Below are 71,037 nucleotides of genomic sequence, written 5' to 3'. Positions count from 1 at the left end.
AATTTCCACGCTCCAGTGAATTTAAACAATTCTGTTACTGGACGCAAAAGTTTGTGTTTTTCAGCAAAACCAAATCAACGATATACCAAAGTATCCCAAAGGTCTTACTTGGCTCAAACACTAATAAAACACCAAAACACAATTATTACAGAGGTAATAATGTGTAATTATCATAAAAACAGAAAATAAAAATATTGGGTTGTCTCCCAACAAGCGCTTTTCTTTAAAGCATTTTAGCTAGGCATTGATAATTTCGATGATGCTCACATGAAAGATAGCAATTGAAACATGAAGAGAGCATCATGTAGCATGTGAAAAACAAGTTTAATTCTAACATACTTCCTATGCATAGGCATTATATAAGCAAAAAAATTATGAAGACAAGCAAAAACTAGCATATGCAAGGAAGAAGAAAGAAACAATAGCAATCTTAACATAACGAGAGGTAATTTAGTAACATGAAAATTTCTACAACCATATTTTCCTCTCTCATAATAATTACATGTGGGATCATATCCAAATTCAACAATATAGCTATCACATAACGTATTCTCTTCATGATCCACATGATGCAAAGTTGACACTCTTCCAGAATAGCGGGATTAACATAAAATAAAGTCATTACTTCCCCAAGCCCACTTTTATTAAAAAAATCATAAGATTGATCAATCTCCAAAGTAGTGGGATCATTATTACCTAGTGTTGATACTCTTCCAAACCCACTTTCAATATTATTGCAAACATATTCATCATGAGGCTTAAATAAATTTTCAAGATCATAAGAAGAATCACCCCAATTATGATCATTACAATAAGTAGTGGACATAGCAAAACTAGCAAACCCAAGTGTGGGGTTTTGCATATTATTAGCACAATTGACATTAATAGAATTTATAATAACATCATTGCAATCATGCTTTTCTTTCAACGAGCTATCATGAATCACTTCATAAATTTCTTCTTTTAACACTTCATCACAATTTTCAGATTCACGAATCTCAAGCAAAACTTCATAAAGATAATCTAGTGCACTCAACTCACTAGCAATTGGTTCATCATAATTGGATCTTTTAAAAAGATTAGTAAGTGGATGAGGATCCATAAACGTTTTGCTTCTTGATTTTCAATAAACACACAATTATACCAAGTAAACAAGCAAACGAACCAAGCAAGACATAAGGTCAAACGAAAAGACGAACGAAAGAAGGCAAATAAAAAGGCAAATATTTTTGTGTTTTTCTGAAAACATTTTAGAAGTGGGGGAGAGGAAAATGAGAGGCAAATGGCAAATAATGTAATGCACGAGATGAGAGTTCATGGTGGGTACTTGGTAGGCTTGATGTAGAACCTCCCCGGCAACGGCGGCAGAAATTCTTCCTGCTACTTCTTGAGCTTGCGTTGATTTTTTTCCTTAAAGAGGAAAGGCTGATGCAGCAAAGTAGAGATAAGCATTTCCCTCAGTTCAGAACCAAGGTACCAATCAAGTAGGAGGCACAAGCAAGTCTGCAATCTATGCACCTGCACAAACTAACAAACACTTGCACTCAATGCGAAAAATGGGTTGTTAATCCCTTCACGATCACGAACAAAAGTGAGATCTAAAAGAGATAGGTATAAAAGATAAATAAAAAGGCAAACTAAAGTAAATATAAATAAATTGCAGGAAGGTATTTTTGGTTTTTTTGGTTTATAGATCTGAAAATATATGATGAAAAATAGACTCAGGGGCCATAGGTTTCACTAGAGGCTTCTCTCTTGATAGAAAACATACGGTGGTTAAACAAATTACTGTCGAGCAATTGATAGAAAAGCTCAAAGTTATGACGATATCCAAGGCAATGATTATGAATATAGGCATACCGAAAGATTCCGCATCTACTACTATTAACATATCGACCGCTATCCAGCATGCATCTAGAGTATTAAGTTCATAAGAATGGAGTAACGCCTTCAGTAAGATGACATGATGTAGAGGGATAAACTCAAGCAATATGATGACAACCCCATCTTTTTACCGTTGATGGCAACAATACAATGCGTGCCTCGCTACCCCTACTTTGTCACTGGGTGAGGACACCGCGAGATTGAACCCAAAACTAAGCACCTCTCCCATTGCAAGAAGAACCAATCTAGTTGGCCAAACCAAACTTATAATTCGAAGAGAAATACAAAGACATTTAATCATGCATAAAAGAGTTCAGAAAAGACTCAAATAATATTCATAGATAATCTGATCATAAATCCACAATTCAACGGATTTCGACATACACACCGCAAAAGAATATTACATTGGATAGAACTCCAAGAACATCGAGGAGAACATTGTATTGAAGATCAAAGAGAGAGAAGAAGTGATCTAGCTACTAGCTATGGACCTATAGGTCTGTGGTATACTACTCATGCTTCATTGGAAGGGTAATAGGGTTGATGCCCTCCATGGTCGAATCCCCCTCCGGCAGGGTGCTGAAAAAGGTCCCAAGATGGGATCTCATAGGAACAGAGGCTTGCGGCAGCGGAAAAGTATTTTGGTGGACGCTTCTGGTGGTTTGGGAATATTTGGGAATTTATAGTGCAAGAATTAGGGTTGGAGGACTCCCGAGGGGCCCACAAGCCCTCAGGGCACCTCCCCTGGGGCGCGCCTAGCAGGCTTGTAGCCTCCTTGGGAAGCTTCTGACCCCCTCTCCAAGCTCCGTGGATGTCTTTTGGTCCAAGAAAAACCATCGTAATGTTTTATTCCATTTGGACTCCGTTTGATATTCCTTTTCTGTAAAATTCAAAAACAATGAAAAAACAGAAACTAGCACTGGGCTCTAGGTTAATAGGTTAGTCCCAAAAATAATATAAAATAGCATATTAATGCATATAAAACATCCAAAACACATAATATAATAGCGTGGAACATTCAAAAATTATAGATACGTTGGAGACGTATCAGCGGCCTTAACGTTCGAATCCCAATCCCTCCTGCAGACCTCCACCAACGCCATGGCATAGAAGGATCATCTGCCACTAGTCTTCCAGTTTGGTGAAATCGACTCCGAGCCGGACGAGATAGAAAATATGGAGGAATGGGGCCTCATGGGAATCGCCCTGAACCAGCTGGCCGCGGCGGTTGTTGCCCCCGCGCCCATCCTAGCTCCCATCCCCGTGCCCGCGCCAGCGACCATCCCCGTAGCATTGACGGGCTGGTCGCCGAGAACTATCACAGAGCTGGAAGCCGCGGGCGTCATCGAGGTCCACGCGGACCCGCGGGAGGTCGTGTACATGCCAGCGCCAGCGCCTGTGCCCGTGCCAGTGCGCGCCCCCGCACCTACCGCGGCGCCGGTCCCCGTGCATTTGCCTGCACCCGCCACGCATGTGCCCATGCCCCCCCTTGGCGTCATGGGACGCCGTCGTTGACCACTACCTTGCCGCACCGCGAGTTGCCGTCCTCCCGCGCCCGCCCGTCGATCGCGGACGACAGGATGTTTGATTTCCAAGTGAAGAACATTCTGTGCTACCTTGAAGACTTCAACAACGGCGTCCCGGAGGACGACAACGACAACGCTGGCGGGCACGCCGCCTCCGCCGCCGCCGGAATTAGTTTTTCTCGGTTTAATACTATATCTCGATCGTATGAATATAAAGTCGCAGTGTGAGTGAATGGACCATATGGTTTGAGCAAACTTGTGTTTTCCTCTCTGAATTTACAAACTTATCAAATATTTTTTTTAAACTTCAATGGTTTTTAAATTTAAAACACTCATCGCAAACCTTTAAGATAGAACACCCGTATGCAAACCGACAGCTTCCCCAGCAAGCCAAGGGAAAATTTGCCGAGCAGGATTTGTCAAGCTCTTCATCCAAACGTTTTAGATAGAACACCTGTATGCAAAGCGAGAGCTACGGTCTTCCCCAACAAGCCAAGGGAAAAAAATTATAACATGGATTAACATTTTGTTAGTTAAATTTAAGGCCAAAATATGGCACAGAATATAAAGGGGACTAATAGACCAAGACAGAGGTAGTAGCACACGGCCGCTCTCTATGCAGCGTTGCAACTATCGCACGGCTTGTAGACGACCATTCCATGCGTGTTTAAATGCTCTATGCGTGTAGTTGCTCGCGGTTGAGGCGACCGCAGCGCGCTCTGCTCGCGTCCGGCTGCGCGCACTCTGCTCTCGCGTCCCTCCATGCGCTGCCAGTGTTTGGGGCCGGCACACGATCACGTACGTTCGTGCTGGCATTATGCATGCGGTTGCGCCGGGCACGGCGCCACAATGCAATTACCCGCTGCAAAAACTGCCATGCGGACGTGCCGAGAATCCAAGCCACCCGGACCCCATTTATTCCCGCAGCCATTTACCTTCATCTCTCGTGCCACACGACACAACAAGCACATCCACAATGACACATACAGAGAGGACATACAACGGTTCCAATGGCGCTCCCCGTGGCTCCAACGGGGGGCAGTTCAGCACGCATCACGTAGTGGACACGCACGTGAGGGGGAAGGACCTCTCGGTGATGTACATGAACGAGCCGGTCTCGGTGGAGAGCTCCATCCAAACTATGGAGCAGTTGCTTGCTGAGGACAAGTACCAAGTGGTCGGCTTCGACCTCGAGTTCACCAGCGGTCGTGTCGGGCAAGATCAGAAGGTTGCCGCCGCCCAGTTGTGCGTGCGACATGACGTCCTTGTCTACCACTACCACCTGGCAACAAGGCCTTGCGAGCATTTCTCCAGGTTTATCAACAGCTCTGACTACAGTTTCGCTACGGTGGGCACCACCAACGATCTAAAAGCACTCAAGGTTTCGGGCTTAACTTGCCAAAATCTTGTCAACATCCGTGACAACTACAAGGTCTGGGGCAGCACCAATAACAAACAGAACTCCCTGGTTGACCTCGCCTCGGCCATCATCAACCCCTACTACATGAAGATGAAGGATGAGAGCAAGAAGGACAAGAACGCCTGGCACAGTGCCTGGCATCAGAGACTGGATGAAGAACACGTCAAGTACGCGGCCAAGGACGCGTACACAAGCTACAAGATGTATAGGCGGATCATTGACATGAGGAGGTGTCTTCGTCCTACCCCAGACGAGGGATCGAGCCACAGAGCAGTGGTGGGAGCGTCACAAGAAGTAGATGACTAGACGATCGTTTCTCCTAGTTTAGAATGCATGCAATTGTTTATTAAGGTGTGTATGAATGATCTGTATAGTCACTTATGTAATTGGATTTTTATTTTATTTATATATGTGTCGTTCTTTTGTAGGCAGAGCAAATCACACGGCTTATTAGCAGCAATTGTCTATGTTATTATTGGTCTTTGCACACATTTCTGATTACGGACCTGTTTGCCGCGTATCACACACATCTTGTTCAGTTGAACTGTTTCTGTTGTCTTGGCTCATCACAAACAGTTCATCCGAGTGAACTGTATGCCCTCCATCGCACACACATTGATCTGGCTGGCCGTTTCTATTTTGTTGCCTAATCACACACAGTTCATACTAGTGAACTGTATGCCGTATATCGCACACACCCTCATCTGGCTGGCATTTTTGTTGTTGTGACACCCCCGATTCAATCGTACACTAATCATGCACGCAAACGTGTACGATCAAGATCAGGGACTCACGGGAAGATATCACAGCACAACTCTAAAACATAAATAAGTCATACAAGCATCATAATACAAGCCAGGGGCCTCGAGGGCTCGAATACAAGTGCTCGATCATAGACGAGTCAGCGGAAGCAACAATATCTGAGTACAGACATAAGTTAAACAAGTTTTCCTTAAGAAGGCTAGCACAAACTGGGATACAGATCGAAAGAGGCGCATGCCTCCTGCCTGGGATCCTCCTAACTACTCCTGGTCGTCGTCAGCGGCCTGCACGTAGTAGTAGGCACCTCCGGTGTAGTAGGAGTCATCGGCGGCGGTGGCGTCTGGCTCTTGGGCTCCAGCATCTGGTTGCGACAACTAGGTAGAAAGGAAAGGGGGAAAAGAGGGAGAAAAGCAACCGTGAGTACTCATCCAAAGTACTCGCAAGCAAGGAGCTACACTACATATGCATGGGTATATGTGTAAAGGGCCATATCGGTGGACTGAACTGCAGAATGCCAGAATAAGAGGGGGATAGATAATCCTATCGAAGACTACGCTTCTGGCCACCTCCATCTTGTAGCATGTAGAAGAGAGTAGATGGTAAGTTCACCAAGTAGCATCGCATAGCATAATCCTACCCGGCGATCCCCTCCTCGTCGCCCTGTTAGAGAGCAATCACCGGGTTGTATCTGGCACTTGGAAGGGTGTGTTTTATTAAGTATTCGGTTCTAGTTGTCATAAGGTCAAGGTACAACTCCGGGTCGTCCTTTTACCGAGGGACACGGCTATTCGAATAGATAAACTTCCCTGCAGGGGTGCACCACATAACCCAACACGCTCGATCCCATTTGGCCGGACACACTTTTCTGGGTCATGCCCGGCCGCGGAAGATCAACACGTCGCAGCCCCACCTAGGCACAACAGAGAGGTCAGCACGCCGGTCTAAATCCTATGTGCGCAGGGGTCTGGGCCCATCGCCCATTGCACACCTGCATGTTGCGTACGCGGCCGGAAGCAGACCTAGCCTAGTGGCATTCCAGTCCAATCCGGCGCGCGCCGCTCAGTCGCTGACATCACGAAGGCTTCGGCTGATACCACGACGTCGAGTGCCCATAACTTTCCCACGTAGTTGGTTAGTGCGTATAGACCAAATGGCCAGACTCAGATCAAATACCAAGAACTCGTTAAGCGTGTTATTTTGAAGTAACCGCGGACGCCGTCCAGGGCCAGGCCCACCTCTCGCCTAGGTGGTCTCAACCTGCCATGTCGCTCCGCCACAAAGATCCACTCGCGGGTACTCCTACGAGCCGACCCGACTTTAGTCACCACAAGTGTCATGTATAGAGTATATAAGTATATACCCGTGATCACCGCCCAAGTGATCATGGCCCGATAGTATAGCACAGCAGACGGACAAGAATGTAGGGCCACTGATGGAAAACTAGCATCCTATACTAAGCATGTAGGATTGTAGGTAAAGGTAACAACAGTAGTAGCAAGGATAGGCTATGCATTAGGATAGGATTAACGGAAAGAAGTAACATGCTACTCTACTCTAATGCAAGCAGTATAGAGAAGAATAGGCGATATCTGGTGATCAAGGGGGGGCTTGCCTGGAAGCTCAGCCGAGAAGGAGGGGTCGTCAACAGCGTAGTCGGTCGAGGCACCAGTAGCAGCGTCGGTCTTGTAGTCTACCGGAGAGAAGAGGGGGAAGAAACAATGAATACAATGCAAACAGATGCATGACGATGCATGACATGACAAAGCGTGATGCTAGGTGTGCCCTAACGCGGTAGTAGGTGATACTGGCGAAGGGGGGAACATCCGAGAAAGTATTCCCGATATTTCGCGTTTTCGGATAGATGAACCGGAGGTGAAATGTTGCAGGTTCACTATGCTAGGGACGCGTGACGGACGAACGGGCTGTGTATTCGGATTCGCCTCGTCATTCTGAGCAACTTTCATGTACAAATCTTTTCCATCCGAGCTACGGTTTATTTTATATTAATTTTAAAAGATTTAAATCATTTTTAGGATTTATCTAATTAATTTAATTCAACATTATCCATAACAGTGCATGCTGACGTCAGCATGACATCAGCATGACGTCAGCAGTCAACAGGACGTTGACTGGGTCAAACTGACGTGTGGGTCCAGTGGGACCCACCTGTCATAGACTAAACATGTTACTTAGGGTTTAATTAAGCCGGATTAGTTATGTTTAATTAAACTAGATTAATTAAGTTAAATAATTTGTTAATTAATTAATTAACTATTTTTTTCTTATTATCATTTTCTAAAACCTTTTCTTTTTAATCCATTTTCGTTCTCAGGGGCGTGGGCCCCGTTTGTCATTGGCCCAGAGGCCAAACGGGCGCGGTGCACTGGGCTCGGGTTAACGGGGGGTGGAGCGGAGCAACGGGGCTCGCGGGCGCGAGCGCCGGTGGCCAGGGACCGCGCGGGCGGAGACCCGAGCAGGGCTAGGGCAAGGGGGTGCGGCCAGGCGGACGCGGCGGCATGGACGCGAGAGGAGCGCGGGCAGTGTCGAAGCAGCACGAGGCCGGTAGCCATCAGGGACAGCAGCAGGCCACGACGCGAACGACGGGCGCGCTCGGATCTGGCGACGGAAGCAGGGGGGAGAGGAGAGGGGCGATGCTCACTTGGCCCTGCAGGTGTGCGACAGTAAGCTCGAGGTGGCGACGGTGACGACGAAGACGAGGAAGCAGTGGCCGGCAAGGCTCGATGCGGTCCGGCGAGGAAGAGGCGATGGGGCGGCAACGGGGCGCAGCGTGGCTTGGGGAGGCCGTCGGGGAGGAGGTCGAGGAGGTCCGGCGTGTTGAGGAGACGAGGAGGCGCCGACGTGGGGAGGAGACGAGGAGGCGCCGACGTGGGGAGGAGACGAGGAGGCGCCGATGGAGATGGGCGCCGCCGACCGGCGACGGGGCATAGGGAGGAGGCGGCGAGGTCGGCCCCCCATGCCCCGATCCGATCTGGATCGGGGGGAGGCAGAGGAGGAGTGGGACGAGGGGGGGAGTGGGGGCGAGTGGGAGTAGTGGGGGGTGGCGCTAGGTCACAGGGAGGGGAGGAGGCCTAGTAGGCCAGGGGGTGCGGGAGTGGGTCGGCTGGGCCGACGGGCTCCTTCGGCCAACTGGGCAGAGGCCCAGTCGGGGGGGTTGTCTTTTATTTCTTTTTCCTTTTCTACAGTTTTTATTTTATTTTTGCTCTGGTTTGTTAATTGCTTAACCACCAAAGGACTTTTGTAAATCATGTAGCTTGTCACATGAACATCATTGCATTATATAGCAATGCCACAAAAAGTTGAAGGTCTTTCGAAAAGGTTTAATTATTTTTAGAAAGCGAAAAGGCCAAGTGATGTGCTGTTGGTCCACTGTTTTAATTCCTAGGGGCATTTCTGGAGTTTCTAAAGTGTTGGTTTTATTTTTATAACAGCTTTGGTAATTTTTGCAATATTGTGAACATTTTAGTTTTTAGCGTTTGAAAACTTTTGTTGTTTGTTTTTATTTTATATTTAAATTTGAATCGGTTTCGAACTAACGCGAGATTAGCACAGAAACCGGGGTGACGTGGCATCGCTAACGTGGGATTACTGTAGCCTGATTATCCGGGCGTCACAATTCTCCTCCACTACAAGAAATCTCGTCCCGAGATTTAAGCGGTGGAGTAAGGGGGAACGGATTTGGTTACGAAATTCTAACGAGTCTTCTCGGTCTTGGTTGCTCTTGTCAAAGAGTTCTCTCCATGATGTTTATCCCTCCATGCCTCTACTTCTGTGCGTCGGGACGAAGTTGTCATCCTTTCTTTGGGAACTCCATCGTACTTACGAATAGGAAAGGGGCAGCTTGTCAACGATAGAACGCTACAAGGGTAATCATCGGGGGTTATCCCACGAATGAACACATGAGTATCTCTCGAGTTGGACGAATAAAACACACTGAGAGCAAAGTAACATGGTACAATAAGAAGTTTCAAACGGATAGACAATCATTCGATGTCCGACACAAGGTGTGAGAGGGGTACAGAGCAACGAGACCAAGTATTGCGTCTGATACCACAATAGATCACTAGGAAGGTGACCCGTCAATTACATACGTAGCCAGGCTCGAGGAATAACTTTGGCAACAGGGTGTATAGGAGAGTCAGGTTTCGATCCTGTGGAACTGTGGGTTATGGGCCCACCATGTGGGTTAAAATAAGGAAGGGTGTTGACATCTTGCACTGTCATGATAGCAAGTCATGTCAGAGAATAACCGGTCAGTTATGTTGACTGCATCATTGGTACCAAGGGCGAGGGACGAAGAGAACCATTTTCCTGCTCGTTGAACGAGGCGGACCAATAGGCAAAGCTCTTGTCCATCGGTGGTTACCGGAATGTCATCAACAATAGTAACAGGGTCTTGCTGATAGAATTGTACACCGAGGTGTTTACATAAGCAGGAGAATATTACTGCTTAGATCACAAGAAGGTTTAAACAAACCAACAGAAAGGAAAAGTGGTTATCAGGTTTAAACAGAACAATGGGAGGGAAAATGTGTATACACACATATTTCGGGGGTATATCCTTCCCAAGGACAAGCGGAGCATGATATCCATGACAGGATAGAAAGTAGAAAACCATTTAGGTAAGGGGGGAGGAACCTCATGATATTACCCATACAACGGTGTTAGGATAAATGATAAAGAAAATTTAGCACTGTGCTTCAAATGCTCTTATTGAAAATCGGATTACCACAGACATGCTTCGAGATAGCATTGACATGGTCTTCAAGCAAAGGTCAGACTTTGGATCCACAAAGGATCCATCAGGAACAACTTATAGAATAAGTCTTACAATTTCCTCATGAAAGAATGGCTAAACTTGCTAAAAAGGTTACTATAACAGTAGGTCCTCCGCCCAGGTGTGCTAGGAATGCCATCACCTTACCGGGTCTTATAAAGACCTATGTTATAACTCTTGGAAAAATGTTCCAACCATCATATCTGACCAAGATTCAGATCTGATCGGTGTTAGGATACCTCAGACTCAGGATGCCTGAGAAGAAAAGGTGCAAAATAAATTGTCGAAACGACATCGAAGATTCTCGGGAGATGAGCTATGGAAGCGAGTTCCGAACAAGGGTTCATCATTAAATCAAGGAGAGGTGAGGAGGTGACTGATTGACTCAACGACAATCCATTGAGATTTCCAAAAGATGGATTTCCACAACTATGTAAACAAGGAGATAACATTAGCTAGATCGAATAACTTAATGATGTATGCTCGAGGAAAACATACACAGTTAAACATTGGTTGAAATGTGCACCCGAAATATGGGCTAGGTAGCACGATCAATGTTCGAATGATGATTCATTAAGCCATAGACGTAGAATGAAACTATAGACCAATAACTTCAAAGCAATACAGTTGCTAGAAGTTTAGAATTTACACATCACAGACCATTTGTCGGTATTTCGTTTAGAAACAACACGGGGACCAAGAAAGAATGGTGATGGTGAGAAGTATCACTGTACCAAGAATTCTTAAGAGGTGGAGTAATGCTCACGACATTCTTGACATCAAAGATGGTAATACTCCACGGTAGAACATAACATAGGTTGGATAGCAGGGAAATCAAGATACAACACAAAATATGAACAAGTTTGTGTTGGGGGGAGGCAAGAATGTTGTCGATGATAACACAAATCATCGAGGGAAAGGATGGTCTTTCTCATCATGAATTCAATTGATATTCTGGAAGGACTCAGAATGCTCATGATGATCACGACACATTTGTCGAGAGATTCCATGAAGATGTAATCGATCGGCGATGACATCAAGTCAAAGGAATGATGAAGCGAAAGGTTATTGGAACCCTGGGTACGACACAAACTCGAAATCAAGTTTGCTGTTCAAGGAGGAATGATATGACGAGGAAGATCGACGTAAGATTAGCTCACCGTCGAAGGTTGTGCTCCGTGATTAAGGACCATGTAGCACAGTTAAAATCAGCACGATAATGATGTAGCCGAGTAGGCTAGGAATGACGTGATCGAGTTCAAACACGTAAGTAATGAAGGTTACCAAGAGTTGTTGAATCACAGTGCAGACTCGATTCAGTTGTCGGTGTCCTTGAGGGGTTCTAACAACTCAGAACCCGTTGGAAAAATGGAATCGGCAAGAATATTAGTTGATGAAGAACTCATAAGAAGTTATGTTGCTCCTGATAATCTCGAGATACCAGGGGGTAATACTCGACGGCAGATCAAAGTAGAGGTTGGACTGGGGTATTGCTCCGTAGAAGACAAGTGCTTAAACTTGTCCGCGAAATGGGATCAAAGAAGAACAATCATGGTCAACACCACGATTGCAAAGGACCAAAACAAAATACAATATGATTTTAAAACAAGGGAAAAATTATTATTACAAGAAGCTTTCATGATAAGTTCCACATCAGGTCCATGGGCAAGAACACAAAGTTCAAGGTCGACTCCCACTTCTTCAATGCATAACCTTTCATTCACTTCTCGCATTCAATGAAGTTGTATGGTAGAAAATTATCTGGTAAAATACCAGAAGGGTATGACTTGTGAAAACCTTCGGGTTCATACGGTTTTTAGGGAAGGTATAGGTTCAATCCATCGGGGCATCTTAGAAACATATACCTCAAACTTCAAGAGTAAATCACCAGCTCAAAAGTAGAGTATGGTTATCAAGCAGAGGATACAAATTACCAAAGGCATTATATATCCATGGAAATGATCACAAGGTTATTGAATATGAAGGACACTGCCGGATAATAACCCAACAAGGGGTCTTGTGGTCTACAACGGAGCTGATGCGAGTATCGGTACTCTATCAGAGGAAGAAGGAACGAAAGGGCATCGGACTATAAAAACAACTAAGTAATTCAAAGCTCAAATGCAAAGGAATTATCATTTCCAAATCAAGGGATCAGAAGCCAATGGTCTGATTAAGAATGGATAAGTTGAATAGACTTAGGGGTACAATCGACGACAATTTGATTGGTCGATAACCAGTTCACGTTTCAAATGACGTCTGAGCCGGAAGGATGAATTCTAGCCTCTGATTGAGGATTGCGAGCATTCGCAACAAATTGAATCAACAGACTCAAAATGATAATGACAAGGGATGCCACTAAGATTACGAGACTTATGGGATTAAACATAATGCAAGCAAGTAAGAATTTCAAGAGCAATAGGCTACTCAGGATTTTCGGAAGTTCAAATAGTTTTTTGAAGACTTTTGTGAAACACATGAATAACTGGGAAAGAACGGATACTCGATAAGTGCGAGGAATTATCCGTAAGGGTATTCATGAGGCAAGAACTGTAAAGCAGTATGCTCAAAGGATTCTTGGAACAACGGAGAGCGGTTCGGGGCATCGTGTATTAACAAGATCAACTTGGAATAAAATTAAGAACGACGGGTGTAAGTATTTATCCATAGGGATAAATCAGTGGTAGGGAATTGCAAAAGCAACGAGCACAAAGTCTCGAGAACATCGGAGAGTATCTTCGAAATCCTTCGGTGCACCAAGCAATCATCTGGAGTGAGGGGCTCTCCGGGAGGAAGTAGTTACGAGAACCTAGAGTCAGAGTTAGTAAAAATCATTTCACCCGAATAGAAGAGAGGTCAAAGTCCCAGAGTATAGGTCGAGGAATAAAATATCCTAATACCACCCAATGGCGACGTGGGCCCGTAAGGCACACAGCCATGTTAGTAAAAGTTTTGTAATGTCTAGACTCGACTTCGGCCAAGGAGTGTGGAAGGGGGGTTCCTACAGGCAGTCGGCTCTGATACCAACTTGGCTCGCGGGCGCGAGCGCCGGCGGCCAGGGGACGCGCGGGCGGCGACCCTAGCAGGGCTGGGGCAAGGGGGTGCGGCCAGGCGGACGCGGCGGCATGGGCGCGAGAGGAGCGCGGGCAGTGGCGAAGCAGCACGAGGCCGGTAGCCATCAGGGACGGCAGCAGGCCACGGCGCGAACGGCGGGCGCACTCGGATCCGGCGACGGAAGCAGAGGGGGAGAGGAGAGGGGCAATGCTCACTGGGCCCTACAGGTGTGCGACAGTGAGCTCGAGGTGGCGACGGTGATGATGAAGACGAGGAAGCAGTGGCCGGCAAGGCTCGGTGCGGTCCGGCGAGGAAGAGGCGGTGGGGCGGCAACGGGGCGCAGCGTGGCTTGGGGAGGACGTCGGGGAGGAGGTCGAGGAGGTCCGGCGTGTTGAGGAGACGAGGAGGCGCCGACGTGGGGAGGAGACGAGGAGGCGCCGACGGAGACGGGCGGCGCCGGCCGGCGACGGGGCATAGGGACGAGGCGGCGAGGTCGGGCCCCCATGCCCCGATCCGATTTGGATCGGGGGAAGGCAGAGGAGGAGTGGGACGAGGGGGGGAGTGGGGGCGAGTGGGAGTAGTGGGGGGTGGCGCTAGGTCACAGGGAGGGGAGGAGGCCTAGTAGGCCAGGGGGTGCGGGAGTGGGTCGGCTGGGCCGACGGGCTCCTTCGGCCAACTGGGCCAAGGCCCAGTCGGGGGGGGGGGGGGGGGTTGTCTTTTATTTCTTTTTCCTTTTCTACTGTTTTTATTTTATTTTTGCTCTGGTTTGTTAATTGCTTAACCACCAAAGGACTTTTGTAAATCATGTAGCTTGTCACATGAACATCATTGCATTATATAGCAATGCCACAAAAAGCTGAAGGTCTTTCGAAAAGGTTTAATTATTTTTAGAAAGCGAAAAGGCCAAGTGATGTGCTGTTGGTCCACTGTTTTAATTGCTAGGGGCATTTCTGGAGTTTCTAAAGTGTTGGTTTTATTTTTATAACAGCTTTGGTAATTTTTGCAATATTGTGAACATTTTAGTTTTTAGCGTTTGAAAACTTTTGTTGTTTGTTTTTATTTTATATTTTAATTTGAATCGGTTTCGAACTAACGCGAGATTAGCACAGAAACCGGGGTGACGTGGCATCGCTAACGTGGGATTACTGCCTGATTATCCGGGCGTCACAGTTGTTCTGGATCATCGCAAACAGTTCGTATGGATTAACCGTATGCCACGCATCACACGCGCATCTCTGATCTGAATCATGTTTGATGTATGCGCAATCGCAAACAGTTCGTCCCATTTTTTACGGTTTCTTACACCACCGTTTGCGATTAATGCATCACACACAGTTTCGTCGAAGGGTCTCTGATTGGACTGTCACGTTTGGGCCATCATGCAGTAGTGGTAGTAATATCAACAGAAAATTATCGACAAACAATGCTTAGAAGAAACAAATAATTGTGAATCTATAAGTGACAGCCAGGTCGGTATCCATAAAAATAGGGACCTCACAATCTGCAACAATGGTTGATGCATCAATATACAATAGGAAAGCACATAAGGCTAATATTTCTCCTTCCAAGTCATATGGATCTTCTAACAGCACAATCAGTATGGACAAACAAAGAAAAGATATCAGCCTACATCATTGGCCATCAATATCTACATGGTAAAGGGGCGATGGACGTTCACTCGATCAAACACAATATGCAAGTATAAGTATTACAAAAGAGAACAAGCAGCAATGTTTAGCAAACAATAAAGTCGTGATACAATATGCATCAAAGGTTTCATAAAGAAGAGCCGAAGTATTACCAATTGCAGGGGGCAAGTATTGTTGGCATCTTGATAGTCGTTAGATATGTCGATCTTTTTATCGTCATCTTCAATCTCCTTGGACATTTTGGACCTCTTCTTTTTTAAGTCACTTGCATGGTCTTCAAATCGTGAGATGGAGAGATACCAGTAGACGTGACATCACGTACTCACCTTACTTGGATGACTCAGTTTTCTGGCATACAATGCTGCAAAAACAGAGATCAACAAAGAGATAGACCCTTGCAAGTTGGCCCAAATTCATTGTTTGTCACATAAATTCATCGTTTCAGAGTTCTTGTCACAGCAAGACTACTCTCTGAAGAAAGATTCTGTTTTCTTCTTGGACCACGGCTAAAGATTCAGAATTCTTCATTTTTTCTCCTCTCTGAAGAACGAAAGTTGCAGTAAGCAAATTGGATGGGCATGGACAAGTAGAGCATAGCATGAGAGGGAGGAGGAGCAGAGAGATACCTTGAAAGGATCGATATGGTTGACTAGAGGGGGTGACTAGGAAACTACCAATTTTTAGCTTTTCTTAACAAAATAGGTTTAGCAACAAATAGGTTGTCTAGATGTGCAACTAGGTGAGCAACCTATATGATGCAAACAACAACAACAACAACAACAACAACAACAAGTGCAAGCAAAGGATACAACACAATAATAGCTTGCACAAAGTAAAGGGGAGAGATAACCACAAGTGGAGCCGGTGGAAACGAGGATGTGTTACCGAAGTTCCTTCCCTTGGGGGAAGTACGTCTCCATTGGAGCGGTGTGGAGGCACAATGCTCCCCAAGAAGCCACTAGGGCCACCATATTCTCCTCACGCCCTCACACAATGCGAGATGTTGTGATTCCACTAGTGGTGCCCTTGAAGGCGGCGGCCGAACCTTTACAAACAAGGTTGGGGCAATCTCCACAACTTGATTGGAGGCTCCCAACGATACCACGGAGCTTCACCACAATGGAATGTGGCTCCGAGGTGACCTCAACCGTCTAGGGTGCTCAAACACCCAAGAGTAACAAGATCTATAAGGGATTAGTGGGGGGGAATCGAATATCTCTTGGTGGAAGTGTAGATCCGGGCCTTCTCAACCAATTCCTAGAAAATCAACAAGTTTGATTGGCTAGGGAGAGAGATCGGGCGAAAATGAGCTTTGGAGCAACAATGGAGTTTGGGGCAGAAAGAGGTGAGTCTTCTTGGGGAAGAAGACCCCCTTTTTAGTGGGGGACAAATCCAACCGTTATGCACCTCTCAGCCCGCAGACAAGCGGTACCACCGCTCTGGGAGCGGTACTACCGCTCCCTGAAGTATGCACATGCGACAAAGGGAAACAGGGGAAAAACAGAGCATCGGGCGGTGGTAGCCGTGGTAGTAGGAGCGGTACTACCGCCTATAGGCGGTACTACCCCCTAACTACCGCTGCTACATCCGCCCATTTTTCTGGGGACAAACGAGTACCACAGTAGTACCCTGAGGAACCATCTTAGATCCCGACACGAAAAATCAAGGTCCCAGCCATGAGCGGTAGTGCGAGCGGTGGTTACGTGTTGCAGCCAGCGGTACTACCGCTTGTGGCTCTTCTCCCTCCTTCGATGCGAACGGAGGACAACTCCAATGAAACGGAAGGGGTTGATGGGTGCAATATGAGTGTGTACGTGTTGATTCCACCCGACCTTTCCGACGCGGACCCCCTCTTGATAGTACGGTTTTCCCTACGACTCAAGTCCACCAGAAAAGAACCGCGAGTAAGAAAACCGTCTCCTCTTGAAACTTCGAGGGGAACGAATCGTCTTCTGCCATATGCTTGATAGTCTCAAAAGCTCAGTGCACATGATGAGTCCGCAAACATGTTGTCATCAATCACCAAAACCACTTAGGGAGAAATATGCCCTAACACACCTTCCATGGCGTCCAGTAGGGCTGGAGCTGCGGCTACCCGGGGGAGCAAAGTGATGGTCTTCCCTTGCTTGTGTCTGCACGCATCAGGGAGTGAGAGAGGGAGGGGAGTGGCCAAATTGAAACAAGCAAGCATAGGAAGGATAAGAGGGACCTTGCATTCTCATTCTGTGGTGTTGGTGCTCCATGTCCATTTCCATGGAGAAGAAGCACATGGATGTCGGTGCCGGTGTAGTGGTTGTGGCGGAGGTGGATCCGGCCGGTGCCATGCTGGGAGCAAGCGGAGGAAGATCTGCGTCCCCATGCGAGACAGAGGGAGAGAGAGCGACCTAGTCTCCCTACTCACCTGCTCTACTCGGTCGTGCCATGGCCGACCTGGGGGCGGCTCCTTGCGATCTGGACACGCCGCCTGGCCTACTCGGCCACGGTGGCCCTCCTTGTCCTAGCTCGTGATGAGGGAAGGAGAGGAGAGGGTGGGGTGGACATGGCCGGAGGTGAGGTGGGTGGGAAGGAGACGGTGAGGTGGGTGAGAGGGAGATTTGGTTCTGAATTAGGGGGAGCCCTCTATTCCTTGTTGGTTATGGGCTCGAGCTCGACGGGGGAGCAGCGGCAGCACCGGCGGCGGCGCCCCTTGGGTAGATGCAAGAGGATGACCAACCGGGGGGGAGGGGCGATGGGAAGGAGAAGAGGCGGGACAAGGAGGATGGCGGACGGCGGCGACTCGAGAGAGAGAGATGCGCGGGATAGGGAACGACTTGGGTTCCAGCGGGTGCTCACTGCCTCGCTCTCGGTCTCACCCTTGTCGCTATTAGGCATTTTTTTCACCTACGTAAAATGACGAAAATGCCCTCGACGGGCTCTAGGAATTACACGCGCTAGCATCCCAGTTTGACACTATTCCTTGCTACAACATCGTCTTTTGATCCGGCAGCCTGGATCTTCCCATCGCCAGATCGAACGACCGTCATTCGCCAGGAAATCGAAACGGGCGGCCGGATGTCTCAAATGGCTGAGAGCGCCCGGGGGCTCCCGTGAATCTTATTTCTTGATTTCTGGATGAGGTAGGCCGACGCGCGTGAGCTCGCAAAAAAAATGCCACTTAATAATCGCATAAATAAAGACAAGCACATGTTTGCCTCAGATGGCCAGAATTGTGAATAACGGGTAGGTGAAGGGGTTAAGTAAGATATAGGTTGGGTGAAACCCCATCAGAGTTCCTCCGTTCGTAAACCCCCGGTCCCCTGTGCTGTTCCTCTTCTCAGCCCTTCTTCTCTGATTTCTCCCCAAGATCCCACGCATTCTCGTGCCGACGGCGCCGGCACACAAGAAGCGAGGCCTACTGGCCCCGGATTTGCGTGGATTGCTTCTTCCTTCCTTCCTTTGTTGGTAAGGAACCCTAGCGTGATCGTTTTTTGGGGGGATTTTCGCGGTTCGTTGCCTAGTCCTTAGGTGCGTGGTAATCCATTCGCCATTCTTTGATTGTTTTTCACGGACAAGAGGAATCCAATTACTGCTGATCAGTGTTAATTTTGCCCTTGGGGTTTTTCCGTTCTTCGCTGTGGCAGCGATCAACCCAAATCCAAATCATTCTCCCGTCCCTCGTTGATTTAGTTGCCGATCCTTTTGCAGCAATCACTTCTTTTTCCCCAAACAATATCTGGGATTCGTCCAGCTATTCTCCGTACGCACGTTGAGTACACACTGGGTGTAAATAAAATCGTTCTGAATGGCAGAGGAAATCCACACATCTGCATCGACCCATGGATAGGTTTTTGGTTGGTTTTTATCTGAATATTTTAGAAATTGGTCGCGTTTCTCATTTCCTAATTAGTATACGAACTTAAAGTGTGTATAAATGAAATGTTGGCTATTTAATCATTTCCGAGGACTAGCACAGCTTTCCATTCACTTTAATTTGACATGCCTCTTTACCATATGAATCACTTCAAAACAGTTGATAGCACTGACTGAATGCTTTTTTGTGCTCTTCCTCAGGGCATTTTATCTCTCAACATCCAAATCCCGATGGAGCATACCTCTGAAGAAGAATCTGAGATTAGTGATTCGGAGATCGATGAGTACAAGGACAAGATCTACGCTCAACTGCGGTCCCAAAAATTGAAAGTGCAGTATGGTGAGAAGATCTTCCGGTGCCCCTTCTGCCTAGGGAAAAAGAAGCGAGATTACAACGTCAAGGATCTTCTGCAGCATGCCTCAGGAATAGGGGCTGCTCAGAAACGCAAGCCCAGGGTGAGGGCAGCACACCTAGCACTTGCAGAGTATGTGAAGAATGATTTGGGCAGCTCCTTGGAACCATCATTGCAACTTGCCATCGTTGAGTATAAGCCTCCTAAGATTGAACAAGACAAGTTCGTATGGCCGTGGATGGGCATTCTGGTTAATATACCAGCTGATTTGATGGATACAAATTTTGTCAGGGAGAGTGAGCATATGTTAAAATCGCAGTTATCACGGTTCAGACCATGCGAAGTCACTATTCTTTTGGATTCCAAGGGCCAGACTGATCACTCCATCGTCAAGTTTGCTGAAGACTGGACTGGGTTCAAGGATGCATTAGCTTTTGAAAACCATTTCATAGTGGAGCAGTACAGTAAGACTGATTGGACCAGAAGAAACTGTAAAATGGACGATCTTTATGGATGGCTTGCAAGATCTGATGATTATAACTCTCATGGGACAATAGGAGAGCATTTGAGGAAAATTGGAGTTCTAAAAAGTGTTGGTGATCGGGAACATGAGAGAACTGAGCGTATTGCTCATTTTACTCGCCAAATGGAAGAGAAGAATAAGCATTTACAAGAACTGGAGCTGAAGCACAATCAAACTGCAATGAAACTTGAAAGCATGATGAAAGACAAGGATCGAATGGTTGAGGAATATAATGAAAGTATGGACATATTTCGATTCTGTGTGTTTTTGCTGCATTTTGTGTACTAATGATCTTACTTGTTTTCTTCTATACTGCTGGCAGCAGTAATATCATCTTGTGCTCACTGAACTTACTGAGTTTTTTTTTCCTATTCGATAACCAGAGATAAGAAAGATGCAGGAAGACGCTCGTGGGAATTCTAGTAAAATAGTTGAAGATAATCAAAGACTGCAACAGGAACTGAAGACCAGGAGAGAACAAGCCATCCGGAGACATAAGCAACTTGAAGAGTTGGCTAGGAAAAGTAATATTGACAGAGCAAAAGTCGAAGCAGAGAAAGAAAAGGTTTTTTTTTCATGTCTCCTCCAATGCTATTTTATCTTCTATTCCTTCTGTTATATCTTAATGAACTGAATTTGAATTTACGTATGCTGTTCAAAACTCTTACAGAATGCAAACGAGAATGTTCTTCTTGACTTAGCAACCCTAAAGCATAAGAAGGCGCGTGAAGAGCTCAGGCAGCTTCTCAAGAAACACGAGGTATAGCTTTCAAGCATAGTTTGTATGTTGAGTATCTAGTGAAAATGCATTTGTTTCACTTCCTGAAATTGCAGCAAGAGAAAGAAGATGCTTTCAGGAGGCAATACAAACTGGAAGAGGACTTAACTTCTAAGCAGAATCTTGAGATGGAATTAGCACAGTTGAGAGGGAAGTTAGAGGTAATGAAGCACATGGGAGCTGAGGCAGATACAACATCAAAGGAATTTGATAAGGTGTCTGAAGAGCTGAAAGAGAAAGATGAACAACTTGAAGCCATGGAATCTGCAAACCAGGCCCTTATTATTGTGGAACGAAGGACCAATGATGAACTTGAACAAGCCAAGAAAGAACTTATACAGGTATGTATAATCTCTATTGCATTCTTAATTTTCTATTGATTGTGATACCTTATATATCGCTTCGTCCTTCTCGCGGGTAACAAATTACTCGCTGTGTAGGGCCTACAACAGATACAAGTAACTCGATCCACTATTGGTGTCAAAAGAATGGGTGTGCTTGATGAAAAAGCTTTTGTTGCTGCATGCAAAAAGAAAGAGGGAAATGGTGTTTCGAAAAAAAATGCAAAGTATGATGTAGAGGCAACACTTGTGTTATCAAAATGGGAAGATGAGATCAAGCAACCAGATTGGCATCCTTTCAAAGTTATCGATGTTGATGGACAGACAAAGGTAAGCCTTTTTATTTTGCTTATATTATACTGCTCCTTTTCGGAGAACAACATATACTGGTTGAGAGGGCGTCCTGGTCCATGTTTCTGTAGTTCTATGCATGTTTGTTTGTGTATTAATATTTTTTATTTGACGGGCAATGGTCAGATTGTCAAAAAAGAAAGGAAAAAACTGAAGTATTTGAATTTCAACTGGACACATTGCTATCCTGGTTTGGGTCCTTGTTCCAGTAATGAAAACACTGTTATGACTTTGCAGCCTGTGATTCTGATAGACGTCTGAATGGTGCAGGAAATAGTCCGGGAAGACGATGAGAAGCTGCAAGCCCTGAAAGAAGAGCTAGGGCAGGAGGCCCACGATGTTGTGGTCAAGGCCCTTCTTGAGATGAACGAATACAACCCCAGCGGCAGGTACCCCGTCCCCGTGCTGTGGAACTTCAAGGAGAACCGGAGAGCGCCGCTTGACGAGGCAGTAGCCTACATTCTCAAGCAGTGGAAGGCGAGCAAGAACAAGAGAACGTACTTCTCCTGAGTGAGATCGACGTCTCCTAGTCCTAGCTGTAGTTTCTGGCCTGTGGGGCTGTAAAATCGTACCGTAGTAACAGTACTTGATGCTTAGTAAATTGCGAACGAAATAAACACAATTGCGACGAGGGTTTTAGAAAACCATTGGATTTTTTAGAGATACTAAGCTCCCACGAAATGAGGCCTCTTGTTGCTTTTTTTTGTTGTTGTTGCGTTTATGGCCTCGTATGTCAAAGAGTGGACAGGTCGTGGGCTGCAATGGAGCCTATTCGCATCGGAACCCGGCGCTCATAGCGTGATCCATGGATTACCTCTTTGCAGGTGTGGGCAAATCTATAGCGTCTAACTTTTTTTCTACCGGTTTTAGGAAGTTTCTAGAACGTTCTATGGATCAGGTTTCCCCCTGTGTTTCTATTTGCTGATTTTACGAGGTTTGTTTTAGTGTTTCTTCTTCTATTTCTTTAATATTTTTTTGAATTTGTGAACACTTTCTTAAAATCGGAGAACATTTTTAAAATTTGTGTGCATTTTTTAATTTGGGGAACTAGTTTTCAAATCCTAGAACATTTTTTAATTTGTGACTTTTTATTTATGTGTAATTTTTAAATTTGGTAACATTTTTGGAGATTCGGGAAATATTTTGAGATTTGTGAACATTTGACAAAATCATGAACATTTTCTAAAGTTTCTAACATTTTTCAATTTCGTAAACATTTTCTAGTTCGCAAACTTTTTTGAAACATTTTATATATTCTCTCTACTTTTTTTTTCTTTAGCTTTCCTTCCTGTCTGTTTTTCCTTTGCTTCTTCGGATGGCCAAAGGCCCAACTAGACCGACTAGCTAGCCAACCAAAGCTAGTATATCCTGGCCGTGTGTGTTTCTTAGTCCTTCGGCGCGTTGTCCGCTGAATACGACCTCCTACTCTTGTGAGTTATTTCTTCGTTGGGGATGGGGGCGAGCTGGTTTTCTGCTTCATGCGTTTGAGAGGGGGCGACGACAGCTTGCTGGTTCTGCGTCAAGCAGTCGGGTCACCACTTTCTCCGTCTTCCTCGTCAGGGTCCTCGAGCTGCGGATTCGCAGTGGAAGACCGACATCATCCTAGCATTGGAGGAGAGCCAGAAACAGAATGATCTAGCGCCAGAGATCCAGGCCAACGTGAGTACCTGTCTGACAATCGTTGTAGCTATGCCTTGTAGCGGTATATGTAACCTCAAGGTTGTGAGCCAACAAGGTTGAGAGATTGGATATACGTCAAGGTTGTGAACTTCCTATATTCAACTGAGATGGAACGCTGAGGAGAAAAGGTGGCAGTGGGCACTTCCTATATTCAGTTTGCATTCAATCACCTTTTAATAAAATATAGATATATACTCCGAAGGCATGTCCTTGTAAAATTACAGAAAAAGTTCCTTACATAAGTGCAAAAAAGGAGAAACCACCATAGCATTGTTGATTTTGCATTACATACTTTGGTAGCACCAGTAAGCCATCCCAGCCACCGACACACGGCGCTCAGTACACAGCTTGGAAAACTCTGAGCTGAAGCATGGTCAGAAACGCAGCACAGATCATCCTCGTGCTCCTCAACACGAGCGCTGAAGCAGCAGAAGTCCTGCACCAGCCCAGCAGAAGCACTTAAGATTTACAACTAGTACAATATATATATTATTTTTTTTGAAATTACAACTAGTACAATAATTGAACAGTAAATTACGTGTGAAAGTGTTTCTTGTGAAATTCAAGTGTTCCAAACTGGAGTGCCTTTGGTATACTAGTAGTACGTGTGAAGTAGACTCACTCAGATGCCAGGAACTTGCATGGCCCGAAACCTATCAAGGAAGACAGACAGCAAACAGGTCACACCACTGAACAATTCATCATTAAAATAAAATATGTAGCTCAGCCACCGACTTATCAAGAGCAAGTACTCTACACCCGCCGACGGATGGAATGGAGCAGAAGATATATTTCAGAAAAATGAAAAGGCGAAATTTACTTGGGTCCCTGTTGGTGATGGTTCCAGCGCCGCCGAAGTTGCAGGCGATGTCGGAATTGCCGTTCTGCTGGTAGAAGATGTTGAAGGCGTAGGAGGCGTGCAACAGGAGCGTGTTGGGCTCGTAGCAATGCCCGCCCGGCTGCAGCGGCGAGCAGTCGGCAGCGCCCTGGCCGCACGCCCAGTCCAGCGCGTTCTGGAGGTCCTCCTGGGGGACTCCCGGCCGCGCGACGCACCAGGTGACACCGTCGATGAAGCTCGTGTTTCCCTCCGGAGGAGACAGGGTAGGGATCGGGGTGGTCGACTCCGCCTTCTCCTGCGGCGCGCCTGCCGTGCACACTGATCACACACATGACACAACAGCGTTCAAATGACAGGGTAGGGCAAGTAACATAAGAAGGCACGGGCAAAGGAAACAAGAGACATGTATATATGTGGTGTAAGAACTCACCAATGAAGCACGCAAGGATCAAAATAACGTTCATGATCAGCTCCTTTCTCTTCATGTGTGAAACAAAACTAACTCAAAAGACACCCCCCTCTCTCTCTCTCTATCTCTGACCCGTCTCTTTCCCCTGTGTGAGCCTTAGGGAATATAATGGGAGTCCGAGCGAAGAGCGCCTGTATCAACAGGAAAGAAGCTACTGTCCATGCAAAGGGCACTGGATTTCAGTTCACTACTGGAGTCACTAAGCAACTCATGAACCCAAAAAAGTCCCCGGTTTGCTCACCGTGCATGGTGCATACTTATGGCCATGGCAGAGGCTTGTGTGTGTGTTGTGTAAACCAATGCAGATCAGATGCCTTTATGAATATAAAACAACACTGAGGATATCGAATGACTTGAAGGCCAGGCAAACCATAGATTCTGCTGCCATGCCATGGAGGTATGCATGCATGGCCATGATTTCTAAAGGGACAAAAGGAAACCAGGCAATAGATTCCACGAGATCTCTCAAGGGGCCAAATGCATGGTGTGTTACCTTTATTTTATCTTTTTGCTGTTTCATGGTAGAATGTGTCGGAGCTTCACGAGCAAAAGCTTTTCTTGTGGATTAAGGGAAGAACCTCCATTCACTTTACAAAGCTAGACTCAAGCCTAATGAATGAGGTTTGGTGAACCAGATTGCCTTGACTGACCTACACCACCTGCCAAGTGCCAATGGAACAAATGACATGCTGAAGCATATATAATGGACAAGTAACAAGGCTTGAAAAAACAAGCAAGCTGCAGTGAAACAGATAGACAGGACAGGTAACAGTAGCATACTAAATACTCCCTCCGTTCCAAATTACTTGTCGTGATTTTTTTTTGACGAAAATGATGTCGGCACAGCTTTTCATTGCAGTTTGGGGGGGGGGGGGGGGGGGGGGTACATGGGATTTACAAAACATCAGTTACATCCTGGCAAAGATGCCAGCACCGCCATATAATGGACGAAAGGATCCTAGTCAGGCTCTCTTGGTTTTAACAGCAAAGAGCTTGCCTTGCACCGTCCTGCAGTCAACCAGACGCCCGCCTCTTCCGTTATCCTTTCAACCAGGGTCGTAGCATTTGATGGCTGGTTTTTGAAAATTCTTGCGTTGCGTTCGTTCCATGTAGACCACCATACTAATTGCACGAGGGAGCTCCATTGTTTCTTCTCGTCACCTGAAAGCTAACTTGTGGTGTGTTCTGTCCAACTCGTCATGGTTTTAGTTCCTCCGTTTTAAATTGAACTAAAACTACGACGAGTAATTTGGAACGGAGGGAGTATAATATAAGAGCGTTTTTGACACTAGTAGTGTCAAAAACGCTCTTATATTATGGGATGGAGGGAGTAGAATGGAGCAGCTAGGAGTGAAAAGAAAACTGAGAGAGGGCTTCTCGGCGCCGAATGGGCCGATCTTGATTCCCTTCTAGTGAGTAGCTGGCAAGAACTCAATTTGGCTCCGCCACCGCCACATCCGAGAAACTTGATAAGCTTAACACGAAACCACTGGCACAAAGTGGTGCCAGAAACTTCTTTGAGAGAGGAAGCCATACTAGCAGAAACCATCAATGGTGATCCCAATGAGAGACATATGGAACAAAGCAACACCAACTAACAAGGTTAAAGAGGACGTATAACTATAATATTGGGCTGATGTTTGCCATGAAGAAAGTTGTATCTTTAGACAATATACAGGGTCCTGCATTGATTTATTAAAAAGGCATCGTCAAAACACAACCTGACCATGTCCTGCAGACCTACTTTTCACATGCAAATCTATAGCGAATACTTGTCACACAAGTCAACCCGGCAATCTGACCCATGGGTCGGTGCGCCCATGGGCACCCGACCCTAATGGGCAGGGTATGGGTTGTCGACTTTGCCCATGGGTCTCGCCCATGGGTAATCCGATTAATCGTGGGTAGCGTATGGGTTTAAGTTTATGCCCGTGGATGACCCGATTAGTATTGATAATTAAAATAATTATTTATTATCTATTATATTTACTCTTTGAAATCTAAATACACAAAGATATAATGTATTTTCGGCGCCTAATACAGGCCATTTGATACAGGGCGCACACACCCCTGTACACTTCGTTTTATAGCGGGCCGGCCCATCTTGCTTCTTAAAAATTCCCCAAAAACGGTGCGCCAGCCGCGACTCGAACCACGCCCATTCGTTTAGATAGCCATCACACCAACCAGTTGAACCAGATAACCACATGTGCTATGGTCGTTCTTTTTATTTTCTTTATATATAAACGCAGAAAAGGCAGTTGTTTTCCCTGTTTCATTTTCAATCTTTGTTTTTTTCTCTTTCTTATTAAAATGAGTGAACTTTTTTAAAGGTGAACAAATTTTCGCAAAATCGGTGCACTTTTTTCAAGCTCAATGAACTTTTCTCAAATTCGATGAACTTTTTTCAAATGTGATGAACTTTTTTAAAAAACGATGAACCTTTCTTCAAATTGATGAACTTTTTTCAATCTCGATGAACTTTTTTTGAAAATTGGTGAACTTTTTTTGAAAATCGGTGAATTTTTTTTGAAAACCGGTGAACTTTTTTTGAAAACCGGTGAACTTTTTTCAAAGTCGATGAACTTTTTTTGAAAATCGATGAACTTTTTTTGAAAACCAATGAACTTTTTCAGTTTTATGAAACTTTGAATCGGTGAACGTTTTTGAATACATGAACTTTTTTTTCTAATTCGCGATTTTTTTTAAATATGTGGACATTCAAATTTTGTTCATATTTCTTTTCAAAAGAAATCCCGTTTTTCTAAAAAGCGCGTCTAAAGTTAGTTCTTAGAGGTTTCGTGTTGCAATCTATCAATAAGAGCTTAATAGGTCTATTGGTTGGCCACCAAGCTTTGGAGCTAGCTGGCGCAGGATCGAATCCTATCAAGATTTAGTTTCTCGGGTAGTTTTTCTGCGCATTAATACATTTTTTGCACTGCCTTGCATTCTCATGGGCCGGCCCACTAGCGTGGTGCAGTGGGCGCCAGTTGCGTCAAAGGGCGCATAAGGCGCTGGGGAGGTGCTCTCCTACGTCCGTCCCTACGAACACAACCAACAGACCATCAACTAGGCCTTTTCTCAATTCCCAAGTTTGGTAGCCCATGCAAAATCGCTAGCTGCATTCGGCCCATAAAGTTGAAGCCCGGGTAGCGCACACATGTGCTGCAAACGAGAGTCTAAATCCTTTAGTCCCACCTCGCTTGCTCGAGCGCCTGGGAGGAGGAACTCCGCCTATAAAAGAGATGCAGTTGACTCATTCACCGCTCTGTACTGTGTCTGCTTCTAGCGACCGTCATGATACGTACTATGTATATTTAATAATAAAAATAATTGAGAAGTACTATGCCCAATGGGTGCCCGATAGGGTCGGGTTACTCGACGGGTTCGGGCTAGAAACGACCCGATAGTATGATCGGGCATGGTCTGGTAAAGGTTCACCCGACCAAACCCTGCCAGGTTGACACACAAGGGAAGCCTGCAAGTAACTACAACGGTGTTTGTTTGAATGTAGATTTGGAATCGCAGTCTGGCAAACAGTCATATCTCAGTTACGTCTCCACTGAAATTGTTAATTTTAGTTCCTAAATGCTGCAAAGTGCAGCTGTGCTATTTGGTTATTTTCGGCGCACGCCTTAGGCGAAGCCATTCGTTTTAATTCCTATGCGCATGCATGTGCCGACGTCACCTATTTATTACGTTTCAATTCCTTAAAAAGCTACAACTATTGAACCAAGTGTCAGAATGAAGAACCGTTTTCACCGCTAGGTTTCTCGTGACGAGCTCTTCAAAACTAGATCTCATATGAATATGTTTTAATGATTTTTTTAAAGCAACTTTGATGCTTAGATGAAGCAACTTTAGTGCTAAACATGAGCAACTCTGATGCTAGATGAATTGCACCGTGTGTATAACTTAACTTCACCTAGTAGCCACCTAGTTAGTTGTGTGCAACAGTGTAATAGATGGTCACTATGATTTCTAAGTTGCATACACCGGAAAATAAGTTGTGTATTGTTTAGTTGCCTATCATACTGTGAAAGTTTCTTACCAGAGTGGAAACTTGTCTAACATGGCTTTAAAGTTGTCTACCCCAGAAACCAGGTTGCCCTTTCACTACGAAGTTGCCTACGAGTGATCTTCAATTTCCTACAGTACTATGAAAGTTGTCCCTCAAGGCACCTAAGTTTTCCACAATATCGGAAAAAAATTATGGGATCTAAGTCATCTATCATGATTTCAAATTTTGAACTATGTGGGGATGGGTGGTATGAGATCCGTGTGCTTTCCTTTTCTAGGGGAGTATGCCCGCCAACGCTACTGAGCACACGGGTGTTGGCTAACCAGGTCGTGACAAGCTCTTCAAAACTAAACCCACATGAATATGTTTTGATAATTTTTCTTTCTTTCAGAAAGCAACTTAAACGCTAGATGGGACAACTTTAGTGCTAAACAAAAGCAACTCCACTCCAATTCAAAGTAACTAATTACCAACAATGACAACTAACTAGTAATAGAGAATAACTTTGAACAGAGGTAGACAACATCATATCACCTTTATAAACAACTTTCTGTCTACGAGAGACAACTTTAGTGCTAAAAATAGGCAACTTCACTACACTTTCTGTCCTAATTAAATTTTTTCTAACATTCTCCTAACTTCCTCACCGATACTCCTAAGTTGCATATTGTTCATGCTTGTATGTCGTTGTTTCTAAACTGCCTATAATACTATGAAATCGTCTACCATTGATACTCTTGTGTCTGCTATTGCTAACTATGATAGGCAACTTGGTGGTCAATTTTGGCAACTTTAGAGTGTTTGCAGCCAACTTAGAAAAACAATGATAAACCACTTCACAATATTGTAGGCAACTATTTTTGCAAAGTTAGGCAACTGAGCAACAATGATAGGCAACTAATTACCAATAGTAGGCAACTAGGCATCAATGGTAGGCAATTTACAATATTTATAGGCAACTGAACATCAATTGTAGGCAACTGACTATCAAACAATAGGCAAATGAGCAACCATGATAGGCGAGTTGGGATAACATTAGTAAAATTCATAGGTACACATAGTGCAGCGAAGTTGTTTTGTATGTAGCACTAAAGGGGCCTTATGTTTTATGTGATTTTTCTTGTTTTTACGCAAACAAACCTAATAGGTTGTCCTACTAGGCCAAAGAGAAGAAGTTGCTTACCTATAGCACGATAGTTGCCTCCTTCACACCCAAAGTTGCCCTCAAAAAAAGTATCCAGTTGCCCACAATCAACCATACAGTTGCCTAAAACAAAGTATCCAGTTGCCCACAATCAACAAATAGTTTGCCTAAAACCATGTATCCAGTTGCCCAATCCTCACGAACATAAACATTTACCAAGACCATTATTTGGTAAATATCTAAAGTTTTTAGATACCTGTAATTAAGTATGGGTCACAGAGGTGGAGTCAAGATTTTCCTCTCCGCGGGTGGGATCCCTTGGTGCGACCGTAGAGGGGAGCGGGTGGAATTGGTTAAGTTTCCCAGCTGGAGATATGTGGCACATGAATGTGTGTGTGTGTGTGTGGGCATGCACGCGTGTGTGTTTTTGTGACGCCCCCGATTCAATCGTACACTAATCATGCACGCAAACGTGTACGATTAAGATCAGGGACTCACGGTAAGATATCACAACACAACTCTAAAAACATAAATAAGTCATACAAGCATCATAATACAAGCCAGGGGCCTCGAGGGCTCGAATACAAGTGCTCGATTATAGACGAGTCAGCGGAGCAACAATATCTGAGTACAGACATAAGTTAAACAAGTTGCCATAAGATGGCTAGCACAAACTGGGATACAGATCGAAAGAGGCGCAGGCCTCCTGCCTGGGATCCTCCTAAACTACTCCTGATCGTCGTCAGCAGCCTGCACGTAGCAGTAGGCACCTCCGGTGTAGTAGGAGTCGTCGTCGATGGTGGCGTCTGGCTCCTGGGCTCCGGCATCTGGTTGCGACAACCTGGTAGAAGGGAAAGGGGAAAAGAGGGGAGAAAAGCAATCGTGAGTACTCATCCAAAGTACTCGCAAGCAAGGAGCTACACTAAATATGCATGGGTATATGTGTAAAGGGGCAATATCGGTGGACTGAACTGCAGAATGCCAGAATAAGAGGGGGATAGCTAATCCTGTCGAAGACTACGCTTCAGGCCACCTCCATCTTGCAGCATGTAGAAGAGAGTAGATGGTAAGTTCACCAAGTATCATCGCATAGCATAATCCTAACCCAACGATCCTCTCCTCGTCGACCTGTGAGAGAGCAATCACCGGGTTGTATCTAGCACTTGGAAGGGTGTGTTTTATTAAGTATCCGGTTCTAGTTGTCATAAGGTCAAGGTACAACTCCAAGTCGTCCTGTTACCGAAGATCACGGCTATTCGAATAGATAAACTTCTCTGCAGGGGTGCACCACATTTTCCAACACGCTCGATCCCATTTGGCCGGACACACTTTCCTGGGTCATGCCCGGCCTTGGAAGATCAACACGTCGCAGCCCCACCTATGCTCAACAGAGAGGTCAGCACGCCGGTCTAAATCCTATGCGCGCAGGGGTCTGGGCCCATCGCCCATTGCACACCTGCACGTTGCGTACGCAGCCGGAAGCAGACCTAGCCCCCTTAATACAAGCGCGAGCTTACGGTCCAATGCGGCACGCGCCGCTCAGTCGCTGACGTCAAAAAGAGCTTCGGTTGATACCACGACGCTGAGTGCCCATAACTGTTCCCGCGTAGTTGGTTAGTGCGTATAGGCCAGTGGCCAGACTCAGATCAAATACCAAGATCTCGTTAAGCGTGTTAAGTATCCGCGAACGCCGACCAGGGCCAGGCCCACCTTTCTCCTAGGTGGTCTCAACCTGCCCTGTCGCTCCGCCACGAAGTAACAGTCGGGGCCATCGGGAACCCAGGCCCACCTCTACCGGGATGGAGCCACCTGCCCCTTCAGGCCCCATCTCCGAACAGTATCATAAGTAATGTAACAGTATAAAGTATATAGCATATGCCCATGATCACCTCCCGAGTGATCACGGCCCAGTAGTATAGCATGGCAGACGGACAAGAGAGTAGGGCCATTGATGGAACACTAGCATCCTATACTAAGCATTAGGATAGCAGGTAAAGGTATCAACAATTGTAGCAACAATGACAGGCTATGCAGCAGAATAGGATTAACCAAAAGCAGTAACATGCTACACTACTCTAATGCAAGCAGTAGAGAGATGGAATAGGCGATATCTGGTGATCAAGGGGAGGGCTTGCCTGGTTGCTCTGGCAAGGAGGACGTGTCATCAACACCGTAGTCGAACTGGGGGTCGCCGGCAGTCTCGGGGTCTACCGGAAAGAAGTAACGGAGGGGGAACACAATAAATAACAAAGCAATCAAAGTATAACATGGCAATGCGCGATGCTAGAGGTGACCTAACGCGGTAGTAAGTGATACTGGTGAAGGGGGGCAAACATCCGGGAAAGTATTCCCAGTGTTTGGCATTTTCGGACAAATGAACCGAAGGGGGAAAGTTGCTTGTTTGCTATGCTAAGGATGTGTGGCGGACGAACGGGCTGCGTATCCGGATTCGTCTCATCGTTCTGAGTAACTTTCATGTACAAAGTTTTCCCATTGGAGCTACGGTTTATTTTCAATGATTTTCTAAAGATTTTAAACAATTCTGGAATTCATTTATTTATTTTAAATCAGCATTATCCAGAACAGTGCCTGGTGACTTCAGCATGACGTAGAGGTGACGTCAGCGGTCAACAGTCCGCTGACCAAAGTCAAACCTGACCGGTGGGTCCGGTGGGACCCACCTGTCATAGACTAAGACTAACTAATCGGGTTTAATTAGTTTAGTTAATTGATTAGGTTAATTAAACACAATTAATTGAGTTAATTAATTGAGTTAATTAATTAATTAATATCTATATTTATTTATTTTTAATTTTTTTGTTAACGTTCTCAGGGGCTGGGCCCACTGTCAGTGGCCCAGAGGGGCGGGGCCCAGCAGTCTGTGGCCTTGGCCCTAGCGGGGCAGGCGCCGGGCGGAGCCGGGCGACGGGCGCCAGCGGTTACGGGCGTAACCCGGTTGGCCCCGGGCGCCGGCCAGGGCGGCCAGGGGGCGCCGGGCGCGGCCACGGGGAGCAGGGGCTGGGTAGCGCACCGGCATGGAGCTCCGGTGGGCTGAGTCCGGGCGAAGCAGGGGGGCCGCGGAGAGCAGATGTAGCAGGGCACGGTCGGGCAAGGGGTGCGACGGCGGACACGGGGTGAGCGATGGGTGCGCGGTGGGGGCGCGCGGCCGGTGAGGCCGTAGCATCGGAGCGGGGGTGGTGAGCGGCGGGGCCGGCGAGCTGGAGCAGAGCGAGGGCCGGTGCGATGTGCGTATGCGCGTGCGGCGGTGATGCATGAGGCTGGCGGCTGGGCGGGGGCGCGGCCGCTCGCGTGCGCGCGGTTGCGAGGGCCCGTGCTGGGGTGCGCGGGGCGGACGATGTGGCGGCGCGGTGCGAGTGCGCGCACAGGAGCAGAGCTCCGATGTGGCCACGAGAGGATGCGGGGCGAGGGAGAGAGGAGGCCGGGGCCTCACCGTTCGGTGTAGGGACAAGGCAGCGGGGCGCGGTGAGGAGATGGAGACGACGGGGACGGAGAGGAAGCAGTCCGATGGAGAGGTCCGGCGAGGTGGCCGCGAGGTCCAGCGGCGTCAGAGGCGGGGTGGCGTCGCGTGTCTAGCGGCGGGGATCGATCCCCCCGATCCAATCGGGGGCAGAGGAGGGGGAGGTGGATCGAACCCCTCCCCGATCCAGATGGGATCGAGAGGAGTGGGGGAGGAGACGTGGGTGAGTGGGGGTGAGTGGGAGGTGTCGGTTAGGGTTTCCCCCTGGTGGGGTTATGGAGGGGGGGTTGGGCCGGTTGGTGGCCTGGCCGGCTGGGCCGTCTGGCCCAGTTGGACAAGGGGGGTCCTTTCTTCTTTCTTTTATTTTTGTTTTATTTTCCCTTTGTTTCTTTTCAGTTTTCTTTTAATTTTAGTTTTAGTAAAAATACTAAAGTGGCACCCAAATCGATCTTATAATTTATGCCACAGCCACAAACAACTTAGCACATTTTAGAAAGTAGTTTGCATTTGTTTATTAATTTACGAGCATTTAATTAATAGTTTTACCACTATTTTATTTATTATAGTGCATTTAACTACTTTATAAAAGTGTGATTTCTCCACCAATATTTATTATGAATTACTTGCTACATTTAGAACATTTTAGTTTTGATTTTTGAAAAAATTTCTAGTTTGACTTTATTTTAAATTTGAATTTGAACAAGTTTTGAACCATCGCGAGATTTTCAACAGTAATCGTGGTGACGTGGTAGTAGAGGGTTACTGTAGCTTAATTATCCGGGCGTCACAATTCTCCTCCACTACAAGAAATCCCGTCCCGAGATTTAAGAGGTAGAGTAAGGGGGAAAGATCTGGTTACAAAATTCTACTGATCTTCTCAATCTTGGCTTCTCTTCTCGAAGAGATCGATCCATTACATTGATGTCTTCATTTCTCTGCTTCAGGTCATCATGATGAAGTCATCATTTTCTTCGGAACTCCAACGTACTTACGAATAGGTAAGGGACAACTTGGCTACGACAGAATGCTTATGAGGGAAACAATCTGGGGTTAACCCATGAATGAGCATAAGATTATCTCTCGAGTTGAACATATAAAATACATCGAGAGTAAGGTACGAAGGTACAATAAGAGGTTCCAAGCGGATAGATAGTTGCTCGAAGTCTGAACCAGAGTGAGAAAGGGGTTCAGAGCAGCGAGAGTAAGTATTGCGTCTGATACCAGAATAAAGCACTAGGAAGGTGGCCCGTGAATTAAATATGAAGCCAAGCGCGAGGAATAAGTTTGGAAACAGGGGGGTATAGGAGAGTCAGGTTTCGATCCTGTGGAACTGTGGGTTATGGGCCCACCATGTGGGTTAAAAGTAGGAAGGGCGGAGACGTCTTGCGTGATCATGCAAGCAAGGCATGTCAGAGGGTAGCCCGTCGATTATGTCGGCAACAACAATTTTCCTGCTCGTTGAACGAGGCGGACCAATAGGCAAAGTTCTCGTCCATCGGTGGTTACCGGAATGTCATCAACAATGGTAACAGGGTCTTACTGACAGAGTTGTACAATGAGGTGCTTACTAAGCAGGGAATTATCATTGCTCAGTTAAGTCATATTACAAGAAAGGTTAAACTAGACAATGGAAAGGAAAATGCGATTATCAAGTTTAAACAGAACAATGGAAATGAAAATGTGTATACACACATATTTCGAGGGTATATCCTTCCCAAGGACAAGCGGAGCATGATATTCATGACAGGATAGAAAGTAGAAAACCATTTAGGTAAGGGGGGAGGAATCTCATGATATTACCCATACAACAGTGTTAGGATAAATGATAAAGAAAATTTAGCATTGTGCTTCAAATGCTCTTATTAAAAATCGGATTACCACAAACATGCTTCGAGATAGCATTGACATGGTCTTCAAGCAAAGGTCAGACTTTGGATGCAGGAAGGATCCATCAGGAACAACTTGTAGAATAAGTCTTACAATTTCCTCATCGATGAATGGATAACCTTGCAGAAAAGGAAACTATAACACTAGGTGCTCCGGCCAGGTGTGCTAGGCATTACATCACCTTACCCGGTCATGTAAAGATGTTATAACTCTTGAAAATATATTCCAACCATCATATCTGACCGAGATTCAGATCTGATTGGTGTCAAGATACCTCAGACACGGGATGCCTGAGAAGAAAAGGTGCAACGCAAATTGACGAGATGACATTGTACGATTCCTGGGGAAATGAACTATGAAAGCAAGTTCCGAAACAAGAGTTCATCATTAAACCAAGGAGAGGGTTAGGAGGTGGCTGATGGACTCAGCGACATTCCATTGAGATTTCCAAAAGATGGATTTCCACAATTATGTGAACAAGGAGATAGCTTTTGTCAGTTCAAATGATATAATGAGGTATGCTCGAGGAAACATACACGATTAAACATTGGTTGACGGTGCACACGGACTTAGGTAGCACAAACAATGTTAGAATGGCGATTCGATAACCAATGGTCTAAGAATGAAATGTTGACCATTAACTTCAAAGCAATAAGGTTGCTAGAAGTTTTAAAATTACTAGTCCATCTGTCGGTATTCCTGTTAGGAACAACACGGGGACCAAGAAAAGAATGGTGATGGTGAAGTATCACTTATATCAAGAATTTCTTAAGGGGTGGTGAAATTCTCACGACATTCTTGACATAAAAGATGGTAATACTCCAAGGTAAAGGAGAACAAATGCTGGATAGCAAGGATCTCAAGGTATACACAAAACACGAACAAGTTTGTGTTGAACGGAAGGCAATAAAGTGGTCGATGATAGCACAAATCATCGAGGGCAAGGATGGTATTTATCATCATGAATTCAAATGATATCCAGGGAGAGCTCAGAATGCTGATGATGATCACGACACACTTGTCGAGAGATTTCACGAAGATGTAATCGATCGGCGATGGCATCAAGTCAAAGGAATGATGAAGCGAATGGCTATTGGAACCATGGGTACGACACAAACTCGAAATCAAGTTTGTTGTTCAAGGACAAATGACATGACGAGGAAAATCGACGTAAGCTTAGCTCACCATCGAAAGTGGTGCTCCGGGAATAAGGACCAGGTAGCACAGTTAAAAATCATCACGATAATGATATAGCCAAACAGGCTAGGAATGATGTGATCGGGTACAAACCCATAAGTAAAGAAGATTACTAAAAGTTGTTGAACCGTAGTGCGGACTCGGTTCACTATCTGGTGTTCTTAGTTGACGAAAACCCAGAACCCAGGAAAATTGGAATCGGAATAGTTGATGAAGAACCCATAAGAAGTTATGCAGTTCCATGATATTCTCGAGATATCATAGTGTAATACTCGACGGTAGAGCAGAGTAGAGGGTGGACACGTGAAATGATCTGCAGAAGACAAGTACTTCATCTTGTCTGAGAAATGGAATCAAAGGAGAACAATCATGGTCGGAACCACGGTTGCAAAGGATCAATTCACAGCTACCAGATGATACTATATCAAGGAAATAGTTATTATTTCAAGAAGCTTCCATGATAGGATCTACATCGTGTCCATGGGCATGAACACAAAGGTTCAAGGTCGACTCCCACTTCTTCAATGCATAACCTTCCATTCACCTCTCGTATTCCGAAAATGACATTAGTTGTTGAAAGTTTTACCTGGTGCAATACCAGATAAGTATGACCTGCGAAATCTTTCGGGTTCACACAGATTAGGGAAGGCGTTGGTTCAACCCATTGGGGCATCTTGGGAACTTATACCACAAGCTTCAATAGTAAATAACACAAGCTCGATAGTAGAGCATGGGTGACAAAACGAGAGGATACAATTTACTGAAGGCATTATGTATCAGGGAAAGAACTTCTCGAGGTTTTTTATACAAAGGACACTGTCGGATGATATTTCAACAAAGGATCCGACGGTCCATAGCGAAGCTGATGTGAGCATCGGCACATAACCAGAGGAAGAAACAATGCGAAGGCATTGGATTATAGAAGCAGCTGGCTAATTCAAAGCTCACATGTAAAGGAATTATGATTTCCAAATCAAAGGATCAGAAGCAAACGCTCTGATTAAGGATGGATAAGTTGAGTAAGCTTAGGGGTAAATTCAACAACAATTTGATTGGTCAAGATTCTGCTCATGTTTAAAATGACGTCTAAGCCGAAAGGATGAATTCTAGGATCTGAGTGAGGATTGCGAGCATTCGCAACATATTGAATCAATGGACTCAAAATGATATTGACAAAGGTTGCCAATAAGATTACTATACTTATGGGATTAACCACAATGCAAGCAAGCACGAATTTCACGAGCAATAGGTTGCTCAGGATTTTCGGAAGACCGAATGGTATTTCGAAGAATTTTGTGAAATACATGAATCATCTGGGGATGAGCAGATACTCAATAAATGCGAGAATTATCCATAGGGGTATTCAGGCGGCAAAGATCTGTAATGCAATGGCTCAAGAGATTCTTAAACGTCGAAGAACAATTCGATGCATCTTGTATTAACAAGAGCAGCTAGGGATGAATGTAAGAATGGCAAGGGTAAGAAGTTATCCATAAGGATTTAACAGTGGTTGGGAATAGCAAAAGCGGTGGGCACAAAGTCTCGAGAGAACATCGGAGAGTATCTTCGGAATCTTCTGGTGCACCAACCGATCCTCTGGAGTGAAGGGCTCTCCGGGAGGAAGTAATTATGAGAACCTAGAGTCAGAGTTAGTAAAATCATTTAACCCGAATAGAAGAGAGATCAGAGTCCCAGAGTATGGACGAGTAATAAAAGATCCTACTACCACCCAATGGCGACGTGGGCCTGTAAGCCACACAGCCATGTTAGTAAAGTTTGTTTTTGCAATGTCTAGACTCGACTTCGGCCAAGGAGTGTGGAAGGGGGATTCCTATAGGAAGTCGGCTCTGATACCAACTTATGACGCCCCTGATTCAATCGTACACTAATCATGCACGCAAACATGTACGATCAAGATCAGGGACTCACGGAAAGATATCACAACACAACCCTAAAAACATAAGTAAGTCATACAAGCATCATAATACAAGCCAGGGGCCTCGAGGGCTCGAATACAAGTGCTCGATTATAGACGAGTCAGCAGAAGCAACAATATCTGAGTACAGACCTAAGTTAAACAAGTTGCCATAAGATGGCTAGCACAAACTGGGATACAGATCGAAAGAGGCGCAGGCCTCCTACCTGGGATCCTCCTAAACTACTCCTGATCGTCGTCAGCGGCCTGCACGTAGCAGTAGGCACCTCCGGTGTAGTAGGAGTCGTCATCGACGGTGGCGTCTGGCTCCTGGGCTCCGGCATCTGGTTGCGACAACCTGGTAGAAGGGAAAGGGGGAAAAGAGGGGAGAAAAGCAACCGTGAGTACTCATCCAAAGTACTCGCAAGCAAGGAGCTACACTAAATATGCATGGGTATATGTGTAAAGGGGCAATATCGGTGGACTGAACTGCAGAATGCCAGAATAAGAGGGGGATAGCTAATCCTGTCGAAGACTACGCTTCAGGCCACCTCCATCTTGCAGCATGTAGAAGAGAGTAGATGGTAAGTTCACCAAGTATCATCGCATAGCATAATCCTAACCCAACGATCCTCTCCTCGTCGACCTGTGAGAGAGCAATCACCGGGTTGTATCTAGCACTTGGAAGGGTGTGTTTTATTAAGTATCCGGTTCTAGTTGTCATAAGGTCAAGGTACAACTCCAAGTCGTCCTGTTACCGAAGATCACGGCTATTCGAATAGATAAACTTCTCTGCAGGGGTGCACCACATTTCCCAACACACTCGATCCCATTTGGCCGGACACACTTTCCTGGGTCATGCCCGGCCTCGGAAGATCAACACGTCGCAGCCCCACCTAGGCTCAACAGAGAGGTCAGCACGCCGGTCTAAATCCTATGCGCGCAGGGGTCTGGGCCCATCGCCCATTGCACACCTGCACGTTGCGTACGCGGCCGGAAGCAGACCTAGCCTCCTTAATACAAGCGCGAGCTTACGGTCCAACGCGGCGCGCCGCTCAGTCGCTGACGTCAAAAAGAGCTTCGGCTGATACCACGACGCAGAGTGCCCATAACTGTTCCCGCGTAGTTGGTTAGTGTGTATAGGCCAGTGGCCAGACTCAGATCAAATACCAAGATCTCGTTAAGCATGTTAAGTATCCGCGAACGCCGACCAGGGCCAGGCCCACCTCTCTCCTAGGTGGTCTCAACCTGCCATGTCGCTCCGCCACAAAGTAACAGTCGGGGGCCATCGGGAACCCAGGCCCACCTCTACCGGGATGGAGCCACCTGCCCCTTCAGCCCCTATCTCCGAACAGTATCATAAGTAATGTATCAGTATAAAGTATATAGCATATGCCCATGATCACCTCCCGAGTGATCACGGCCCAGTAGTATAGCATGGCAGACGGACAAGAGAGTAGGGCCACTGATGGAACACTAGCATCCTATACTAAGCATTAGGATAGCAGGTAAAGGTATCAACAATTGTAGCAACAATGACAGGCTATGCAGCAGAATAGGATTAACCGAAAGCAGTAACATGCTACACTACTCTAATGCAAGCGGTAGAGAGATGGAATAGGCGATATCTGGTGATCAAGGGGAGGGCTTGCCTGGTTGCTCTGGCAAGGAGGACGTGTCGTCAACACCGTAGTCGAACTGGGGGTCGCCGACAGTCTCGGGGTCTACCGGAAAGAAGTAACGGAGGGGGAACACAATAAATAACAGAGCAATCAAAGTATAACATGGCAATGCGCGATGCTAGAGGTGACCTAACGCGGTAGTAAGTGATACTGGTGAAGGGGGCAAAACATCCGGGAAAGTATTCCTAGTGTTTGGCATTTTCGGACAAACAAACCGAAGGGGGAAAGTTGCTTGTTTGCTATGCTAGGGATGTGTGGCGGACGAACAGGCTGCGTATCCGGATTCGTCTCATCGTTCCGAGTAACTTTCATGTACAAAGTTTTTCCATCGGAGCTACGGTTTATTTTCTATGATTTTCTAAAGATTTTAAACAATTCTGGACTTCATTTATTTATTTTAAATCAGCATTATCCAGAACAGTGCCTGGTGACGTCAGCATGACGTAGAGGTGACGTCAGCGGTCAACAGTCCGCTGACCAGAGTCAAACCTGACCGGTGGGTCCAGTGGGACCCACCTGTCATAGACTAAGACTAACTAATCGGGTTTAGTTAGTTTAGTTAATTGATTAGGTTAATTAAACACAATTAATTAAGTTAATTAATTTGGTTAATTAATTCATTAATATCTATATTTATTTATTTTTTATTTTTTTTTGTTAACATTCTCAGGGGCTGGGCCCACTGTCAGTGGCCCAGAGGGGCGGGGCCCAGCAGTCTGTGGCCTTGGCCCTAGCGGGGCGGGCGCTGGGCGGAGCCGGGCGACGGGCGCCAGCGGTTATGGGCGTAACCCGGTTGGCCCCGGGCGCCGGCCGGGGCGGCCAGGGGGCGCCGGGCGCGGCCACGGGGAGCAGGGGCTGGGCAGCGCACCGGCATGGAGCTCCGGTGGGCTGAGTCCGGGCGAAGCAGGGGGGTCGCAGCGAGCAGATGTAGCGGGGCACGGTCGGGCAAGGGGTGCGGCGGCGGACACGGGGTGAGCGATGGGTGCGCGGTGGGGGCGCGCGGCTGGTGAGGCCGTAGCAGCGGAGCGGGGGGCGGCGAGCGGCGGGGCCGGCGAGCTGGAGCAGAGCGAGGGCCGGTACGATGCGCGTGCGGCGGTGATGCACGAGGCTGGCGGCTGGGCGGGGGCGCGGCCGCTCGCGTGCGCGCGTGCGCAAGGGCCCATGCTGGGGCGCGCGGGGCGGACGATGTGGCGGCGCGGTGCGAGTGCGCGCACAGGAGCAGAGCTCCGGTGTGGCCACGAGAGGATGCAGGACGAGGGAGAGAGGAGGTCGGGGCCTCACTGTTCGGTGTAGGGACAAGGCAGCGGGGGGCGCGGGGAGGAGATGGAGATGACGGGGACGGAGAGGAAGCAGTCCGATGGAGAGCTCCGGCGAGGTGGCCGCGAGGTCCAGCGGCGTCAGAGGCGGGGCGGCGTCGCGCGTCTAGCGGCGGGGATCGATCCCCCAGATCCAATCGGGGGCAAAGGAGGGGGAGGTGGATCGAACCCCTCCCCGATCCAGATGGGATCGAGAGGAGTGGGGGAGGAGACGTGGGTGAGTGGGGGGTGAGTGGGAGGTGTCGGTTAGGGTTTCCCCTGGTGGGGTTATGGAGGGGGGTTGGGCCGGTTGGTGGCCTGGCCGGCTGGGCCGTCTGGCCCAGTTGGCCAAGGGGGGTCCTTTCTTCTTTCTTTTATTTTTGTTTTATTTTCCCTTTGTTTCTTTTTAGTTTTCTTTTAATTTTAGTTTTAGTAAAAATACTAAAGTGGCACCCAAATCGATCTTACAATTTATGCCACAGCCACAAACAACTTAGCACATTTTAGAAAGTAGTTTGCATTTGTTTATTAATTTATGAGCATTTAATTAATAGTTTTACCACTATTTTATTTATTATAGTGCATTTAACTACTTTATAAAAGTGTGATTTCTCCACCAATGTTTATTATGAATTACTTGCTACATTTAGAACATTTTAGTTTTGATTTTTGAAAAACTTTTCTAGTTTGACTTTATTTTAAATTTGAATTTGAACAAGTTTTGAACCATCGCGAGATTATCAACAGTAATCGTGGTGATGTGGCAACATTAGTAGAGGGTTACTGTAGCTTAATTATCCGGGCGTCACAGTTTTCTCCTCTGCTAGTGCCTAGTTGCCAAACAAAAACTGTGGAGTTGTTCAGGCTTGGACTGCACAAGAGTTGCCTGGTAAACTTAGTCTTTTCTATATGTGGCCGCTTTATCTAGATACCAAGTCAGACTGAGACTACACAAGAGTTGTCTGGTGAATGCATTGGAGTTGCACAAAAACACCCCAAAACTTGCTGGATTTTTTAATTACAACTCCAGTGCATATAAGTCACATAGTTGTTTTTCTTTTCTACCCCCAACGGGCTCTGTTGGGTGAACTTAGTCTTTTCTATATGTGGTTGTGTTTATCAATATTCGAAGTTGTTGTTGCCACCTCCTTGTTACAACAGAAATTGTTGGCGCAGTCTCGACGACGTCTCCTCCTTTACACGGCATCTAGTTTTGGACGTCGTGTTTGCTCGGGAGGGCGGAGAGGGCATCATCAAACAGCGGTCGGAGGTTGGCCGTTAGGTTGGCATCTCCATTTCTAGTGTGGACTCTTTGTCCGTCACGGGGGCCTCGGCTAGGAGGGGCGGATTTTGCTCCTCTTATCGTCTAAGGTGATGGGATCCGGCTTGATGTCGAAGGGAGCAATCGACGCCGAGGGGCCCTGAGAACGCCCCCTCCTCGTCCGGCTTGGAGGATTTCGGACGTACGAACTTGTTCAAACAAATTCGGTGACCGTCATTGAATGGTTAAAAGTGTCTAGAGAGGTCGATCCCGACATTTGGGGCGATTTGGTGATCCATGTTGGAGTTGTCTTTATGGTAGGCGACTTATAGGTGAAGCTAGTCAATTGGTAGTCATGGTAACCAACTTAGAAGGATCCTTTGCTAATAGATAGTCATACTAGGGGAAAATAGGAGTTGCTTTTTTATAGCATTAAAGTTGCCTCTGTAGCACACAAAGTTGCTCAAGAAAAAAAGTTTGTCGTAACCTACTAATATGGGATCTAGTTTTGAAGAACTCGTCGCGAGAAACACAACGGTGAAAACGGATCTGAATTTTGACACTCAAATCAAAAGTTATGACTTTTTAAAGTTTTTGATCCCCTAATAAATGCAGGTGGGATATATAGCGTGAGCACATGAACCTGACGCTTTCCTTTTTTGTGCAATATAAAAGGACCTGGTGCTTTTGTTTCTTTAAAAGAAAAGTGTGCTCAATCTGACAAACGAGCGCACGGGCGCCGGCTAGCTAGGTCCATTTTAGTTACATATGGGTAACTAAAAGTACTCAAATGTGTTCAAAAAGTCTGTAACTCGCACATCCTCAGAAAGAATGGATTCATGGGAGAGGTGCCATTTTGGTATCTTACACACATACCAATAAACTAGTTACAGGACCACCCGCTGAACATGCATCATGTCATTGTCTGTTCAAAAAAAAATGCTCGTGTCGTTGTACTTTTCTTGCTTGTATTTTTTTCTCTAGAATACATCGATAAAGCAGGGCAGCCAAGCAGTTAAAACACCGCTGGAAGCTGGTAGATTCTTTGACAATGCAGACTATTTTAGAGTAGCAATTTCTGAAATAAGATAGGGCAAGAGGTCCGGCATTAGAATTGTAGTACGGATATCTTATCTGGCTGACGTTTGCTGGGAGAGGGTGGCATTTCGAATGTTTTTTCTGGCAGTTTTAATTGTGTCAGGGATGCAGTTTCTTCAGAACAGCATGGCGTTTTCTGGGAGGATGGCAGTTTTGAGCCTTCATCCCAAAAAATGCCATGCTGTTCTGAAGAAACTGCCACCCCACACACAACTAAAACTGCCATCGAAACGTTCGCAAATGCCCCCCCTCCTGGCGAACGTTCGCCAGCTAACGGGGTCCATTGTAGTATATACTAGCAGTATCAGCTCTAAACCTGCTTTCTGCTGTATCTCTGGTTGCTTTTGTTTCCCACTTCCACATTTTGTAAGTTGGGACTAGATATGAGAATAATAGATGAGGTTACCCTCACACCTCCTTTCAGAAATTGGATACTGTGGCTGAATCAACACATGTGTCGACATCTGAGCTTCTACAGAACTTGTTGTGCAAGCAGGACTCAGAAATTTTCGTCACAATATTTCCAATAGAATGGTGCTAGCAGTATCCAGCTTCAACCTTGCTTTCTGATGTGCCATGTCCTGAAGCTTAGTTTTTCCACTACACATTTAGTGAGTTAGACCAAGACTGAGATTGCAGCGACCTGCAATAGATGAGGTTGCCCCAATGCTTTCACTGCAGTAGTCCTGTGCAACAGAAACCAGATGCTGTGGTTGAGTCAAAACATGAGGTGTCGACAAATGAAGTTCTACAGAACTGTTCTGCAACCATAAGTCGCCACCATTCCCCTGATTATAGGCATGGAACCTCATAAACATTGCATTCACCACTCTCAGTCAATACATGAATCAACTACCAATAATCTTTACATGAACATTCTCCCCCTTTGAAATGGTGGAACCTACTGCGATCCCTAACAATGATTTCACGGTCATATACCTTAGATATTAGCTTAATTACCAAATGGCAGTCTCCACACACTCTCAAGTTCTTCACTATCCTGATAGGAGTACCAGGAAGACACTTCAGCAAGGCAAAGGCAATGGCCAGCCTCTCGCTATGGTAGTTTAAAGCAGCCTCTTTCTCTTCCTCCTCTATATCTGCCAATACATTGCTTGTGCGGGGGACGTAACCTTGGCGCCTCAATCTCTCGGCTATCTCGGCAAGCATTAGGTATATCTGATCACTCTCAGGATGTGATCTATCGCCCATAACAAACTCAAACACGGAGTTGCGGATCTCCACAAGGCTATGCCCTGGGTTTTTCCTCACTCCATGCGTGACCATTGTCTTCCTAAGGATTTGGACATCTGCCCACCTCCCAACAGCAGCATACAGATTTGAGAGGAGGACATAGTCGCCGCTGTGCCCAGGGTCAAGCTCAACCAGCCGTGCCCAAGCAGCCTCCCCAAGTTCCAGCTTCTTGTGCATAGCACAAGCACCTAGCAATGTCCGCCACACAACAGCGTTGGGCTCCAGTGGCATCGTGTTGATATAATCGTGTGCTTCCTCAACTCTTCCAGCTCTCCCCAGCAGATCCACCATACATCCAAGATGTTCAATCTTTGGTGCTATGCCGTACTTGTCCTTCATCTCATTGAAATATCGAAACCCATCATCGACCCACCCGCAGTGGCTACAAGCATACAACACTCCTACCATAGTGATATCAGTAGGGATAAGCTTCATCCCCTCCATCAGACCGAACAGCTCAAGTGCATCCTTCCCAAACCCATTCCCTGCCAAACCCACGATCAGTGATGTCCATGAGACCACGGTCCTTCCCACCCCCATCTCCTCAAACACCTTCCTTGCGTCCTCAACTCCGCCGCACTTGGCATACAGATCAATCAGCGCGTTCCCAACATGTCTGTTCCCTACTAACCCAACCTTGGACGCAAACACATGCACCCTCCTCCCGAGAGCGAGCGCCCCGATCTCCGCACACGCATTTAAAACACTCACCATGGTGAATCCATCCGGCATGAGGTCCACCTCCAACGTCTCCCGGAAGATTGTCAGTACCTCGTTGGGCCTCCCATTGGCCGCGAACCCGTTCATGACGGAGTTCCAGGAGACGAGGTTCCGCTCCAGCACCGGTATTTCGTCGAACACCCTGTGGGCGCTCTCAAAGAGGCCGCACGCGCCATAGTGATGGACGAGCGAGTTCTTGACGAAGACGAGCGCCACAAGGCCATTCTTAGCGGCCTCAGCGTGGAGGCTCTCGCCTTCGCGAAGGGCGAGGAGGCGTGTGCAGGCCTGGAGGAGCGGCGGGTAGGTGTGCGTGTCGGGCGGCGCGAGGCGGCGGCGGTGGAGCGCGAGCGCGAGGCGCGGGCGCGCCGAGGACGCGGCGATGCGGAGGACGGTGTTGAGGGAGAAAGGGTCCGGGTCGGGGAGGAGGCGGGAGAGGACGGTGACGGCGTAGAGGAGCGGGGGAGCGCCGGCCCGGAGGGAAGCGAGTTGGAAGAGGATGTGCTTGGCGAGGAGAGGGTGGGAGAGGGGCACGCCAGCCACACGGAGCGCGCGCGCGTGGATCTGCTTGGCGGCAGCGACGGAGGGAGACGTCAGGTGGAGGCGGAGGAGCGCGACGCAGTGTCGCAGCGCCGGGTGCGTGGAAGGTGCTTGAGCGATTGCCTCGTGCATGGCAATGGCATGGCCGTGCCTCGGTAGGGGTTCGTGATGGTTTTTGGGAGGGAAGGCGGCGCAACGAAAATGCTATACACTGCCTTTGTACTGGTTTGTTAGTCCCTTTGTATCTTGAGTCAAACTTTAAACTTTGATTTAACTATCAAAGAACAAGTTATATATCATAAAAAAAGTATCACTGAAAACCTCTTTCAGATATAAATCCAACAATATAATTTTATGGCATATAATTTTTATTTTATTATTTAAATCTATGGTTAAAATTTGGCTATGACTTTTGCGATCCTAGGCGGTTGTCGTGCTCAATCCAGCAACTCAGGTCTCCTTAGGCTCTATCGCATGCCGCTAACGGATGAGAACGCTAGTGTGTCATGTTGCATGTTCATCGATGGATAATAGGCGCGGTCGGGCGACATAGCACGGCTACCGGTGCAGGCAGCCGGGATGTCACGCATAATCGTCGTGGCCTCGTGGGGAGCCATCTTTGTGTTCGTGGTCGATGAGCAATCAACGCAATGTCGTCCAAGCCTGCCACATAGTAATGGAAGATGGGGTGGCGACGTAGAAGCCCTAGCGCATTCGGTCATGTCGGGAAGGTCCTGAAAATGCCCTGAAAAATACCAAGAGGCCTTGGGAGTTTCTGAAATGTTCTGTAAAGTTCCCGAAGGTCTAGTGGGTCGATCCTTTGGGTGTCCCAAGGGACAGCAGCCACATGGGCCTAATTAGGGGCCATACGATGTGCCCCCTCCATCATGGGGGAAAGGCAAGCAGGTGTGTAAAGGGGGGGGGGGGGGGGAGTAGTTCTAGGAGGACTCTAATCCCTAAGTCGACCGACCCCAAGGGACAGCAGCCACATGGGCCTAATTAGGGGCCATACGATGTGCCCCCTCCATCGTGGGGGCAAGGCAAGCAAGTGTGTAAAGGGGGGAGGGGGTAGTCCTAGGAGGACTCTAAACCCTAGGTCGATCGACCCGAAGGGGCTGCCCCTCCTCCAAGTCGGTGCCCCTGATCATCTATATATAGTGGGGGCGCACACCAAAGGACACACCAATCCCTTGGATCACGCCATGTTGCCTGCGCCCCTTCTCTCCCCTCTCGTCTATATTAATCTAGATGGAGGTTAGCCGCTAGGCTACTTCTCCCCCCTCTAGTTATCCCGCCAGTTTTCTGTGCTGGTCCACGGAGTGACGCGAAAGCTCTACTTCAGTATATTTGGATACTTCAAATGTGTCGTCTACTATGGTACTAGATCGGCAGATTATCTAGGTGAAATTTTTGCCGCCAGTATAACCTAGCTCACGGTGGAAGCTAAAATCAAAAATAACTTTTACAGTTTAATTTAAATATAAAGAAGTTAATTTTGGTTTAGAAAATTTAGGAAAAATAAATGTTCACATAAAATAAAATACATTTTCAGGAATAAAAATGACAAAATGTTAAAAGGGTTGTAAAATGTTTAGAAATTTTTGAAGTATGCCCCCCACAGTGTGTCGGCCTAGTAGCGCAACCAAGGTGGATGTGTGGTCGCTATCCCCTCATCTACGTGTGGAATTGAAAATACCGTCAACTGAGCCCGGGCAAAATAAAAAAATCCCCAAAAATAGAAAAAGAAACAAAAAATTCTGAATATTTTTTGCAAGCGAGATGCTTGTGTGCGTGATGTTCGTACAAAGTTTGAGGGAGTTTTGACATTCGAGGAGCGCGCGACAAAAAAAACAAAGTCGCCTTTGTGAGTAAGGTTACTGTTCACACACTGTTTTGGCCATTTTTCTCTTTTTGCCACGAGCTCCACAGATGTTCAAATGGGGTGAAATTTTGCATGCACATCCTGCACTCAAACACTTCCAGGCACAAAATTTTGATATTTAAATTTTTTTTACGATGTTACTGTTCACAGCGTTCATATGGACCCGGACACCGAATTGGATATTCGGTTTTATTATCACTAGAAAAAATTGTCAGCATTGATAACTCAAATAGATATATGATCTACAACTATATTTTTAAATTAAGATACATCAAGTACATAGATTGTCAAACACCTTACCAATGTGCTAAACACATGTATTTCTACACCGAGTTGCAGTGATGTAATCACTTTAACTAGTTGACACCCTGGGTATTACTGCAAGACCTGGCTGCGATATGTTTTAATGATATTTTGTACTTCCTTCATCTCGGTTTACAGGGCATGCACGTCGTTCTAGACTGAGAATTATATATGTATTATATGTGATGAAAAATATATGTTTAAAAACTACATCCGCTTAAGAATTCAATGATATACTTTTTGTGACATATAACTCATATTTAGTTAGTCAAATGGATAATCTAAAACTACGTGCACGCCCTATAAACCGAGACAGAGGGAGTATGAAACATGGAATTTTGTAATACTTCATTTGTTGTTTAATTATCATATCATTGCTAATTTTTGAATATAAGTAGTATAATATAATTTTAAAAGGTATGCATTTTCCCATATACATGGTTGCATATTGTAGTGTTTTTTTTCTCCTGCATAGTTACATGTTGAGATAGCATGATTACATGTTGAGAAAATTATGTTAGTAGGTATCACCTATGAGGTTATGTAGGATATGACCCGAATTTTTTGTAGGGTATGGATAGTTGTCCACTAAAAAGTACTGCACCAGTGGCAAAAAACGTCTTACATTATGAGACGGAGGGAGTACCCCGTAAAGAGCTGGAACGGTTCTTCAGGAGGCACAAACATTTTTCTTTTTCTGAATACAAGCATGGACATCTCAGTAACAAATAGTAACAGTACCGGGATAATTTGCTAACAGGGTTAAAAGGCATCAAGCAGTCAGACTTCTGAGATTTTTACACACCAGGGCAGCAGATTGTCTACACACAATAATAGCAAAAAGAAAAACGTAAACACCCAACAATATCCACAGCAACAACCTAACATATAAGACGACGTCTTTCAATAAGTGTTCATCATGCAACAGCCCATGTATGTACACGGGACATGACATCAGTTTCCTATCCTGGAAACAAAAGCTTCACAGCGTGGTCGACGTGGAAAGGCCGTCCAGAGCACGTGGACATTCATCACATATCCTGCAGAAATTCAAATTCAAATTCGAAGGCGATGCCTGGGTCATCCTTTTGTTTGCATTTCAGAAATTTGACGGCAATTCCATCCCTGTGATTCTAATGGTTACGTATTTTGATTGATTCGACTACTTACATTAAAAGGACGGAGCTCTGGAGGTGGTGCGTGACTGAGCGTCTTCGAAGACTTCCACATCTTCGAGCTTCTCGGGCTTGAGGCAAGGAGGGATGTAGGCGGTGTAAATGGTGCTCATGTTCGGCGTCTCTTTCAGCTGCTGACTTGCCACCTCAAGAGGGGTTTTGGCGAATGCAGGATAAAAGCGTGTATGGCAAGTGTAGGCAAAGATTAAGCTTATTGCGAGGAGTGGGGTGAGGATAGCAGAATAGTAGAACTTCTTCAAGCCGATGATACCAAGCATGGTTGCCTGGTAAATCATGAGAGCTGCAATGATCCTTGTGTGCATGTGTGGCCACATTCGTCCGTTGCTCTCATAACTAGGAACATAAACTCTCAGAACCTGCATTTAGCAATAAGGAGGAATGTAAGGTAAGCCACTTGTGAAATCCATTCTCTTCATATATCTAGTGATGGTATTAGTATCACTTCAACAAGGCATGCCTATTTGCGCACACACAAAAAGAGCTATGCTTAGGACTGATCAACATACATTTTCGTAAATAAAAATCTTGCTCACCTGGTTTTTTGCTATAAGCCAACCCAGAGCAAAGTAAGCAACACCAAATGGCAAAATCAAAGGCGCGATGACGGAGTAGCACATCACAAGTGTCACGATAAGCAAGTCATTCGGAACCCGCGTGTTATACCCCAGGTCTCCTGGAGCCCATGCCGCTCTCACCTCATCCTCTGTCTTGCATAGGTACTTTCTTTTCAGGTGGAAAATGATGAGAGGGACCAAACGAGAGAGCTCAAGCCCATAACCAACAAAGAATCTGTCAAAAACAACAATCAATCGGTTATATATTCTACAGCTGTGGTGAAATTCAGACATGTGTATAGTGGAAGCTCACGACAGAAAGTGCATAAATGAGACAAAGTAATTACTTCAGTGCAACAAATGTGAGGAAGAAAGTTGCATTTCCAGGAAGCCTGCTGCCAAGCGTCGTAACAATCCCAGTAGGGTTCTCAATGACTTTTTGCAAAGCGCTGAACAATGAGGAACCAATTGCATAGCCAATGAATACATTGAAGACAATAAAGTAGAAATATTTTCCTGATGATGCCCTTACTACGTGGCTCTGTGAAGGAATTCCTTCTGACTTTGACAGGAACACAAGAAGTGTTGGCAGCAAAGCAAGGAAAACAATGAGGGCAATCTGTGGCAGGTAAGCTTGTAAGACTGTCTTAAGTAAAGGTTGGTCCACAACCACCTTCAGAAAGGGCAGCTTCTCCCTCAGTTTATCCAGCGTTGTAACAGCAGAGATAGCAGTAATGGGAATCATATAAAAAACCACGGTGACAAAGACAATGAGGTAGACCACAGTCTGTCTGGTTTGCCTATCATATATTTTCCTTGGAAGATTGGTCCATATTACCGCACGTGGTTCAGGAGCTTCTGTAACTGTCCATTCATCAAACATCTGAGCATGGAGAGTCTGAGATGCAGAGGCAGCGGCAGCTCTGCTGTTGAAGAAGACAAAGGCCGCCCGTTGCTGTTTCTCACTAAGGGTGCTCTTCTGTTCATCCTCCAGTTTGGGCAGCAATTCCTTAATCTTCTCATTACAGTACTCAAGCGTGTCGACCTTTTTACCGATAAGGCCAAGGAATCCTGTCCTATGAGTAGGCCTCGTGCCCTCAGGTCTGTTTGATGTTTTCGATTCTGCATAGACAGCTTCAGCATGAGCAATTTTGTGTCTGTGACCTTCAATCTCTTGGAAAATTTGATCAGCCTGCATAGGGCAATTTTATCATGTAGCAGGAATATAAGGCACATGTCACGAATAATAAACAAAGGGCGAACTCCCCTAAAGAACCTCTGAGTTGAAGTACCTTCGTGATGTCTGTCACAACCATTGCTTTGTAGAATGTGTCAGGATGAAGTGCTCGGAAATACGAGTCCACCGAGTCCTTTATAGTTTGATTAGGAGGTGGAACAGGAACATCTCTCACCAACATTGCAAACTCCTCTGGTTTAACGTCTGATGTTGATCTTGCCGCTGCTCTCAGATTTGAAACATGCTTGTAGGATCTCCATAGTATGAAATAGGTGACAAAGGAGACCCAATAGACTGCAAATATAAATGCCCACAGCCTCGCACTTCGGTCCTGGAGAAAATATCAAGACACTACTGAGTTTGGTTGTGACGGCGAGTGCCTGAGCTTGCAGTCTGGCAATCCTGTTTACAGGCTGTACGTTTCTATAGAGAAGAGCTCCAGCTACTGCAGTTTTCAATATCACTATTTTCAACCAAATTTCACATTATTATGAATCTGTAGATAACAATTATGCTACAGGTGATTACAGCAACAACTGTTAAACTGTAAACACTTAACACTGTAGATACAGGGAATACTTATCACGCAGCAGAATTTCAGTTCAGTCAAAACTTCAGAAGCGATAGACCTAATGGCTCCTAATAGGACAGTAACGAGACAGATACTGCCATTCTGACAATACAAATATCTAATAATGTGCCAAATTATGCGTTAAATCTACATAATGATATGTATGGTACACTTTTTGGAGCCGATCATCCACCTGATTATTAAATGGGCGGATCAAGCATGAAAATGCTTCCAGTAGTCTGAATAATTGGAATATTCTAGATTTATTTGTGGCAACAAAGACAGGTCATTAAGCTCAGATAAGAGGATTACTTACTTGAACATTGCCCAATGCTAATCTTTCAAAATCTGTGACGTTCCGCGGCACTCTGCCAGTAGAATCCTCCAGGGCATGATCAGTTCCAGCAACTGGTAACAGAACTGGAAGCAACACAATCGCGGAAAACGCAAGGATTGCCAACACTGGAACACGAGATAATAAAAATTCAGATAACTGGCGAAAAATCTGCATGATTTGTTTTTTCAAGCAAGCACTCTGCATGATATATCTACCTGCCTATATCTGACCCCAAAACGCATCCTAGCCTTTTCATCGCCCTTTTTGAACTATAGACTAAGCAGTTTAACATGCTGCTAAATTACATACTTCCAGCAATCATCCATGCATGATAGTTTTATCTCGTTTGGGCCGGACCTTCAGGACGGGTGGTGATAACTCCTCTTAACAAAACACACGCATTGCTCTTGCTTGTCCTACACCTTTTTCTTCGCAGCATTATATGATTTAAAGTAAACTGATAGCAGCAGTTGCCTTTTTTTTTTTGCCATTCTGGCAGTTGATACAATCGGCTTATCTTCATGTTGATACACAAAAATAAAACAATCAAACATGCAGCTAACTTCCTACTAACATGGCACCATTTTTTTAGAAAAATACTGAATATAGCAGATTCATCAGAGAATCATACTCCACAACAGCAGGACTTAATTTAATATTTTATTTTGTGCACGAAATATTATTTGGAAGCAAAAGAACACGGAAACGCACAGACGAGTAGTAAACGAATGAATCTGGGAACCAAACAACCAACTCAACCAAAGCATGGGTAAACAAACGAAGTGGAGAGCGTGGTTGGCTTGGGCGTACCGGATGAGAGGAAGACGAGGTAGACGGCGGCGTCGACTCCGCTGGCGGCAACGACGTCGGCCTCGGACGCCGCGAACGCTTGGCGGATCCAGCCGACGGGGCTGCGCGTGCCCCGCCCGCGCCCCTCCCACGGGTCGAGCCCCCGCAGCAGCACGCTCGGGTAGTACACCGGCGCGTTCCCCGGGCGGCGCGAGAGCCACGTGAACACCAGGACCAGCACGGCGAAGATGAGGAAGGACGTCAGAAGCGACGTGACGAACGACGAGATGTCCATCTCGCTCGCCGAAGCCGCCCCGCTCCTCCTCCGGGGGGGATTATGAGGGAGGGGGTTTAGTAGTGGAGGGAGTGATTAGCGGAGGGGATTAGGGCAGTAATGGGTGGGAGGGGCAAGCATTGGATGCTTTGCTGTGCTGGGGAATGGCTGGCGTGGTGGGGAGTTTATGAGTTGTGGAGGTTGCCGAGCCAAGGAAAGGGGCAGGGCAGGGAGAAGAAGAGGAATGGGAGGGGACCAGGGAGATCAGCAAAATGTCTGAAATGCCCCTTTCCTCTTCCGGCTTTTGCTTTTCAACTATTCGAATCCCTTCCCCTTTTGACCACCCTCACCTCCGTGGCCTCTTGTGTAACGATAAGGGCATTTCTAACTGATCCTCAATATGGTCATAAAGAAGTAAAATTTTCAGTTTACTCCCTTACAACGGACCTAGCTGATCCCTTAAAAACGTTAATGGAGTATAATTTTTACTCCAACTCCCTATTCCCTGCCGCCAACCCCCCGTTGCCACCGCCATCGATGACCTTCGACCCCCCCCCCCCCCCGCTCACCCTGCCAGCCACCAGCGTCGGCTTTTCGTCACCGGAAACCATCCACACGCCGCCGCCGGTGTCGAAAGAAAAAGCTTGGGGATGACAAAGAACCACCAGGTCCAAGCTCCGCCTCCAACCGCGCCAATGGTGTCCGGGGTGGCCACCACGTCTCCGGCAACGGTACGCCGCCCTCCCGCCGCACCTACCGGAGGCAAACGGGCTCGAAAGCCGACGGGGCGGCGTCGACGCTCGCCGAGGCGGCTGCCAAGAAGATGATGAAGAAGACCGCGGCGGCGCCTCGTCCAAAGCCTATGCCTCGTGCGGCAACTCCGGCTGCCCCTACGGCGACTGCTCCGACGCGAGCGGCTGCCGCAACCGGCAACAAAAAATGCGACCAAGTGCTCAATGAAATGCCAACAAGGTAAAAATAAAACCTCGCGTCATGTTGGTATTCGATAGTGATTGTTCATGATCGGTAGTGATTGTTTATAGTGCTTGCTTTGACATTGTACAACGTACTATCATGTTCACGAATCCAAACACAATGGATGAAACCGCAAGAAAGTATTGGGAGCTCACTCATGGAGAAATATTGGCCTCTCTTCAGAATGTTGGTGGTGGTCGAGGGGGTGGTGGTGATGGTGGCCGAGGGGGTAGTGATGGTGGTGATGGTGATGGTGGCTGAGAGGATGGTGATGGTGGCCGAGAGAGTGGTGGTGGTGAGGATGGTGGCCGAGAGGATTTCGAGGTTGATTTCTTTGCCAAGGACGTCGTTTGAGTGGTGGTGGCCGAGAGGGTGGTTGTGCATGCCAAAGATTGGCTCGATCCACAACATATACATGCTATGTTTGTGGTGATTTTGAATCAAGCATTGTGTTTGAAGTGATGTCTTTTGGGTGAACTTCGCATGTTTAAATTTAAAAAACACGGCGATGAAACTTTATGTTATGACGATTATTCCTATCCATGCTTTAATTTGAATGATTTTAAGATATGTATTGTGTAGAGATTGTGTTTATATGACTAGTATACAAAACGGCCACAAATTTGATTTTACTTCACTAACTATAGGGGATCGCTAGGTGCTGCCACCGTTAGCGGAGTAAAAATTTACTCCTCTAACTTTTAGGGGATCGGTTAGAAATGCCCTAATAGGGCAAACTCCAACACGGATCATCCAAGTAGACATGGTATCTTGGTCATCTAACTTAGGAGGTAACTTATTTTGAATGACCACATTCCTTAGTAAGAGTAAGAGCATCTACAACGTGATGCCCATCAAACGCCCGCGGACGCACCCAGGCGTGTCCGCAGGCAGTGACTGGACAACCCTTAAATTTTCGTCTCTGCATTCGAATACCCCATACTTCAAGTCCTTAAAACCATACAAACCATGAAAGTAAACATCTACGTAGTACATAGATCAATTAAACCTAGGCTAGACTATTCGTTGTCGTCGGAGATGTCCACTATCACTGTTCCGGGCTTTCGGTATATGGGCAGCAGACGTAACTCCGGCTCCGCAGCGGCCTCCGCCTCCATCGCCGCTTCCACCTCATCAAAACTGTTGTTGTCGGATGAAGCGTCAGTGGGACTCCACGTGCGCCTTATCATGGATGGACTCGAGGACGGCAGGCTGCTCCGCCATCTTCGTCGCTTGGGCAATTGCTACTTGTGAGCTGCGTTGGGATTTCCACAGAGAGGAGAGGATGAAGCAGTACAATAGAGATAAGTATTTCCCTAAGTTAAGAACCAAGGTTATCAATCCAGTAGGAGAACCACAGAGACCCTCGTTAGCAACACCTGCACACACAAAAGCAAATACTTGCACCCAACGCAGACAAGGGGGTTGTCAATCCCCTCGGTGGTTATTTACAACGATCAAATCTCGTAGTGGTAGGTAAATAGATAAATTTCAAAACAAAATAAAAGAAATAAAAGTGCAACAAGGTATTTATGTGTTTTTATATATGATAAAAGTAGACCCGGGGGTCATAGCTTTCACTAGAGGCTTCTCTCTCGAGCACATAACATACGGTGGGTGAACAAATTACTGTTGGGCAATTGATAGAAAAGCGCATGGTTATGACGATCTTCAAAGCTATGATCATGTATATAGGCATCACATCTGAGACAAGTAGACCGACTCCTGCCTGCATCTACTACTATTACTCCACCCATCGACCGCTATCCAGCAAGCATCTAGGGTGTTAAGTTAATAAAAACAGAGTAACGCCTTAAGCAAGATGACATGATGTAGAAAAAGTAAACCCAAGAAAAATGAATAAACCCTGTCCTTTTATCCTTAATGGAAACAATACAATGTGTCATTTCCCTTTTTGTCACTGGGATGGAGCACCGTGAGATTGAACCTATCACAAAGCACCTCTCCCATCACAAGATAAATCAATCTAGTTGACCAAACCAAATCGATAGATCGGAGAGAAATACAATGCTATAATAATCATGCATAAAAGAATTCAGAAAAGACTCAATTAATATTCATGATTAATCTGATCATAAACCCACAATTAATCGAATCCCAACAAACACACCGCAAATAAGATTACATCAGATAGAACTCCAAGAACATTGAGGAGAACATTGTATTGAAGATTAAAGAGAGAGAAGAAGCCATCTAGCTAGTAGCTATGCACCTGTAGGTCTGTGGTGAACTACTCACACGAAAGGCAACAAGGATGATGCAGAAGCCCTCTGTGATTGATTCCCCTCCGGCAGAGTACCGAAAAAGGCCTCGAGATGGGATCACGGAAGAACAGAAACTTACGACAGCGAAAAAAGTGTTTGGGGGTGGCCCTCTGTTGGTTTCCCAATTTTAGAGAATTCATATATGTGTAATTAGGACAGACGGAGCCACGAGGGGCCCACAATGCATCAGGGCGCGTCTACCCCGCCTCGGCGCGTCCTGTTGCCTTGATGTCTCCTCGCTTCTCGTCTGGTCTCCTTCGGACCTTCTAGGGTCTCTTTTGTCCAGAAAAAAATCGCCAAAAAGTTCCGTACCGTTTGGACTCCATTTGGTACTAATTTCCTATAAAACCGGAAACAAGCAAAACTAATAATAGCAACTGCACTTGGCATTGGGTTAATAGGTTAGTCCCAAAAAGTGATATAAAATAGGATAAAAAGTTATATAAAACATCCAAGATTGATAGTATAATAGCATAAAACAATAAAAAACTATAGATACGTTCGAGACGTATCAGCGATCTCGAACTCCACCATGGTGAAGCCTGCAACTCGCGTCGTCTCCTCATCTTCCTCCTGGGAAACATAGTAGAAAACAAAAAAATTCGCCCTACAACACCCCAGGAACAATATGAAGATGCATATCGGGTTTGGATCAACGATCGTTACCGACTCCGGAGTGCAGCGGAAGTAGACGAGTCGGTGTAGATCGTACTTGGAGTCCCTCGAACGTTGATGAAGATCCCACGAACCGCCCTTGAGCGATCCCTCGAATGGAAGACCAAAAGCATGGCCTCTCTACTTGCTTGCAAGTGTACGATCTTCACGATCTGGCAACGCTTCACCGTGGAGAGCTAATCGTCGCCAGAGAATCAGAGGGAGGAGATTAGAACCACATGGGACTCATAAATATAAGGATTATAGGTGGCTAGGGCTAGCTCTAATTAGTCTACTAGGACCAACTAGAACTAGAACTAGATCAACTAGAGGAGGGTCCAAAACTTGTGTATTCAATTGTGGTCAATACCTCAAGTATATACATGTTAGAGGGGGGAGAGGAGGGCCGCCACCAAAGAGGGAAAGCCTCTTTGGGGCGCCATCCAAAGGGGAAGGAGTTAGACTCCTTCCCTAGTAGGATTCCCCCCCACCACCACCACAAGGAAAGGGGGAGTGCCTCTTCCACTTGGGCCTTCATGGCCCAAGTTGGCTTCCACCTCTTGGCCTTATTAGGCCCATTGATATTAAATATATTTGTGCTAAACATTTTTAGAGAATTATATATATATATATATATATATTAAAATCCCCAAAAACATTTTCCATATATATATAAATCGGTAATACCCGATATTATCCGATATTCACCCAAACCCTTCCAGTGCCCCCGAAATGCTTCCGGAACCTCTTGGAACTATTCCGAATATTAATGAAACAATTTCAAAAAAATATTCTCATCACTCCTATCACACTAACAGTCAGGAGATCGTGATTACCTTAAGCTTGTGACCCCGTAGGTTCAGTAAATCATAGACATGAACGAAAACACCTTCGTACAATGACCGATAGCGGTACCATGCTCACTATATTGTTGCTTCCGTTACCGGTTTTGTTCTTCTTTCTCGTTAATGTGTTCCGGCATCCCCGTGACGTAGTCACCTATTGAGGGAGTCCTAGATTAGGGGGTCCTCGGGTGTCCGGGCTGTGTGATATGGGTCGGGCTAATGTGCCATGAAGATACAAGGCAGAAGACCTTCCCCCGTGTCTGGACAGGACTCTCCTATGCGTGGACGGCAAGATTGGTGTCCGGATATGTAGTTTCCTTCCTTCACAAACCGACTCTGTGTAACCCTAGACCCCTCCAGTGTGTATATAAAACGAAGGTTTAGACCGTAGAGGCTATCAGAATTCATATAGGCTAGACAGCTAGGGTTTAGCCATTACGATCTCGAGGTAGATCAACTCTTGTAACCCCTATACTCATCAAAGTCAGTCAAGCAGGAAGTAGGGTTTTAAAACCTCCATTAAGAGGACCCGAACCTAGGTAAACATCATGTCCCCTTTGTCTCCTGTTACCTTCGATCCTCAGACGCACGGTTCGGGACCCCCTACCCGAGATCGGCCGGTTTTGACACCGACATTGGTGCTTTCATTGAGAGTTCCACTGTGTCGTCGACAGAAGGTTCGATGGCTCGTTCGATCATCAACAACGATGTTGTTTCCAGGGAAACTTTCATCCCTGGTCAACTTTTTGTGTTTGGCGGCTTTGCTCTGCGTGCCAATTCAACTGGTCACCTTGAACAAATCGATAGCTACGCCCCTGGTCATCAGATCAGGTTCGGAAGCCTGAACTATGTCGCTGATATCCGAGGAGATTTGATCTTCGAAGGGTTCACGGCCTCGACCGTTGTTCCTCGTCTACAAGAAGGAAACTCGTCGGATCCACTATCAGGCTCCGTTCAAGGAACAACTATCTTTCCTGCCCTGGCCCTAGATCCAGAGTGGACCACCTTGTCCGAAGATGGCAGCATGAACCCCACCGGACCCTCTCCTATTACCGAGCTCCTTGCTGGAGACCCAGAGGCGGCCGCATTATCGGCAAATCTGAAATCAAACAGGGTTCCCCCCTTCGTCGGAAAGCCGAACTCACCTCTGGATGTTAGCTCCGAACTCTTGAGGTCTGCATCCACGGAGCACAGTCCAGCGGCGGTTCCCGGATCCAGCTCCGCAGGTCCTCAGTCACCCGTCCAGCTATCGCTCCTAAACGAGGCTCTGGACTTAATGCGATCTCTCGCCATCACGGAAGCCTCACTTCCAAACTACTCCCAGCCCGAGCTAGGGGCTGAGTGCGGGGAATTGTGCATCCCACCCACCACCCACCTGGTAGCCACTGTCGAGGACTTAACCGACATGCTCGACTATGCCTCCGAAGACATCGACGGTATGGACGACGATGCTGGAGCCGAACCAGGCCAAAACCCGCCTATCACCGGGCGTTGGACTGCCACTTCTACATACGACGTGTACATGGTGGATACGCCCAAAGAGGACGACAATGGTAATCAGGATCCGATCGAGGACAAGCCCGTCGAGGTACCCCCAAAGCATCGATGTCAGCGGCGCCGTTCACGATCGCGGCGAGAAAAAGAAAGTAATACCGGCACCGGAGACAATGACACTCCGGAGAATGCCAAAGACTCTGACCACCCCATCGAGCCTGCCATAGAACATGATGATTGGGAAGATGGACAAGTCAATCCAAACGAACTTGCCGAGAATGAGGATTCGGAGGATAGTAACTATCTACCGGCCTCCAAGGAGGAGGTCAGCCTCGGTAATGAAGATTTCATCGTGCCAGAGGAACCCCTCGAGCAAGAACGCTTCAAGCGACAGCTCATTGCCACTGCGAGGAGCCTAAAAAAGAAACAGCAGCAGCTTCAAGCCGAACAGTATACGCTCAACGACAGATGGACTAAAGTCCTGGCTGCCGAAGAATACGGCTTCGAGCGACCAACAAAGAGCTACCCGAAGTGCAGGCTACTTCCACAATTTGACGACGAGGCCCTTGAGCCAATGCCGTCAAGATATAATCCTGCTGATGAACCAGACCGACCACCACGTGGACGGGACAGAGCGGCTACTTACGCCGAACACCAGCCCGCGCCACCCCGCCGTCGAGGCAAAGAGGTAGCGGCTCCTTGTTACACCTATGACTTACGTCAGGACCTGGACAATAGAGCTGGTCAGACCAGATAAATCTACGGCTCAAGGGGACGTGCTCCAACAAGAGACGACGGCCATTAAGCTTGGCGTGACAAGTATAACCAAACTCGGGCCGGAAACCAAACACGAATGTCATCCGAGCTCCATTGTGACGTTACCCCTTGTGCTTCACCGATGAGGTAATGCAGCATCAGTTTCTAGAAGGGTTTAAACCTGTAAACATTGAAGCATACGATGGAACGATAGATCCCACCGTATGGATTGAAGACTTTCTTCTCCATATTCACATGGCTCGTGGTGATGCTCTCCACGCCATCAAATACCTCCCGCTAAAACTAAAGGGACCAGCACGGCACTGGTTAAATAGCCTCCCAGAGAACTCCATTGGTAGTTGGGAAGATTTGGAGGATGCCTTTCGAGACAACTTCCAAGGCACCTATGTCCGGCCACCCGACGTTGATGATCTTAGTCACATAGTCCAGCAACCCGGAGAGTCATCCCGCAAACTCTGGACTCGGTTCTTAATTAAAAAGAACCAAATCATCCCGAACGACAAAGCCCTAGCGGCCTTTAAACACAGCTTCCGTGATGAATGGCTTGCCTGTCACCTCGGCCAGGAAAAACCAAAGTCTATGGCAGCTCTTACCGCACTCATGACCCACTTTTGCGCGGGAGAAGATAGCTGGTTAGCTCGTAGAAGCAACAGTACCAGCGACCCTGGCACCTCTGAAGCCAGGGATGGCAATTGCAGGCCATGACGCAACAAACATAAGCGTTGGAACAACAATGAAGAAACGGAAGACACAACGGTCAATGCCGGATTCAGTGGCTCTAAACCCGGCCAACAGAAGAAGCCATTCAAAGGAAATAAAGACGGTCCATCTAATTTGGACAAAATACTCGACCGGCCTTGCCAGATTCATGGCACCCCTAACAAGCCTGCCAATCATTCCAACAGAAACTGTTGTTCTTCAAACAGGCCGGTAAGTTAAATACCAAACATAAGGGGAAAGGGCCGCCAAGCAAGGACGATGATGAGCCCCGCCCACCTAACACAGGGGGATAGAAGAAATTTCCCCCTGAGGTGAAAACAGTGAATATGATATATGTCACACATATCCCCAAGAGGGAGCGCAAGGGCACACTAAGGGACGTCTACGCCATAGAGCTTGTCGCCCCTAAATTCAACCCGTGGTCAGCTTGTCCGATCACCTTCGATCGCAGGGACCACCCGACCAGTATCCATCATGGAGGTTCGACAGCCCTGGTCCTCGATCCAATCATCGACGGATACCATCTCACTCGAGTCCTTATGGACGGCGGCAACAGTTTTAACCTGATCTATCAAGACATTGTCTGTAAAATGGGTATTGACCCGTCAAGAATCAAACCTAGTAACACCACCTTTAAAGGAGTGATACCCGGCGTAGAGGCCCGCTGCACGGGTTCATTAACATTGGAAGTAGTCTTCGGTTCACCGGACAACTTCCGAAGTGAAGACTTGATCTTCGACATTGTCCCGTTTCGCAGTGGTTATCACGCACTACTCGGACGAACCGCCTTCACCCGCTTCAATGCAGTCCCGCATTATGCTTACTTAAAGCTCAAAATGCCTGGACCGCGCGGAGTTATCACAGTCAATGGAAACATGGAGCGCTCCCTCCATACTGAGGAACACAACGCGACCCTTGCAGTCGAGGCACATAGCGGACTCATCAAGCCGAATAAATCATCGGCCATCAAGACCCCAGACACTGTTAAGCGAGTCCGGCCTACTCCGCAGAATGACAGCTCGATGGATCCAGAGCTAGACTAGCAGTTTCGCCTCCGTCGACCGCCCCACACAACCGCAGCATATGCATCGAGTGTGCATAATTACGCACTTAAAATACCCTGGGCAACGACAGAGGCACACTGTGGACAAGGTCTATAGTGCGGCTTGACCCTATTTGGACCTTAACTTTTCTTCTTTGATCTTTTCTCCCTCCTACTACAGGTTCATTAAAACCTAGCTACACTACGGTCGTGCAAGGGCTCTTTCCGGGCCCCTTTCATATAAACGACCGTTGACTAGTCCTCTCAAAGGATTTTCTACCAAGGAGAAACAACGCAGACGTGCGGCAGGGCATCAATGGGATCTTCAAGACTACCTTTTCTTCCAGGCCCTGTATACAACTTCCCTTTGTGTACAAATTCTCGGCATGTAAAATAGCCTTGGTGTTTATGGCATTATCTGTAATAACACGTCTTAACGTATTAATCAGAGTATAAAGGAAACAGTTTATCACCCCTGTTCGGTATTGGTTTATTTTACCATTTGTATTCCCGCATTGCTTCAGATTGCCAGATATACTTTGACCCGGCCTGCATGTCGGGGGCTCTAGCCGGCCACGTATATTTTCAAAAAGTCTGAACACTTCTAGGGTATACTTCGGCGTCCCGAATATTGCATTATATGCATCAGCTCCGAATCATGTCATTGGTCAATAGTTGGGTTGCCCGGCTCCTATGATTACCACCTTACGTTCCGCTTGTTCGGCTAAGGTAGTAAAGGGAGAACTACTGCGATTGTGTTTCTGGTTCGTCTGGTCAAACACCTCAATAGAGAAAGCTGAAAACTGACTGTCATGATATGGCGAGAGCTGGTCGGCGATTCGACGACTTGTTATAAATCTTTTGCGATTTACTCCATATTATACGAAGGACTGGCCTTCGCCCAGTCATGTACCTAAGGCATCCTAGTTCGGATGGTAGCATACGCACCAGGGGCTAGTACTTAGCCCCACCGTCAAACTCCTATGGCTAAGTGAAAGTAGTAAAGCCGCATAGTCTGATTGTCTGGTTCGCTTCGCAGACACCTCCTTTACTGACCAAGACGTTGGGTCAAGTGTGATCGCGTGCTATACCGAACACCCCTGTAGCATCTACGTGGGGGCTGAAGCCGACGACTGGCAAACTTTCAGAATTGACACGGCCGCACAGGAGGAAAATAATTTCAGATAGAGGCAAAAATATATTGCAAGCTTTGCTTCATAAAACAAAGTCTGGACAACCCTGATACTTTCACTCAAACAATACATCCTTTGAGCATTGACCCTCTACTATTCGGGCACCCTCCAGGACATCTTCAAAGTACCGCTCCGGCTTGCGGTGGTCCTTGCCTTCGGGCGGGCCTTCGGTTGCCATGATGGTGGCCTTCATCTTCGCCCAGTGCATCTTGACACGGGCAAATGCCATCCGCGCACCCTCTATGCACGCCGAGCGCTTCACAGCTTCAACTCGGGGCAGCACATCGATGAGTCGCCTCACCAAGCCGAAGTAGCTGCTCAGAATGGTTTCGACTGGCCAGAGCCGGACTATGATGTCCTTCATGGCCAAGCCGGACATCCTATGCAGCCCCGCTAGTTGCACCATCTGGTTGTTCAATAGCGCCGGACGCTCCGGCGCCAGGAACTTTGACCAGAATAGCTTCTCCGTCGTGTTCCCCTCCTGGGCTTGGAAGAACTGCGCGGCGTCGGCAGCACGCCTCAGAAGATCCGCAAAGGCGTCTGGAGAACTCCACAGTCGAGTGAGCAAGGCATATCTCTGACCCCCAAATATAGTCTGCAAAAGAAAGGGCTTACCGGCCGCTATCTGTTTGGCCTGCCGGATCTTCACGAGCACTCCGGGACTCGGTCCTGGCCTCCTTGGCCTCATGGAGGGCCTTGGCGAGTTCGGCCGATTGGGCCGTAGTCTTCTCCTCCAAGGCCTCGCACTTGCCGATGGCGTCCTTCAGCTCTTGCTCCACTTCGGCCACCCTCTCTTCATGCAGGCGGCGGGTGACCTGTTCGGTCTTTAATTCCACAGCCGCTTTGTCAGCGGCCGCTTTTCTCGCCTTCGCCTCCTCCTTGGCTTGGGCAAGTGTGACGCCCGGATATTTAAGCTACAGTAATTCTCTGCTAATGATGCCACGTCACTTCGATTACTGTTGCTAATCTCGCGTTAGTTTGAAACCGATTCTAATTCAAATCCAAAATCAAGCAAACAATAAAGGTTTTCAAATATTAAAACTAAAATGTTCGGAGTGAACCAAATATTGCATAGGTAATTATGGTGGAGAAACCACACCTTTATAAAATATTTAAGTACTATGAGATGATTAAAACAGCAGCAAAAACAAATATTTAAATACCTTTTGTAATTAATAAAATGTCAAACTAATTTATTAGAGGACTAGACTTTTTGACTTTGGACTAAGTTGAAATACTAATTTAGATACTAAGTATATATTTTACAAAAACTAAAATAATAGGAAACAAAACTATAACAGAAAAGGTAATGTAAATAAAAAGAAAAAAGGCAAAACAGAAATAAAACAAAAGAAAAAAGGAAAGAAAAGGCCCACTGGGCAACTGGGCCAGACAGCCTAGCTGGCCGACCCACCTGGACCAGGCGGCCAGCCCACCAACCGGCCAGCCCACCCCCACTCCCCCATAACCACACTACCCGAAACCCTAACCCACCGACACCACTCCCCCCCCACTCGCCCTCTCCCTTCCCCCGATCTAGATCGAGATCGGGGACACGATCCCGTCGCCGACCGCGCCGCCCGTCGCCCGCATCTAGACGCCGTTGCCCATCGCCCCCGATGCCGCCTGGAGGACCACATCGCCGGAGCCCGCGCCGCCACGACTCCGTCGTCGCACGCCGTCCACATCCTCCTCCTCGCCGGACCTCCTCCCCGGAGTACCGCCGCCTCAACCTCACCCGTCCTCGTCCTCCTCCCCGAGCCCGCGTACGCACATCTGCAGGGCCCGGTGAGCCGCCGTCCTTTCCCCTTTTTCCTCTTTGCCCGACGCCGTTCTCCGCGCGCGACACGCCTGCGCGCCCGACTCCGCGCCCACCCGACCCTGGGCGCCTCCCTCGTGCGCTACCCCGTCTGCCACGGCCTCGCAAGATGGGCCGCCTCCCTCCTGCCCTTTCCTCGCCGGCACCCGCGCGAGCCCCTCTGCTCGCGCCTAGCCGCCACACTTGGCGCCTTGCTGCGCCAAAGACCGCACCCGCAGCCACGCACGTCATGTCGTCGTCGCGCGCCGCCTGCCCCCTACTCGCCGCATCGCTGCTCGTCTGCTCCAGCGCGCCCGCAGCCCTTGCCACCCCCGCCTCCTCTGCCACCGGCCCCGCGCTGCTCCACCACCGCAGTGCCCCGCTGCTCCTCCGCCGCTCGCCGCCCGCTACCGGCGCTCGCTCCCGCATCGGCGCCCGTTCGGGCTGGGTGCTTGCACGCCCGTGACCCGCACGCCCGCTAGGCCCCCAGGGGCCTATGACAAAGGGGCCCCACCCCCAGAACGTTAAAAAAAGATGTAAAAAGGAATTAAAAAAATACAAATATTAATTAATTAACTTAATCAATTAATTAATTGTGTTTAATTAACCTAATCAATTAACTAAACTAATTAAACTTGATTAGTTAGTCTTAGTCTATGACAGGTGGGTCCCACTGGACCCACCAATCAGGTTTGACTCTGGTCAGCGGACTGTTGACCGCTGACGTCACCTCTACGTCATGCTGACATCACCAGGCACTGTTCTGGATAATGCTGATTTAAAATAAATAAATGAATTACAGAAATGTTTAAAACTTTGAAAAATCATATAAAATAAACCGTAACTCGGATTAAAATACTTTGTACATGAAAGTTGCTCAGAACGACGAGACGAATCTGAATACGCAGCCCGTTAGTCCACCGCACATACCTAGCATAGCGAACATGGAACTTTCCCCCTCCGGTCCGTCTGTCCGAAAACGCGGAACACCGGGAATACTTTCCCGGATGTTTTCCCCCTTCGCCGGTATCACCTATCCCTGCGTTAGATCACCCCTGGCACCGCGTATTGCCTTGTTATATTTTTGTGATGCCTTGTTTGCTCCGTATTTACTGTTTCTTCCCCCTCTTCTTCTCCGATAGACCCCGAGTCTGGTGTTGATGCGATTGAGTAGGACTACGTCACCGACGACCCCCAGTTCGACTACGGTGTTGATGACCCTTACTTCTTGCCAGAGCAACCAGGCAAGCCCCCCCTTTGATCACCAGATATCGCCTATTCTCTCTCTACTGCTTGCATTAGAGTAGTGTAGCATGCTACTACTTTCGATTAATCCTATTATGCCGCATAGCCTGTCATTGTTGCTACAATTGTTGATACCTTTACCTGCTATCCTAATGCTTAGTATAGGATGCTAGTGTTCCATCAGTGGCCCTACACTCTTGTCCGTCTGCCATGCCATACTACTGGGTCGTGATCACTTCGGGAGGTGATCACGGGCATATGCTATATACTATATAATGTTACATTACTTATGATACTGTTCGGAGATGGGGGCTGAAGGGGCAGGTGGCTCCATCCCGGTAGAGGTCGGCCTGGGTTCCTGACGGCCCCCGACTGTTATTTTGTGGCGGAGCGACAGCGCAGGTTGAGACCACCTAGGAGAGAGGTGGGCCTGGCCCTGGTCGGCGTCCGCGGTTACTTCATAATAACACGCTTAACGAGATCTTGGTATTTGATCTGAGTCTGGCCATTTGGTCTATACGCACTAACCAACTACGTGGGAAAGATATGGGCACTCGACGTCGTGGTATCAGTCGAAGCCTTCGTGACGTCATCGACTAAGCGGCGCGCGCCAGATTGGACCGCGTAACGTGACTTCCTTTGTAATGGAGGTTGCTAGGTCTGCTTCTGGCCGCCCTCGCAACGTGCAGGTGTGCAATGGGCGATGGGCCCAGACCCCTGCGCCATAGGATTTAGACCGGCGTGCTGACCTCTCTGTTGTGCCTAGGTAGGACTGCGACGTGTTGATCTTCCGAGGCCGGGCATGACCCAGGAAAGTGTGTCCGGCCAAATGGGATCGAGCGTGTTGGGTAATGTGGTGCACCCCTGCAGGGAAGTTTATCTATTCGAATAGCCGTGTCCCTCGGTAAAAGGACGACCCGGAGTTGTACCTTGACCTTATGACAACTAGAACCGGATACTTAATAAAACACACCCTTCCAAGTGCCAGATATAACCCGGTGATCACTCTCTAACAGGGCGACGAGGAGGGGATCGCCGGGTAGGATTATGCTATGCGATGCTACTTGGTGAACTTACCATCTACTCTCTTCTACATGCTGCAAGATGGAGGCTGCCAGAAGTGTAGTCTTCGACAGGACTAGCTATCCCCCTCTTATTCTGGCATTCTGCAGTTCAGTCCATCGATATTGCCCCTTTACACAGATACCCATGCATATGTAGTGTAGTTCCTTGCTTGCGAGTACTTTGGATGAGTACTCATAGTTGCTTTTCTCCCTCTTTTCCCCCTTTCCCTTCTACCTGGTTGTCGCAACCAGATGCTGGAGCCCAGGAGCCAGACGCCACCGTCGATGACGACTCCTACTACACCGGAGGTGACTACTACTACGTGCAGGCCGCTGACGACGTCCAGGAGTAGTTTAGGAGGATCCCAGGCAGGAGGCCTGCGCCTCTTTCGATCTGTATCCCAGTTTGTGCTAGCCATCTTATGGCAACTTGTTTAACTTCTGTCTGTACTCAGATATTGTTGCTTCCGCTGACTCGTCTACGATCGAGCACTTGTATTCGAGCCCTCGAGGCCCCTGGCTTGTATTATGATGCTTGTATGACTTATTTTATTTTTAGAGTTGTGTTGTGATATCTTCCCGTGAGTCCCTGATCTTGATCGTACACGTTTGCGTGTATGAATTGTGTACGATTGAATCGGGGGCATCACAAGTTGGTATCAGAACCGACTGCCTGTACGATTCCCCCTTCCACACTCCTTGGCCGAAGTTGAGTCTAGTCGATGAAAACTATTTTACTAACATGGCTGTACGGCCCATGGGCCCACGTCGCCATTTGGTGGTATTAGGATCTTTTATTTCTCGACCTATACTCTGGGACTCTGATCTCTCTTCTAATCGGGTTAAATGATTTTACTAACTATAACTCTAGGATCTCGTGATCGCTTCCACCCGGAGAGCCCCTAAATACAGATGACCGCCCTGGTGCACCAGAAAATTCCGAAGATACTCTCCGATGTTCTTTCGAGACTTTGTGACCACCGCTTTTGCTATTCCCGACCACCGATAAATCCTTAAGGACAACTACTTACACTTGTCGTTCATACCTTCGTACCCAGTTGCCCTTGTTATTACTTGAAACCCTGAAAAATTCTTCGATATTCTGAGAAACCTTTGTGTCTACTACTTTGCAGCTCTTTTCCGCATTAATACCCATACGGGTAATTCCTCGCAGTTACTGAGTGTCCGCTCATTCCCAGTTGTTCATGTGTTTCACAAAAGACTTTGAAATACTATTCGGTCTTCCGAAAATCCTTAGCAGCTTATTGCTCTGCAAATACTTGTCTGCTTGCATTATGGATGCTTCCTATATGTCTGGCCATATTCATTAGTCTCCTTTGACGTCGTCTTTTTGATCCTATTGATTCAACATGAGTGCGAATGCCCGCAATCATCGGTTGATCCTTTTAAATTATCTTTCCGGCTCAGATGTCATTTTGAACATGAGCTGCTTATCGACCAATCAAATTGCCGTCGATTGTACCCCAAGTATATTCAACTTATCCATTCTTAATCAGACAGTTGGCTTCTGATCCCTTGATTTGGAAATGATAATTCATGTGCATTTGAGTTTTGAATTAGTTAGTTGTTTCTATAATTCGATGCCCTTTCATTCCTTCTTCCTCTGATAGAGTACCGATACTCGCATCAGTTCCGTTGTAGACCATAAGACCCCTTGTTGGATTATTATCCGATAGTGTCCTTCATATTCAATAACCTTGTGAGCCTTTCCATGGGTACATAATGCCTTTGGTAAATTGTATCCTCTGCTTTGTCAAACAAGCTTTGCTTTCGAGCTTGTGTTATTTACTCATGAAGTTTGTGGTATATGTTACTAAGATGCCCTAATGGGTTGAACCAACGCCTTACCTAATCTATGTGAACCCGAAAGATTTCACGGGTCATACTTATCTAGTATTGCACCAGGTAAAACTTTCAACAACTAATGTCCTTTTCGAAATATGAGAGGTGAATGGAAGGTTATGCATTGAGGAAGTGGGAGTCGACCTTGAATCTTTGTGTTCATGCCCATGGACACGATGTAGATCCTATCATGGAAGCTTCTTGTAACAATAACTATTTCCTTGATATAATATCCTTGGTATCAGTGAATTGATCCTTTGCAATCGTGGTTCCGACCATATGTTCTTCTTTGATCCCATTTCCCGAGCAAGTTTAAGCACTTGTCTTCCGCAGAGCAATACCCCAGTCCAACCTCTACTTTGATCTGTCGTCGAGTATTACCCCCTTGATATCTTGAGATTATCATGGAACTGCATAACTTCTTATGAGTTCTTCATCAAGTACTACATTCTCACTGATTCCAATCTTTTCACGAGCTCTGAGTTATTAAACACTCAAAGACATCGATAACTGAATCGTGTCCGCACCGCGATTAAACAACTCTTGGTAACCTTCATTACTTACGAGTTTGAACTCGATCACGTCATTCCTAGCCTGCTCGGCTATATCATTATCATACCGATTTTAACTGTGCTACCTGGTCCTTAATCCTGAAACACAACTTTCGACGATGAGCTAAGCTTACGTCGATCTTTCTTGTCATACCATTTCGCCTTGAACAGCAAGCTTGATTTCTAGTATGTGTCTAATCCTTGGTTCCAATAACCTTTCGCTTCATCATTCCTTTGACTTGATGTCATTGCCGATTGATTACACCTGCCTGAAATCTCTCGACAATTGTGTTGTGATCATCATCAACATTTTGAGCTCTTCCAGGATATCAATCAAATTCATGATGGGAAAAACCATCCTTGCCCCTCGATGATTGTGTTATCATCGACCACATCCTTGTCTTCCCTCAACACAAACGTGTTCATGTTTTGGATTGAATCTTGAGTTCCTTGCTATCCAGCATTTGTTCTTTTTCACCTTGGAGTATTACCATCTTTTATGTCAAGAAGGTTGTGAGAATTGCTCCGCCTCTTAAAAATTCTTGGTATAGTGATACTTCTCACCATCACCATTCTTTCTTGGTCCCAATGTTGATTCTAACCGGAATACTAACAAGTGAACGGTGCTGCTTGGATTCTGTACTCCTAGCAACCCTATTGCTTTGAAGTTAATGGCCGACAGTTCATCCTCAGACTATTAGTTATTGAATCACCATTCTGACATTGGTCGTGCAACCCAACCCATATTTCGGGCGCACCTTTCAACCAATGTTTACTCGTGGATGTTCTCCTCGAGCATACATCACTATATCATTTGATCTGACAAATGTTATCTCCTTGTTCGCATAATTGTGGAAATCCATCTTTTAGAAATCTCGTTAAATTGTCACTGAGTCCATCAGCCACCTCCTCATCCTCTCCTTGGTTTATTGATGAACTCTTGTTTCGGAACTCGCTTCCATAGTTCATTTCCCGAGAATCTTATAATGTCTTCTCGTCAATTTGTCGCACCTTTTCTTCTCAGGCATCCTGAGTCTAAGGTATCCTAACACCAATCAAATCTGAATCTCGGTCAGATATGATGGTTGGAACATACTTTCAAGAGTTATAACATTGGTCCTCTTAAGACACGGTAAGGTGATGTCATGCCTAGCACACCCGGCCGGAGGACCTAGTGTTATAGTTTCCTTTTTAACAAGGTTAACCATTCTTCCACGAGGAAATTGAATGGCTTGTTTAATAAGTTTTTCCTGATGGATCCTTTGTGTATCCAAGGTCCGACCTTTGCTTGAAGACCTTGTCAATGCTATCTCGAAGCATGTCTGTGTTACTCCGATCTTCAATAAGAACATTTGAAGCAAAATGCTATCTTTTCTTTATCAATTATCCAAAACACCGTTGTATGGGTATGGTCATCAAATTCCTCTCCCCATACCTAAAGGGTTTTCTACATTATATCCTGCATGGATATCATGCTATGCTTGTCCTTGGGAAGGATATACCCCTGATATATGTGTTTAAGCACATTTTCCTTTCCATTGTTTGGTTTAACCTTTATTGTGATCTATATGATCTAAGCAGTAATATTCTTCTGCTTATGTAAACACCTTGGTGTACAACCGTGCCA

At 46.7% G+C, this 71,037-nt stretch overlaps 4 protein-coding genes across 5 annotated transcripts; 1 reads left to right on the top strand and 3 right to left on the bottom strand.

Moving 5' to 3' along the window:
• Window positions 1–18,357: 18,357 nt before the first annotated feature.
• Window positions 18,358–21,966, top strand: LOC109759811 (factor of DNA methylation 1). The gene is made up of 7 exons (XM_020318650.4): window positions 18,358–18,531; window positions 19,141–20,053; window positions 20,199–20,380; window positions 20,486–20,575; window positions 20,650–20,934; window positions 21,034–21,264; window positions 21,556–21,966. Exons 2-7 carry the CDS (start codon window positions 19,171–19,173, stop codon window positions 21,793–21,795), a joined length of 1,911 nt encoding a protein of 636 aa, XP_020174239.1. The 5' UTR covers window positions 18,358–18,531; window positions 19,141–19,170; the 3' UTR covers window positions 21,796–21,966.
• A 1,191-nt stretch (window positions 21,967–23,157) lies between these two features.
• LOC109759812 (major pollen allergen Ole e 10) lies at window positions 23,158–24,553 on the bottom strand. Of its 2 annotated transcripts, none has more exons than XM_020318651.4 (4): window positions 24,234–24,553; window positions 23,786–24,121; window positions 23,588–23,618; window positions 23,158–23,401 (listed from the first exon to the last, which is right to left on the bottom strand). In XM_020318651.4, the coding sequence occupies exons 1-4, from the start codon at window positions 24,286–24,288 to the stop codon at window positions 23,302–23,304; spliced, it is 522 nt and encodes a 173-aa protein (XP_020174240.1). In that variant the 5' UTR covers window positions 24,289–24,553; the 3' UTR covers window positions 23,158–23,301. The 2 variants fall into 2 exon arrangements, 1 of the variants encoding a protein (XP_020174240.1); XR_002232198.4 differs by having other exon boundaries at window positions 23,215–23,401; window positions 23,504–23,618; window positions 24,234–24,552.
• An 18,418-nt stretch (window positions 24,554–42,971) lies between these two features.
• Window positions 42,972–45,965, bottom strand: LOC109759806 (pentatricopeptide repeat-containing protein At4g21065). Its single transcript, XM_020318645.3, has one exon. It carries the CDS (start codon window positions 45,891–45,893, stop codon window positions 44,103–44,105), a length of 1,791 nt encoding a protein of 596 aa, XP_020174234.1. The 5' UTR covers window positions 45,894–45,965; the 3' UTR covers window positions 42,972–44,102.
• A 2,647-nt stretch (window positions 45,966–48,612) lies between these two features.
• Window positions 48,613–53,191, bottom strand: LOC109759807 (CSC1-like protein ERD4). The gene is made up of 7 exons (XM_020318646.4): window positions 52,652–53,191; window positions 51,821–51,966; window positions 50,989–51,264; window positions 50,044–50,888; window positions 49,676–49,931; window positions 49,117–49,498; window positions 48,613–48,986 (listed from the first exon to the last, which is right to left on the bottom strand). Exons 1-6 carry the CDS (start codon window positions 52,923–52,925, stop codon window positions 49,118–49,120), a joined length of 2,178 nt encoding a protein of 725 aa, XP_020174235.1. The 5' UTR covers window positions 52,926–53,191; the 3' UTR covers window positions 48,613–48,986; window position 49,117.
• Window positions 53,192–71,037: the final 17,846 nt, after the last annotated feature.

The sequence above is a fragment of the Aegilops tauschii genome, chromosome 2 (genome assembly GCF_002575655.3).
Source record: "Aegilops tauschii subsp. strangulata cultivar AL8/78 chromosome 2, Aet v6.0, whole genome shotgun sequence".
Classification (NCBI taxonomy): Eukaryota; Viridiplantae; Streptophyta; class Magnoliopsida; order Poales; family Poaceae; genus Aegilops; species Aegilops tauschii.
This window is presented reverse-complemented; position numbering and strand designations above follow the sequence as displayed.

What these genes read in the sequence shown, in the direction of transcription:
- LOC109759811 (XM_020318650.4), top strand. Translation starts at nt 19,171, where the DNA reads ATGGAGCATACCTCTGAAGAAGAATCTGAGATTAGTGATTCGGAGATC. An exon ending in TCGAAGCAGAGAAAGAAAAG is followed by an intron (nt 20,381 to 20,485) that starts GTTTTTTTTTCA and finishes AAACTCTTACAG; the next exon opens with AATGCAAACGAGAATGTTCT. An exon ending in AGCTTCTCAAGAAACACGAG is followed by an intron (nt 20,576 to 20,649) that starts GTATAGCTTTCA and finishes CTGAAATTGCAG; the next exon opens with CAAGAGAAAGAAGATGCTTT.
- LOC109759812 (XM_020318651.4), bottom strand. Translation starts at nt 24,288, where the DNA reads ATGAAGAGAAAGGAGCTGATCATGAACGTTATTTTGATCCTTGCGTGC. An exon ending in CATCACCAACAGGGACCCAA is followed by an intron (nt 23,619 to 23,785) that starts GTAAATTTCGCC and finishes CTTCCTTGATAG; the next exon opens with GTTTCGGGCCATGCAAGTTC. An exon ending in TGCAAGTTCCTGGCATCTGA is followed by an intron (nt 23,402 to 23,587) that starts GTGAGTCTACTT and finishes GGGCTGGTGCAG; the next exon opens with GACTTCTGCTGCTTCAGCGC.
- LOC109759806 (XM_020318645.3), bottom strand. Translation starts at nt 45,893, where the DNA reads ATGCACGAGGCAATCGCTCAAGCACCTTCCACGCACCCGGCGCTGCGA.
- LOC109759807 (XM_020318646.4), bottom strand. Translation starts at nt 52,925, where the DNA reads ATGGACATCTCGTCGTTCGTCACGTCGCTTCTGACGTCCTTCCTCATC. An exon ending in CTCACATTTGTTGCACTGAA is followed by an intron (nt 49,932 to 50,043) that starts GTAATTACTTTG and finishes TGTTTTTGACAG; the next exon opens with ATTCTTTGTTGGTTATGGGC. An exon ending in GGCTTATAGCAAAAAACCAG is followed by an intron (nt 49,499 to 49,675) that starts GTGAGCAAGATT and finishes TGCTAAATGCAG; the next exon opens with GTTCTGAGAGTTTATGTTCC.